Raw genomic sequence first — 63,945 nt, 5'->3', positions numbered from 1 at the left:
GACTACTTTATCTTTGCCGATATTACAGGGCTTTATATGAAGTGTCTTGATATGCAATCAATTTTCAGATATCACGTTCGACGAAGTCAGCTACTTATAGCTTTTTATTCCAGACATCCTGAAATTTAATGTGTTTTGTATATAGCTTAAGGAACTCTGTGTTTCTGTTAGATATCTGACTAGTAAACTACTATCCACGTGAAGAGGTATGATAATAGGTATCAAGATACCTAATATCACTCCTCTTCACGTGGATGGTTGTAAGTTAGTCAGATATCTCATACAAATGCAGAGTTCCTCAAGATATTTACGGAAAACTTCAAATTTCAGGTTACTTAGAATCAAAAAGTATCAGTAGCTGACTTCCTTAAGGGTGATATCTGAAAATTAATTGTATATCAAGATACCTAATATCGTTCTTCTTTATGTGGATAGTTGTAAGTTAGTCATATATCTAATACAAAAGCAGAATTACTTAAGATATTTATGAAAAAGTTAAAATTTCAGGTGTCGAGGAATCAAAAGGTATAAGTAGCTGACTTCCTAAATGGTGATATCTGAAAATTCCTGTCATATCAAGGTCCCTAATATCACTCCTCTTCACATGGATAGTAGGAACTTAGTCAGATATTGAATACAAACGCAGAGTTCCTTAAGATATTAACGAAAAACTTGAAATTTTAGGTTACTTGCAATCAAAAGGTATAAGTAGCTGACTTCCTTAAGCGTGATATCTCAAAATTCATGGCATATCAAGATACCTAATGTAACTCCTTGTCATATGTTTACTGGTATATTAATACGATATCTAATACAAACACAGTTTTCCTTAGAATATTTGCTAAAACCTTTAAATCTTATGCTTCTTGGAATCAAAAGGTATAAGTAGCTGACTTTCTTAAGCGTGATATCTGAAAATTGATGGTATATTAAGATACTTAATCTCACTCCTTGTCGTATGTAAGATGGTAAATTAATGAGATTTATAAAACAAAGACAGAGTTCCTTAAGATATTTGCGAAAAGCCTGAAATTTTAGGCTACACGGAATAAAAAGGTATAAGTAGCTGACTTCCTTTTGGTTGATATCTGAAAATTGAAGGCATATCAATATACCTACTATTCCTATTCACGTGGATATTTGTAAATTAGTCAGATATCTAATACAAACACAGAGTTCCTTAAGATATTAATTAATTTTATGAAAAACTTGAAATTTCAGGTTATCTGGAATCAAAAGATATAAGTAGCTGACTTCCTTAAACGTGATATCTGAAAATTGATGGCATATTAAGATACATAATATCACTCTTTGTCATATATGAGATGGTAAATGAATGATATATTTATTACAAACGCAGAGTTCCTTAAGATATGTACGGAAAACTTGAAATTTTAGATTACTAGGATTGAAAGGGTATAAGTAGCTAACTTTGTTAACGGAGATATCTGAAAATTGATGGCATATCAAGATGCCTAATAGCACATCTTGTCATATGTGGATTAAGAAATTAATCAGATATCTAAAACAAACACGGCGTTCCTTAAAATATTTGATAAAACTTGAAATTTCAGTTTACCTGCAATTAAAAGGTATAAGTAGTCAACTTCCTTAAACACGATATCTGAAACTTTATGGTATATCAAGATACCTAATATCAGTCTTCTTCACGTGGATAATTGTAAATTAGTCAGATATCTAGTACAAACACAGAGTTCCTTGAGATATTTATCAAAAACTTGAAATTTCAGGTTACCTGCAATCAAAAGGTATAAGTAGCTGACTTCGTTAAGTATGATATCTGAAAATTGTTGGCATAACAAGATACCTAATATCATACTTCTTCACATAGATAGTTGTAAATTAGTCAGATATCTAATACAAATACAGAGTTCTTTAAGATATTTTGAAAAACTTGAAATTTCAGGATGCCAGGAATCAAAAGGTATAAGTGGCTGACTTCCTTGAGCGTGATATCTGGAACGTTATGGCATGTCAAGATAGCTAATATCACTCTTCTTCACTTTGATAATTGTAAATTAGTCAGATATCTAATACGAACTCGGAGTTCCTTAAGATATTTGCGAAAAACTTGAAATTTCAGTTTATCTGCCATCAAAAGGTATATGTAGCTGACTTCCTTAAGCGTGATATCTGAAAATTGATGACATATCACGATACCCAATATCACTACCGGGACTCGCCATACGTATCGTTGTAAGTTAGTTAAATATATGATATAAACACGGAGTTCCTTATGGTATTCACACGGATCTTGAAATTTCATTGTACCGGTAATCAAAATGTATAAGTAACTGATTTCCTAAAGAGCGATATCTGAAAATTCGTGGCGTACCAAAACACCATCTATCACTTCTTGCCATATGTATAGTCGTAAATTCGTCAGATATCTAATACAAACATAAAGTTTCTTATGTTGAAATTTCAGGGTAAGTCGAATCAAATTGTAATAGTAGCAGATATCTCAAAATGGATGGTATATCAAATGATTGAACGTCTGAATTCAATCGCTTTTAAAGTAAACACTCAGTTGAAAAAGTTTATTCGTATTTTGCATTGCAACGTTATGTAATTGGGGATAACTGGGCATGAAATTTCATACGACTCCTCGTCCTCTTTAGAAATAAATCTGATTGATAATAATTTTCAAACCCATTAACCTTTATCTGGTAGCGAGCTATTAGCAATTATAACTTTCATATTTTGTAGTAGCTGGCTACGAGTAGCTAACTTTTCTTACTTTTAGTAGCTGGCTACTAGTAGCTAACTTTTCCTGGTTCAAGTAGCTGGCTACTAGTAACCAACTTTTCTCTTTTTAAGTAGCCAGTTACTAGTAGCTGGTTACTAGTAGCCAACTTTACCGATCTTATCCAATGAGCCAAAAGAGACCGATTAGGTGCATGTGCAAGCAGCCACTATATTCAACATTGACGTCGCCCCTGGCCACCACTAATGAAACTTTTGCAACCGATTTTTAACCGTTCTTGAACACACTAGCCGACCTAGTCCGAAATATCTGACGTTTTCCTGGCTTTTTTATGATTTTGATATTTACCGTTCCTGGCACCGTAAATATCAAAATCATAAAAAAGCCAGGAAAACGTCAGAAATTCCGGACTATAGCCGACCGTGAGTGCCGACACCTTGGCGTGTATTCTCTGTCGCCGTCTGAAATCGGTTATTGAGGTGCGAGAGACGTATGCCTCTATCTTGACGTCGCGACGTAATGCTCGGGCGTCCGCTCATTGGACGTTCATCCAATCTCCCTGTGGCTCTGAGACGCTCAACTCAACGGAATATCGTTTCCTCATGTACTATCGTACACAATATTGCTGGACTACATGACGTTACAAAGGCCCCTGCATTAATAAAGCAATGGGCCTACCCCTATTGACATCATTCAATCGCGGCATTTCGCTCTACAATGATCGCTTAGAAAAGAAATGTGTAGCTGATCCAATGTTCGATTTGTGATGATTTACCAGCACATATGATGTAGTAGTACCCTGGATGCAAGCTTTCTTGAAAAATCTGCTGAACAGAAAGCATGAAGCGTCGAGTGGGATCACGGTCGGCTGAATGTTAACTGAAGAACATTATCACCGTGCACGGAGGTAGTTCCAAGGTACATGTAGTAAATTTCGCCCCGTGTCTAAAACTTATATTTAAAAAAACGAACTTGGGTATCTTTTTTTCTGCTAGTATATATGAAAATAGTTTTGGTAGACGCACGTTTCCCATGGTTTCTGGTTAAACTAGTTTCTGTGGAAACGAGAGGGTTATTTATATTCGGTCTTTCCTATCCCCCTGGTTTCTGTCCAAGCCTTCATAAAGTATGTGGGAAATCAGTCGCGCTTCGGTTTGAATTTATTTCAGCTTACATTTGATGTGAATCGTTCGAAAACTTACATAAATCAATTTATTCATGACTTTGCCGCAAGGGAATACAATTGAAACCATTCAATTCCACACTAGACAGCTAGAGACCCAAGAAAGGTGAAATGCCTTACTTTAGTAAATCGTAAATGTTTAAACTTGTCAGACATTTTTGAAAATAATCTCGAATGAAATTGTAAAATGTCATATATTTCTTGACATCATAAGGAATTGGTTCGTTGAAGAATAAACTTTTATTCTTGTTTCACACTATTTCAATTTGGATATTACTGAATGTGAGAAAACAAAGACTATTTTAATTCATGCTCGGATATGGGTATTTTAGAACTTCAACCATTTATATTTTACCTGGTACATATCGGGCTACTCTTGAAGTTTTAGTAAAATGTCCAAGTTCAGTATGTGTGATAACTTGTACCAAACCATTCTATGGTCGTTATAACTATATCTAATTTAATGTGAATCTAGTTAACACAGTTTATATTCTTTCTGTTCCTTGCTTTCTTTTCTGTTAGTCGTTTATTCATAGGGACTTCAATCTGGTTCGTGTCCCGTGGGGATCCGGATTAGAATAGGTACTCAGCACCCCTTGCTTGTCGTAAGAGCCGACTAGATGGGGGGCGGTTCTTCGGATGAGACCGTAAAAACCAAGGTCCCGTGTCACAACAGGTGTGGCACGGTAAAGACCCCCCTGCTATATGGCCGTAAGCACCGAGCATAGGCCTAAATTTGACAGCCCTTCACCGGCAGTGGTGACGTCTCCATATGAGTGAAATATTCTCGAGAGGGACGTTAAACAACAATCAATCTGGCTCGCAACATGGCTAGTATTCAACGTCTGGCTATAGATATAATTATATGTACATTGTATATGATATATATATATATATATATATATATATATATATATACACACCAAAATGCAGATGACCACAGCGGGCGAATTTGCGAAATGAATTAATTTGTGGAGAGGAAGATACCTTTGCATCCGGTATGAGAGGAGCATGTCTTATTCACTGTGTAGTCCGTCAAGCTGTGTTTACAAAGATCCTTTACACACGATATAATAGTGGATACATTGTATTCAGGAGGGCAGCATATGTGGCGTTTTCGATGTTGTGTCCCAGAACCACACTGGTTTGAGCATTGAGTCCAGCTTCCCCATCCGGCCCAGTCACAAAAGTTAAAATGGGTACCTTTACATGTTCCGTTCACAGCTGCTGAACAGCAAACAAACGAAACAGTAGCAGCCAAAATTGTTACACCATAGAACACCTTCATTTTCATGGATCTGAATAAAGGCAATGTATTGGCACATGTGTTGTCTTTTAAATAAGAAGAGCTGATAAAAAAAAGAACAGGTCTTTCGATGCAGATCTGGTTACAAAAATGTTAGACGTGCGTAAGCCAGGAGAAGGATTGAATTTAATTCTTGCGGTCTCCTGTATTCTAATATCACTTAGTAGGCATGTCTTTTATTTTATCTACTTTGCCTTTGATACAAATGAGTTTTATGAATTTCTCTTTATCGACGATGTTTTATTCATTAGCAATACTCATTTTCATTCATATTTCGATTCAATATATCCCTGTGAACTCGAAATTAAAGACACAACAGATTCCCCCACATCTGCTTTGTACGTATATATCTTATTGAAAATAAATATTAACGGCAAACTAACAACACTACTTTATGACAAACAAAATGACGTCAACTTCTCCATCGTCAACTTCCCATATTTGTGTGGCAATCATATTGTGTTTATGGCTCTGATTCGATACGCACGAACATGTTCTGCTTACGATACATCTTTAAACTGAGGCAGGCTACTGACAGATATGTTGATGTTACAAGGGTTTTAACAGTCTCCGTTTAATGTCAGAATTTTGCAAATTCTACTGGTTTTATAATGATCTTATTCAAAAATACAACCTGTCATTAGGTCTAATGCCATCTCACATGTTTCATATCAATTGTAAATATTTTGTCTACAGATTACTCCGTTTACCTAATACTTATATATGGCTCACGGAGGGTGCGACTGGTCAACAAGGGATGCTCACTCCTCCTAGGCACCTGATCCCACCTCTGGTTAGTCCAGGTGTCTGTGTTTGCCCTTCTCGTAATTTGGTATTCTTTACAGGATCTATTTTAGATTTATCACTGTTATATTAACCTTTTCATTGCTAAGAAACAGAATTAGTAAGTGATTATTCAGTGATAACTGAGTGGTCGCTAATAGGCTAGCAAACTTTAATTGATTAATGATTCAAGGTCATAAAGAAGTTTCTGAATGGCTAGCGAGGTCACTACATGTAATATATGACTTGGTATTTCAAATGCTCACTGAAAGTCAACTGGATGTACTACTCACTGAGAGTCAACTGAATGTCCTACTCACTGAGAGTCAACTGAATGGTCCTACTCACTGAGAGTCAACTGAATGGTCCCACTCACTGAGTCAAATGAATGGTCCTACTCACTGAGAGTCAACTGGATGTCCCACTCACTGAGAGTCAACTGAATGGTCCTACAAATATACATGTATGTAGAAGTGAAACTGAATTATCATTAAATGATAAGTAAACAATGTCTTAGTTTTGCATTTGTACCCATCTATATGCTAGGCTAGACAAGTTGCATATTTTTATCGCCAATTTTTATTGCATTCTGCTGTACTTGACGTGGTAATCCCAGAATTATTCTGCACATTTGAACACATGTAATCTCATTTCATATATGAGGTATCTCCATCTTTTAAAGAACGCTGACCGGATGTATACCCCAGCTACCATTTGATCAGCTTGTGTTTTACCTACGTCGTACCTGTAATTTCTTTTCTTGAACGACTCCATTCAAAATATTGCAACAAGAATGACAAGATACAGAGTGCGACTTACACCTTGCATCAAATGCATCTGCACAATTTCATTTATATTCTGTAGAAAGTCTGGTGAGGGATCTTCTTTTTAATACCAAAACCAGTAATACAAACTGAGATCCTCATATAACGCGAAGTAACTCGTACAAAATCTTTCGAAATTTGACTTAAAAGTTCGTATTATCGCTCTCTTTGTATCAAAGCTCGCATGATAAAGAAACAGGAAGTTTTCATGAGTGGAGTTGTATTATTTCCCCAAAATTTACTTCCTTACGGAGAGACAACCATAACGCGGAGTGATATCAGACCTATTTACAGAATGTGTGTGATCACATTTTAATTAGCAAGGACTTTATTTCTAACTGAATCATAGACCAGAACGTGCACATCTTCACTTCAGACTACTTTTAAGGTCAGTTATCTACATGTAAATACTTTCTTTCTGAAAACAGCTAATGATTTAATTGGGATGAACTGATGTGAAAAATAAGTAAATAGATTAGTAAATGCATTTAGAATGCGTCAATAGTTCGCACCTGATGTATAACCGTTATAAATATATCATATTGACATATTGTGTTTACAATTGTATAGCGTTTACATCTACATAAATCTTACCATGATATTATCAGTCAACCAAAGAAGAACGATTCAAACAGTAATTTCTATATACATTGTATTTCAACGTTTAAAATATACAGACATGCTCCCTCGGTACACTGTATATTACCCCTGTTATAATGCCGCCCCGCTTACTACCTGAAAATCCCAAAGAACAGATTTATCCCCATGTTAACACCCCTGTTATAATGCCAATCTTGCATAATGACATAGGCCACTGATTTTCACAAACAAATGGTCAAATGTTATACGGTTTACCCTCAATAATAATGCCAATTACCTAAAATCCATCATTAATCACTTTTAGACTTTGAAAGTAGTGCAGTAAAGTGTGATAAGATTATCGAAATGTTTATACAGAATGGGGCCCAAATAAATTACAGAATTGAATTTCTTTTGACAGCTCATTGAGTTGTCAGTAATGGTGAATTCGTTATATTGCCACCCCCATTTTATTGGCCAAATTGGTCTTGAACAAAAGTTAGCGATGTATCGAGGGAGCACTATATATATATATATATATATATATATATATATATATATATATATATGACATTATTAACAGGTAACACAATGCATCCAGTTTTGGCTGTGATATTCGATGTCCTGTACACTGTGTTTATAACACCACTGACTGCAGGAAATGTTGTCCAATCAGATGGCTACCATGGAAGTGACACTCGCAAAACCGACGGAAGTTTGTCCTCTATGGTGACGATAGCCTGTTTAACAGCCATAACATTTGTAGTCATTGGAATTTATGCCAAGAGTGACGATTCGGGAAAATCGACGACTGCGATAACAGCGATGACGTTTGTTCTTACAGCGATGGCACTACTTGCCATTGTTTTGATTGCAGTTCTTGCGTTCCGAAAGAGACACGAATGGTTCATAGCGGCCAACATAAAAGAGAATGCAGCCGAAAAATTCAAGGGAAAATTTTTGTGGCTATTCAGTCTTGGTATAATCATGAAACATGCACTCGAACTGGCGATCAATATAGACTGTTTTGATAAGGAACACACCAAAGACTTCGTGTCGGCATTCATGGTGGTTCATATTGTGTCTATATTGTACTATTGCATTCAAACAGGATTCATAAGTTACTTCAAAGACTATAAATTCCAAAGTTCAGTCAGAATTAATTATGGTATACTGATCGTGCTGCTCACAAATCTGACACTCTGGTTCACAAGCATTGTTGGCGAAAATGAAGATTCGAGCCTACGTAAAAATGACTCTAGAGGTATTGATGAAGAAATAGTATGTTTTCATAACTCTACTATTCAGAAATTGCGCGAAGATACCCTTCCATTTCTCAATCCTTGCGGAATAGAATATGCATTGCTAGCAACAAGTTTCATGCTGTCCTTGTGGCCCTCTGTGAAAAAGGAAATCCACGATTCACAGGAACTGGAAGTGTCAGCAGACATGGATGCCATCGAGGAAAGCTGTGAGGAGTACACCCCTTTGTTACGACGTCGGGTGCGACGAACGCCTCCAACTGAGGCTTGCCCAGAGGAATTAAAGCGCCGCAGTCCGATTTCATTTTTCCTCGCCATTTTGTTTGGTCTGATTTTGAACCTCCCAGTGATAATCTCCACTGTGCTGGTGTTCTTTGACGCGTATCAATCAGCTATTTACAGAGGAGTTCGATATTCTATAATGGTTGTATACAAATTATCGATGCTGATAATGGTGTTCATTCTGTTTCACCACATCACCAAATACGGCAAACCAAACAACGTGAAGAGAAAGCTGTCCTCAACTGAATACATTTTGGTTTTCGCAAATGCTGGTACAATCGCCGTTTGCACTTTCGATTTCATTGTGAGTTTAAACAGCGCGTGTTACATTCTTATGACGGAAAACATCATTGATATTATTTTGACTTTCCTGCAAACTACCTTAATCATGCACTCTACTCGCATCACCATCAAAAAGACAGTGGACAGTGTCATAGCTGCTGAGTACGTGTGTCTTCTGCTATCCGTGTGTAACATTGTGTTGTGGGTTGGGGATAGTTTCAATAATATGGAGAATAGAGTTTGTTTCACAGCAGACGACAAAAACACCAAAACAAACAAAGTGATGAAGTATGTTGTTTTCCCCATCCTCGTGTTCTATCGTTTTCATGCATCCATCGACTTGTTCGGACTTTTCTCCAGAATGACAAAGAACTAAGAATATGTCTTATGATGTTACTAGTACATGTACTCATATCTATACATAATTCTAGATCGAATGTAAAGAGTCTAACATTGCCGTGACTATTGTAGTAAAATACTTAAGAACTACAAGTGTTTACAACAAATCATTTGATACTAGAACTCATTATGCTTACTGTCGGTTCCTGCTTTACACGAGTACTAGTTAATATCGCGAAATGACTCGTGTACACAGAATCGCAAGAACATGGATTCTTGAGTGGTTTGTTTTATTTCGCAAGTGGCGCTTCTCGCTAATATAAACGATAACTATAATCCTTGTCTTTATTTAGGGATTTACAGTTTTCGTTATCGATTTATTTTCCCGCAATGTATCTAAGGTAAGGGAATGAAAATTGTGAATTTTGGGAGATATACATGGAAACGGATTTCATGTAAACACATGAAGATGAGGAACCATGTTATACAATGTAGTGTCTTAATGCGCAAAAGTATATATATACCGGTATGTGGTTGTGCACACATGCATGGGCACATCAGTAACCGATATCCCGGCATGCAGTATTCTTCACATACATGTAATCTGAACCAATCATATCTTAACATTAATATGAAATAAAAGTCAAGAACACCACACATTTACTAAACTAAAAAAAAATCAAAATCATTGTAAGTAAAGATCGAATACATCAATTTGTAAAAACAAAATGACTTCAGGTAACTTGCATTACTGTCTGATAAAAGTATGACAGTGTATCTATTTCCATTTATTGGAGTTAAAACTAATAAATGATCAAATAAGATATATAGGTCATCGCACATGTGCGAGAAATATATACAGATATACCGTATATAAACAGATATATAGTCTTCTGCAGCAATTTCATTACATTGGTGTTCCTTTTCAATTGAACTATATGGTAGTTCTGAGTATTCATATAACTTGAATTGTAAAATTATTTCTTATGTTCATAAATCTTCTAACCGCTTTTGTACATTTTAATTTTTGTACCTTTTAAAAAATTATTATTTTTTTCCTTCTAACGGGCTGGATTAATCTATGTTAGTATTGATCTATATTATATGTATATACATGTATGTGTATGACTGTATGTGTTTGGTAAGTGTACGTGTGTATGTGTAGAACATGTTGATCAATAAAAATATCAAAATTCGGCAAAACTCTTATTAACTATTTTCATGTAAACCTCATTACATAATTGTTACATCTTCAAAGAATTGTATCTGTATGTCTACTCACCCTCTACCGTATTATTTGTATATATTTGTAAATATTTTGTATTTATAACCGATGAGCTGTATAGCTTAAGGGAAAAAAAATAAAGAATCAAAGAACCTTTCTATCAATATGCCTTTGTATTTGGGAGAGGACCTACAAAGGTTATGCCTGTTGTCCGATCCTGTTGAGTTTCTCATTAAAATATGCTTTAAAAATATTTATAACCAGAATCATAAATCATTGTCATAAAATTGCTAATTTCCTTTAACAGCATTATCAACAATTCACACAAACGTGTTATAACGGTATAATACATGTAGTATTCATAAACTTTCATGAAACTGTTTCTTTACAAAAATATACAAAATGACCGGGGAAAATAAAGGAAATTTATCGCATAATGGACTTGATTAGAAATAAATGAAAACAGAACTATTGCCCTTGGATTCAATATATTTCATGTTTAACAAGAATTTTAACAATAACAATCGGAAAGGACTCCAATAAAATCATGGGTGTAACATCCACATTTGCATGATATTCACATACCTCTTATTGGTATATTTAAGAACCTTCAAGTGACGGTCTTCTGACTACAGCAGGACTCAGAAAATAAGTCAGATGTGTGTGGAGGTGGTGCAACCATGCATCGTTAAACTCGCGAGAACTGGATATCTTTCATGCAATAAAGGATTCCGGTCATGGGTAACCACTGGGCCATCTATGAGCCGCTAATATATCTTAGTTACTTAAATATTTCTTATGTTTAGATATTAGATGACAGTTTATGAAATATATATGTGTCAACTATCCTATTTGGAACCTTGCAGAACTGTACCCCAATGGGGGCCTCAAGGTTTGGTAGCCAATCATTGGCTTGGTTAGGCACGCGCTAGCTTATGTTTTGCTCGCGCTAGCCTTTCCGTATACATGGGATTTAGTTACCGCATTTGGTAGAATGAATCTAAATTCTTTTAATTTGTTCAACCATTAATATAAATATGCACTTAGTTTGTTTTCTATCAGGAGTAGAGACGGCGTTTTTTTTTAAGAAATAAAAATCAACAAGAGGTACTGTGAGCAATGCTCACTAAGAATACCCCCCGCTTACCCCAATCTCCCAAAGGGTGTTGGTAATAGGTATAAACTACCTCTTTTCTGAGTGTAAAAAACAAATGGCATGACAAACCGAACCATATTGCTACTTCAATGTCCAGTGCGCGTGACCTTTGACCTTTTGACCCCAAAATCGATAGGGAACATCTTCATCCCATGGGTAGTCCATATGTATGATATGGTGACTGTAGGTGAAAAGGATAACGCTTTAGAGCCCGGAAACCATATTGCTACTTCGATGTCCAGTGTGCGTGACCTTTGACCTTTTGACCCCAAAATTGATAGGGAACATCTTCATCCCATGGGTAGTCCATATGTATGATATGGTGACGGTAGGTGGAAAGGATAACGCTTTAGAACCCGGAAACCATATTGCTACTTCGATGCCCAGTGTGCGTGACCTTTGACCTTTTGACTCCAAAATCGATAGGGAACATCTTCATCCCATGGGTAGTCCATATGTATGATATAGTGACTGTAGGTGGAAAGGATAACGCTTTAGAGCCCGGAAACCATATTGCTACTTCGATGTCCAGTGCGCTTGACCTTTGACCTTTTGACCCCAAAATCGATAGGGAACATCTTCATCCCATGGGTAGTCCATATATATGATATGGTGATGGTAGGCGGAAAGGATAATGTTTTAGAGCCCGGAAACCATTGCGTCTACAGACGGACGGACGGACAGACAGACGGACAACCCGATTCCAGTATACCCCCCCACAACTTGTTGCGGGGGTATAATAAACGTTAAAACACCATATGATCCATGTAGCCCAACCCTTGAATCTGAACCCCTGACCCATAAATGTCATCGCTCGCGGTATTTCAATGGTAATAGCGTTCGCTTCGTGACATAAAATCATGGATTCTATCCCCGAACGTACTTTGGTCTGTTTAACCTAAGACTCAAGAAAATGCAACCCCCCCCCCCCCAACCCCCCAAGTGGAAATATTGAAAAGGTTCAACTTTGAATTTATAATGTCTATAACGAAAGTGAAAAATTAGGAATACCAGTGTACCAAGTTTAATGTCCATCAAAGGAAGGGTTTTCAAAATATTGAGTTGAGCAGTCAATACTTAAGTGAACAACTATTTAATTCTAAGTGTTTACTAAATAACACATAAAAATTTGGGTTTGATAACTATAGCTATGAAAACAAGCAAAAAAATTCGGAACCTTCATCATCGTGCGACATATCGTTTGCCTTACATAAGGGGGAGGGGCAATCCTGCATAAACCACACCGATATAACATTCATATCTGCATTCTTAATTACTTATAAATGACTTGTAAACCCTAGTCGTAGTCCTTAACTATTCGAAGGCCGATTTTGAGTAGGCCTACCAGCGCAATCTCTCATACACAGCGTGTCTATCTTTGCAATGCTCGATTATGAGCACTGTAAGGATCAACAACTCTGTATGAGAGATTGCTACCCACGATTTCAGTCGGATTACAGGAATACGGTAAATTGAGTACTGCCGTCTGATCAGACTTCGCTCACCGATTGCAGAAAAAATTCTCACGTGATTAATTGACAGATTGTAAATATCTTTTCATGATATGCTCCTTTTGCATTTAATGAGCTATTAATAAGCTTGAAATGCTAAATCAATGAATTATTATTTACACAATCCGCGACCTAATTTTGTCGACTGCCTCTATTCAGATGCCCTACTTTTACAGCCTTTCCATCGGAACACGATCACGATCCCGATGAATATAAAAACGTAACAATGGTAAAAAAAAATTTTTTTTTTTTTTTACACCAGCTGTTCATCAAACGTTAAAAAATTCGAACTTGATTAGAAGTTTGCCACACTGAAATTACACTGCAACTTTCAAATGAATCCTCGCAAGGATAACAAAAAAAAAAAAAATCTGGAAAACCAATGGGACAGACTGACTGACAGACAGAGGGACGAGTGGACAAACGGAGAGAGAAAATCTCTAGTCCCCTTTGGTTTTACAAACTGGTTTGGGACTAATAATAGCCCTGAACAATTTGTTAATCGAAGGGGAAATATTATGAAGCACGGTAAGAAATATTTTCCGGCTTAACGGGAAATATGTATTCAAAAACACATACTGGTATGTATTTGCTAGAATTATGGCTGTGTGAACAACTTCCTTAAAACCTTCTATATATCCGTGAAACGTGCCTTTATATAGAGTTTGTTAAGGAACTCGCCCATAAAATTGTGAATCAAACATGTTTTAAGTGTATTTGCATGGATTACGTAATATTTGGGACTTTTCACGAGTCAATATCGTATGCAGCTTCATTTAGAGTTTAATGGTGGTGGGGGAGATCTTGTGCGAGTGTTTTGATCGTGCATATATCAAAGATACTTAACATTTTGTGAGACGACGTTGACGTAAGTAAGGGTTAAAGAAGTTTAAAGTCTTCATAACTTACAAGTACGAAAAAAAAAACAACTCATGAAAGTCTTATAAATGAATACCAAGGTTCTATCGCAAATGCAAATATTTTTATTGTATGATTCAATAATTCCGTGTATTCTAATTTCCTGAGAAGCAGAGGTTTCAAACGTCTTGTTTATAGTCAGCATAAATTCTATGATGTATTTGCAAATACAACCTGTCATCAAGTTGAATGCTGTTTGATGTGTAAGGTGAAGATAACGAACAGTGATCAATCTCATAACTCCTACAAGCAATACAAAATAGATAGTTGGGCAAACACGGACCCCTGGACACACCAGAGGTGGGATCAGGTGCCTAGGAGGAGTGTTTCATACCAACTTTACATACTTAATTTGACTACCGATTACTACGTTACCAGGTGTGACCGGTCAACAGGGGATGCTTACTCCTCCTAGTCACCTGATACCACCTGTTCCCAAGAATCCGTGTTCATTCTGCTCTAGATCTGAAATTTGTATTTCTATAGGATGTATGAGATTGATATCTGATCGCCATTGTAATCTTTTTCATTTAACAAATTAGAAAACATGAATGTTGTAATTATCTCCACGTGCATTTCATGTGAATCTAACATTTGATGTGAATCTAATATTTGATGTAAATCTAACATTTGATGTGAATCTAACATTTGATGTGAATCTAACATTTGATTTTTCCAACATCGGACCGAAAGAATTTGAGAATTTCTAAACTGATATGATTGATTATTTTTGATCGTCCAATGAAAAATTGCGTCTCTAACCACTTTCGACTTGATCTTGCACTCCATCTGTAAATAAAGAGGGTTGAGCACGTGAACTCTATTTGCCGGTATCGACATTTGAAATAGTTCAGTCATAATTTAATTACCTCTCTGGTACCATATTCACCCCCAACGTCCAGGCTCGACAAATTTTGTATTTCGCAGGTAGCTAAATATAGTTGATTTCAGTAATTGTACACCATTTGTTTTGAAATATCATTATTGATTACTTAACAAGTCAATCGATGACAAATTATACATAAATATCGACTACTAGTGATTTGATTCTTGCAGGAGATGAGCATTGTAAAGCGGTTTGGATTAGCTGTGTACAGGTCGACCATTAAGATCCCTCTGACTGCAGGATACCCAACACGTAATGGAAATCCTGACGAAACAAACGGAAGCCTGGCGTCCGTGGTTACTATTGTTTTCGTCACAGCTGTTACCTTTGCTGTTATTGGTATATTTGGCGCCAAAAAGGGTTACGAACAAGTAGCCAATAAACACATCTGGATAATGATGATGTTGTTGATGTTTTCTGCCCTAATGTCAGTTATTTTCATATCAGTGGTGGCGTACAAAAATCGTGCTACATGGTACAAACCGTCCGAACTGAGAAGAATTGCTATCTACACGAATATAAAGGTGGCGTTTCTATGGCTTTTTGGCTTTGCTTGCATTTTGCACGAATCATTAGGTGCATCACTGGATATAAATTGCTGGACCAGCAACAACACGAGCGAACTGACAGGAATGTTCATAGAGGGCACCTTCAGTCATTTTCTTCAAGTTCTATGTTTATGTTTCCAGTTAAGTTTTATAACTTATTTTCGGTATTACAAGTTCGAGCCCTCTTTGTGCATCAATTATGGTATTTTGATTATTCTGCTCGCAAATTTAAGTCAATGGTTTGATTCTCTCATTAAAGAGATTAATCTTGACACGCCAGAAAACAATACTCTTCACGACAACTGCACAGTCTCATCCAAAATATATAATGTGACAGAAGATCTTGACCTCTACGTGGGGCCAGCTCGTGTCGAATTCTTTCTTTTATCCACTGGTTTCATTATAAGCATGTGGCCCTCCATACAGGAAGATGAACCTACTGAGCCAATAGAAATGAATCATGAACTGTCTTCAGATATCATGGAAACGAACGATGAAAACGCATTGCTTTTGCCCCATTCCTCCGTTCCATCAAATACAACATATAATTCAATGAATTCTCAGAACCATGCCTTACATGTTCAAATCCATCCTGTGTCTCACTTCAGCTCCATTGTGATTGGGGTCATATTAAACATGTCACTGATTATAGGAAACATTGTATTCTTGCGCCTGTCAAGCATAGATCGGGACAGTCTCAGTTTGCGCGAAGCATGGTTTACTTTCACTATGGCATACAAGCTGTGTCTGATAATCATGATTTACATGGTGTACTACCACATCACGTGGAATGACGCGCCCTCCTACGTTAAGGCAAAAAAACTCTCCTCGGGACAATACCTCCTGATATTTTCCACTTCCGGAACCGTCGCACTGTGTACGATAGGAATTATAGTCGGCACTCAAGAGTCACCAGCAACGGACGGTTACATTTTTATCGTAGAAAACTGTCTCGATATTTTGGGAACATATCTTCAAACAGTGCTCATAATACATGCCGAGAAACTCGTCGTGGATGTCAGCGGGAACAGTTTTTTCGCCGTTGAGAGACTGTGTCTCTTGCTTGCTGTCAGCAATCTCTCGTTATGGCTAACTCAGAGCTTCATAGACGTACATTACGTTGCAAAATTTAAGATCCATAATAAGTATACGATCGAGGAAGGGACACTGGAAAACATCGTCAAAATATTGTCGCCTATTTTGATATTTTATCGGTTTCATGTTTCTCTTGATTGGTACAACTTACACAGAAAATTCAAGTAATGCTGCAGAATCTATATATATCTGAAAGTCTTCATTCATGATGCAATTTGAAATTTACATAGAAAATATCTTGAAATTACAGAAGTGTAACACTTTTAACTGTAATCATTTTTATCGATACTTCGTGTTTGTATTATCTCTGAAATCATATGCTGCCTACATGTACACGTACTTACGGAACTAAAATAATGGTAACGTACTCTACATTTCACACACACACACACACACACACACACACACACACACACACACACACACATATATATATATATATATATTAATGATGTGAAATTAGAGAGGGGGCGGGGGGTAAACGTGTACAGTGAGAAAGTGAGGACAAATTTCAACCAATGGACAGAAGTTGTGAAGACAGAGTTGCAATATGAGGACAAAAAAGAATGTCCTCACAATCACGTCCTCATAAATGTGACCTACAACATGTGAAATACAAAATATTATCTTAGTGAGGACAAATGGTGTGAGGAAATGTCCTTACTAATATTCTCTCTCAAAAACCTTTTTTCATAATTCGAAAGAGAGTATTAGATAAGCTTTCATAGGTATCCCTATAGCTATACCTAACATAGTACTTTTTTGCCTTTAGAATGATATATGTGTGTGTATTCTCTTCTACACATTGTGAGGAAGTCCTCACTTAGTATGTTTGGTCGGCTAGAGAGAGAGAGAGAGAGAGAGAGAGAGAGAGAGAGATTGGAATTTAACAGGGTAGCTCATGACCGTACATATGGGGTTAACGTCAGCTTGCGCATGCACAAGTTTATGTTGATCGGGATCAGCGATGTTTCGTAAAATGTTCTGTATGGTTTGTGAAATGTTCTTAATAAAAATTCATTCATTTATACATACAACATGTTGCCAAATTTATATCATGGAATTAAGGTATCGAACTTAATGTTATTATTTAGATCAGATTTTTCCCTCTGTTGAATTTAAACTTTAAGACCTAGATCAAACTCTGAGGTTAAAGGTAAAAACTACAAATATATAACAATACAGCACAAGAGATAAGACTTGCATGTATAATGAAATATCCCCGTGCTTCAATATTTAAAAAACCGTTTTAAAAACGAATTCCAATTTTAAATTTCTGTACGAAACACAAGCCTATGGTTCAAATATTCCAGTCCTATTCTAAAGGACGGCAACCTGCTTGTAATACAATTAATGATGTTGTAATGTAAACTTGCATATTTGTACGTAGGTACATTCGTGACTGATTTATTGAGGGGAAATGTATTGCTTACATTGACCGATAATTTAAATATCTTTTCAGAGAGTTTCCTGGTTAAGAACAGTATATCAATAAGACAATGAATTGATATTTGAAATGACGTTAAAAGTGGTTACAATATCGCCTAACAAGGTGTGATCTAAAGAAAAGTAACAGCAGACACTATTATCACATTGAGGCCAAAACAAAAATAATTGTTTGGTGTCCTGTTACATACATATGCTTCTCAGAAATAATGGTGAGATTCCTACATGTATTACATACATCTGCTTTTCAGAAATAATGGTAGGTATGTGTAAATCAAATGTTTGCGTGCGCACGCGCGCACGTATGTGTGTGCGCGCTCGTGAGTGTGAAGTATTGAAATGCTCTCAAACTCAGTGGATATTTGATGATAAATGATACTATGATAAATATTGTGTAAATGTCACTCAAAACTACGCTACCATTTGTACTTTTTTGACGTCTTAAACTTCCTTGCGTCATAAATATTTTTGGGACAACGAAGACAGACAGGCAGAAAACAAGATTCTGGATGATTTCCTTCTACAAGAGTATTACAGCAAACAAGTGTTACATCGTTTCTATATCAAACTCTGACAAACATCGTTCTAAAAATAGAACGTCTAGAACCCTGTCTACATGTAGGTCACAGGTGTCAAGCAAGTACAATGTATTACACAACAGTAAAAGGAATGAATTTGTACAATTCATTCACTCCCTGACAGTTACGATTTAACGGGACGGTTCGTGTGTGAGTGAATGTATGTTTGTGTGTTTAACACGCAGCTTGTAGACACTTCACCGGCCATGATTTCGCTTGATAGATTTGAATTGATTGATTCAATCTTGTTTCTCTCTACAATACTATAGTTGTTATTGTTAAATCATTGCCCAATTTGGTTATCACTGCACTCTGGTAATACACCATTGGACTGCTTAATGAAAAACGGAAACTGTTTTTGAAATTCGGGATAATCAATTGAATAAAGTTTATTCATTTGCTGATAGATATTTTACAACTTCCTTGTGTACTCAGTAAATAAAATCCATCACGGAGATATTTCCAGCCCATTAAAGATAAATGTGGCTGTGTGTTTTGAAGCATTACATGGTAAACACTAAAAAATATTTCCGGTTGACTATAGACAGTTGCATGATGGATAGCATGCTGACGTTCTTAACAGCCGTAAAAGACTGTGTTGTTTCCTATCCACTGACCGCTGGTAATGTGATTAATGACGAAACTGGCCATTACAAGTCGGATGGAAGAATTGCCGCTACAGTTACCGTGACGTGTCTTACTTCAATATGCTTCGCACTGATTGGAGTATTTGCAAATATTCAAATAGAAAATAACATTGCTTACGTGGTCACTTGGGCATTGGGAGAGACAATTGTTATATTTGCTATTGTGGCGTTGATTTGGATATCTGTGCTTGCCTATAAAAATACAGACTCTTGGTATCAAGAAGATTATCATCCGAAAGGGCGAAAAGAAGGGGCGAAGATTGTCATAACCTTTTTATGGATATTCGGAGTGGCGACCATTGTTGATAAGTCCATAGAACTTTCCATAGATATCGAATGTTTGAACGGTAACTTGACCATTGCAGACCCCACATTTTCGAAACGGTGGCACTGGGTCTTTACTGACATTGCTCACATCGTATTTTACTGTATACAACTAGGCTTCTTCTCTTACTTTATGAGATACAAACTTGGAAATCATCTGGCTATCAACTACGGTGTACTGTCCGTGTTACTGACAAATGCTGTTCAGTGGTTTATTTCGTTAATGGACGACGTGAATGATTACTATAAGAAGGGTCAAATACCGGGATTAGTTGAAGACCCTTGTTTTTGGGACTCTTGGATTCTGAAAAAAGTAATGGTAGCCCTTCATCCATATCTATCGCCAGCTATGATCGAGTTTTTTCTACTGTCTGCTGGTTTAATATTAGGGATGCTCCCTTCAGACAGCACAGAGGAAATTCCTCAACTAAATGCGATCGAATCTAGCGAATTAATACCGCTTTTGCATAACGAGCAATCAGATATCCACTTGGAAAGAACACACGAAAAACATCCTGCAACGTATTTCTTGTTTGTGACATTTATCACAGTCGTGAACATTATATTAACGATCGCCAATATAATTTTTACTAAGGTAAGCCCAGAGAGTTACGCTACCTTCTGTACCTTGGTTGTCGCTGATGCTGTCTATAAGCTGCTAATGCTTAGCGCTATAATGGTCATATATTATCGGATTTACAAGTTCGGACATCAACAACAGAATCATGGATCACTGTCTTCAGGGCAGTATCTCTTTTTACTGACCACAACAGGAACTATAGGAATTGGTGTTATAGGAGTGATCGGTGGAATCCAGTTCTCAGATTTAAAAGGATATCTTTACACGACCAACAATATTTTCGACATCTTTCTAACAGTCTGGCAATCCATTCTAATCATTCATATTGAAAGAATTGTGCTTACTGAACCACAGGGAAGGTTAATTCCCTCGGAACTCCTCTGTTTTTACCTGGCTATCTGTAACTTTGTATATTGGGCTGTAGATAGTTTTATTAATGTGACGTATGTGGAGTCTAATCACGTATCTGGATGGATTGTTAGTGCAAATCAGTGGGAAAATATCCAAGAAATGTTGGCGCCAATGCTAATATTTTATCGTTTTCATACATTTTTGGACTGGTATGTGGTCTATTGCAGACTAAAGCAGACCAATTCCGTGTAAATACTCATGTATCAGAGACATGTATCGTTTATAAATACATTGCTATAGATTTTGCGATTGATTATTGATTAATCAGAACTTCAATTCATGTACAGTGTATGTCCATGTTCGATTATCGATCTCGGAACTGCGTCAAATCTAAGACAGCGAGCGTTCCTTCGTCAAACCGCCGGCATTAACAGTGACATCACAAGTCTTTCAGATATGACGTTAAAAATGGAATACACGTGTCACGGTAGGAGTAGTGCATTTAATGAATAAAAACCTGTGGCATTTCACCTATATCTGGTGAAGTCTCTATGAGCGAAAAAAAAATCGAGTAGCATGTAAAACGACATCTAAAATTTTAAAGAATACATATGATGAAAGATAGCGACCATTAATACAGGTAGAATAGTCAATGCATGAAAACTACTACCCCGAATAAATATAGCCAGTCGTATTATTTGGTTAAATTAAATACATGTATATGCTATTTCCATGATCATTGTTCGGTATCTTTACTTTTTCATTGAAGAAAGGCATGTATTTAAATCCAATTTGTTAAACAATTTGTTAAATAAGGAAGTGCCGTGAGAGGATCTAAATATTCTAGTAATAAATATTACCACAGGTCAACATTGATTGTGAATTAATGTGGATACAACGTTATATTAATTTGTTGTTGTTGTTGTTTTTTTTGTTTGTTTGTTTGGTTTTTCTTTTGGTTTTTTTTTTTGGCTGTTTTCCGCCACACACAACAATTTTTCTAGCTGCAGAACTGTAGCTCTCTGAAAAAATATTTTGACGGAACAGAGAGCTACAGTTCCACCCTTAATAAAAACCTTCGATTTACGGCGCACAAAAAGCTGCGCACAATTGAGGCCTGATATCGTTGTATTCTTGTGTTGCTGTCTCATAAATTTAATATCAAAAAATTCTTAACATATTTTCTTACTATAGCTGTGTCCAAACATACCTTCAAATATTCATTAAAGCCCCATACGACCCGAAAACTCCCAGCTTCAAATAATTTCGTTTGTTGACGTAGCCATTTTAGATTTTTTTAAAAACCGACCTTGACATTGGAACCATCAGAGTATATTTTTTTCCCCAATAATTATAAAATTGAATTCTCTAAATCAATGGGAGTTTAAACAGGAAAAATATACAAATTCATGCCATATTATGATTACATTTAAAATTTAGTCGATGTGTTTCCTGTTTAAATGTGAATCTCAGTTCTTTATTTAACACTTCCGTGATGCTATTTTACAAGCTTTATTCTCGTCTTGGCTTTTAAAATTCTTGGTATTTAAATAATTTTGAATAGACAAGGAATCTATTTTGAAAGAGTTATCTCCTTACACTAGGTCAGGGATACGAGATGGGGTAAGTAGACGTGTTTATCTAATTACTATGTTTAGTTTCATACATATGTATTTATGTCGGTTGACTACTATGGTAGAATTAGACAAAACACGTATTGAGGACGACCCTGATTGAGGAATAAGAAACGGTCATTTATTCAATAGATAAATGACAAAGTAATAAGCCAAATAACAATGGTAAATCACAACTAAAAAATTGGGACAGTACATAAAAAATAAGGTCAAATTTGACTAGCAGCAACCCCAATAAACAGTATAATGCAATGTGACTAAATAGATAGAAAAGGTTTGACCAGTAGTGCAAAGTAGTAAAAATAAACAACTGATATGCAAACCAGTATGTCCCTGAGTCATTGCTGTGACAAACCTAATCAAAGATCTACAGGTAAAGGGGGACAAACAAACATAGGTACAGAAAAAATACAATATGGCTGAGTCATTGCTGTGACAAAACTGAATACAAAATATACAGGTAAAGGTGAACAAAACACCTATATGTACACAAAAAACATACAAGATGGGGTGTCATAGGCCACCGCAACAAGACAGCATAGTGAACACATAAAGAACCTAAAAACCTGGCTTGTTAATCTCGCTACATAGGGATGCATGCATTAAGAAAATCATAAACCTACTTGGATTAATTAAGGAATGACTTTAATTCTGGGGCAAGTTATACGAGTATAACCTGATGTGGGTCAGTTTACGCTTTATAATCCGCGATAAAAAAAGCCTAAACTGACCCAAACCAGGTTATACTCGTATAACTTGCCCCAGAATTAAAGTCATTCCTTATAATTTAATGTAGGAGACAAAGATACTAACCTTCGTTTATCAAAATGTACATAAACTCGGAAAAATACAAGTCAACTGAGCCGCGCAATGATTCACTTAGCAACAACGACGAAGCGTCTACATGTAGCTATAGAAGGTCGCCATCTTAACTCGTTGTCAATTTGTCTTAGTTCAACAGAGCCTAGCCTAAAAATTATTATATCGAAGGTGAAGTTTGTCATGACAGAAAATATGTGTAGACTATGCATGCAATGCGTATTTCGCTGCCCTTTGAAGTCCCTCATCTCCGACAGATTGAGAAAATACGGGAAATTGCCGCATTACTTAGGCCTAGATCTACCTAAAATAAGTCTTCAAATATCAGAAAATGCAATAATTTGCGACTTTTAACTCTGTGAAAAATTCTGCTACATGAAAACTTACCCTTGCATGCAAAGTTTTCACTAATAGTAAATCCAACACAAGAAAATATGTAAGCAAGTGACAAATCGTGATCCACATGTCAATGTGTTTGACGTCATGTGGTAAAATGTGACGTATGATTTTTTTTGTTTGCTTTGTTGAAAGGCGGATCAGCAATGACCCCCCCCCCCCTTTCCCAGTGAGAAATGTATTTGAAAATGAACAGGACAATTCTTACTTGCTAAATCATTAATTCGAATATAATATCTTTGTTTTAATCTATTTTAAAATTATTCCATCATCATACAGAGAAAGATGATTTACAACAGTGATTAGCGTACAAGTAGATGCTAATTGACAACGAGAAAACAGTATGTGTATCAAACCGAAGTATCTTATTGTACACGTTGACTTTCCATTCCATAAAAGGCTGAAAACAGTGCTGCGATGTAAATTTAGAGAGAGAAAAAATAGTTCCGGCTTCTGGTTGTCAAGGGCATGTGTCCCCATACCAAACCAGGTTATACAAAAATAACCTGCGTTCCTCAATTGGAATTTAACCAATCAGAGACAAGGATACAATAAGAATTAAATTATTTAGGAAATCATGTCCACATACGTGCAAGCGGAATTAAATTCCGTCTTAAAAAACAAATTGAGGCAATCATAGTAAAAATCAATTTGCAAAGAACGACCTACCAATTGGTATGCAACATGCCATGCAGACATCACTTGGCCTAATGATACATGTAGGCTGTATTTGCAAATAAGATCATATAATCATAACGACCACAGAATTGTGCAAAATGCTGACTTTAAACTGTAGCGTCAGTTTATTTGTCAATAACCTGCTTTGGTTTAGAACTTGATCCTACTCAGTACATGCTCTCACGTATCGAATCAGTTTGGAGACAAAAACGTCATATGTAGGTAACGATAGAATATCGCTATATGAATATGGGAAACTGGAGATGGAAAAGTTGTATTTTTATTTGGTATTGACATAACAATGCAATATTAAGTACAGGAAAGATTTTATTGTAGATGTTTCAATTATCACGAATGACACAGAGAACCGTCACAACGTTGTCGTATGGTCTTTTACAAGTTTTCTCAGTCCATATATATATATATATATATATATATATATATATATATATATATATATATTGATTGTACATGTACACGCACGTGCATGACATGTAAGGTCTATAGCCATGTATCCTATTTTGTTTTATATCTTTCAGTACTTTGATGAAAATACCTGAAATCACAAGGGCCGTTGGAAATGCCGTGATTGTGGATCCTCTAACCGCTGGGGGTGCACGTGATCCAGCCGACCCACAAGACCACCGCTCCGATGGTCAGATAGGTGCAACTGTGACCATCACCTGTCTCACCTCCATTTGCTTCGTCCTCGTCGCAGTCTTTTGTCGTGAGCGCTCCGAAAATGAATTTGCATTTATCGCCTTTTTAGTGATCATATTAGTAATCGTTTTAATCGCCATATTTGCTATTCTATGGATATCTGTTGTTGCTCATCGTAATACGGATACCTGGTATCGATATGATACAAGAGAACAAAAAGACGGACTAAAAATTGCCATTACATTCCTATGGGTTTTCGGTATGGCTTCTGTTGTTGGAGAGGCTTTAGAAATGACGACAAACATAAGTTGCTTAGATTTTAATCACAAGATAAATACCACCGGATACAAGGTTAGATGGTACTTGATTTGCAGTAATCTGACCACTATTTTATTCTGCTGTATCCAGATAACTTTCGTGAGTTACTTCATTCATTACAATTTCGGAAATTATATCTCCATAAACTATGGTTTGCTGATCACGCTAATGACGAATGCTGTGTTGTGGTTCATCTCTGAAGAGAAGAAAATAGCAGAATATTACGAAAAAGATTCCAACACACATGTAAACAGGTCACAAGATCCTTGCTTTTGGGGATCAAATATTACAAGATATGTCGCGTCTAATCTGAACCCTTACCTTTCACCAGCGAACATCGAGTTCTTTTTGCTCTCCTCCGGATTAATCCTGGGAATGATGCCAAAACGTTCTGAAAGCAATGCTCCACAGGAGGACGACCGGTGGTCGTCTGATGAAATGGTTCCAATCCTACATTCATCAGAAAGACGAACATCTGCAGACAGGATCCACCAACATCTCCACCCTGTTACTTACCTTAGTTTCATTATTGTAGTCATTATTGTCAATCTAACACTTATTACAGGCAATGTGATATTCGTCTTTGTTCAACCAGAGATGTTTTCTACGTGGATATCCATTGACACATGCTACAAAGTTATCATGACAATAGTGATAATGCTCATCTATTATCACATCCATATTATGGGTAACATTGAGCCAGGAAATTACTATCTTAAGCCAGGCCAGTACATACTTCTTATCTCTACAACAGGCACTGTAGCCGTCTGTATGTTCGGAATGATCGGGGGTATCCGAATCCTCCCAACACTTGCAGGAACTATCTATATAGCAGGCAATTGTTTGGACATTTACGTGGCTTTCTCACAAACTACTTTGTTGATACATTTAGAAAGAGTTAACCGACTTCAATTTAAAGGCAACCACATTCCTACCGAAATTCTCTGCTTTTTTATGGCTTCCTGCAACATCTCATATTGGATAATAGACAGTTTTGTTGATGCCCGTTATGCAGAGTCAAAATACATCAAGGGCCCGATATTTGAAAACTGGGATCATTTACAAAAGTTACTAGCACCATTGTTAATTTTTTACCGTTTCCACACATTTCTTGATTGGTACATACTATACTGTAAATTCAAAAGAATGCATACTTTTTATTAGGTAGTGTTACTAAGTAGACTAAATATCTCGTTCCCACATACACGTCATAATCCAGAAAATAAGTACAAGGGGCGGGTCTTTTTCACATTGGTTTCCACCTCAGTAATCGGGTAGCAACTTTACTTTATGTTCTCTGTACATATATTATAATTATCAATGGTGAAAGATGCATGAAGATAGATTAACTATTAATAAAAACGTCAATTTCTTTACAGGACAATCTATTCAGTTAACTTTTGGGCGATACGTCCACGTACGAAAGAGATCGACGCACTAGTGACGTTGTTTTGAAGTGCCGATATAAAAATGTAGCATCGTGAAACTTTGTAAATAACTTTAAAACTTAATGATTAAATGAAATGAATGTGCAAATTTAATATAACTGTATCATAAAGTTCTATTGAAAGCATATGTAAACAGACTATAGTAAACGTCTTTGCTTTTGTTTAATGTACAATATGGTTTTCATTTGTAATGTTCGGCCAAAAGGTCTTGGGAGTTTGGTGCTGTCGCGAAATACAGTAAGTATGGGCAGTGACTGCAAGGAAGGTGAAGATAACGAAGGGTGATGAATCTCATAACTCCTAGAAGGAACATAAAATAAAGAGTTGGGAAAACACGGACCCCTGGACATACCAGAGGTGGGATCAGGTGTCTAGGAGGATTAAGTATCCCCTGGCGACCGGTCAAACCCGTCGTGAGCCCGATGTCTTGATCAGGTACACGGTGTAATCCATAGTCAAAATCAGTGTGCCTTGGCCTAACAATTGGCATGAAACACATCAGACAGCATTTTACCCAATGGTAGTAATTTAAAAAACCAGACTATAGGAACTATTCAGTATCAGGAGATAAACAATTACTTCATGGGGGGGGGGTTTGAATGGAACATTGAATGATTGTTTTCATCTTGGAGGTGGGTGGCTGGGTATAACGGGAATTTGAACTTTAGCTAATGTCAAAGATAACATAAATGCCAAGGAATATATTGGCCTGTTTAGCTAGACAATTTCCAGTTGACCAAAATATCTTTCTGGACGATAATACTCCCATATAAAAGGCTATTCAGAGAAAGACTAAATGCCAAACAACACTGTAATTACAACATCTTGGTTTGTACAGTTTCCTTCCCTCAGTATTAAGGAGACCATTTAGTCAAAAATTAAAAGAACACTGGAAACCCGTGCTGAATTTATTAACACCAAACAACATCTTCTGGAGGAAATTCGGACCGCATGGGAAAATATACTACATGTACATGTATCTCTTAAATTGAGGACCTGTATTGTTAATAACACAATCACGAGTAGGGTAACTAATATGGAATTTACCAAATATATCGTACCGAATGCTTTTGTTTACATTTCATTATATTAATAACAGTTATTGATAGTTACTACATTAATAAGGAGTCAGAATTTAAATTGTATGAATGTTAAATAGTTGGTATAACAGATAATGGGTCTGGGCTTAGGTATATCGAGGTGTAAACCTTGTGTCTGCCCGCTTCATTGATGACAAGGATGATGGTTTTTCGGTCAGTTCTACCCTTTTTATTTTTTATAACTACACAGAAATTCGTGTCTGCGTCTGTAAAACATGCCTTCGGTATATCAACTGCATTCTATGTCAGTCGTTTTGCTTCATGTTTGCCTGTTATTATAAATTCGGCCGCCATTTTGAAACTAATGGGGGAGAACTCCTGGAAAGAATGCATATCGGACGGTATTGATCGTATAATTATGGTATATATTTACGTGTGTGTGTGTGTGTGTGTGTGTGTGTGTGTGTGTGTGTGTGTGTGGTTTTCACGTGATCGATGTAAACCAATCCCGTGGGAATCCGGGTTAGAATAGGTCCTCGGTACCCATTGCTTGTCGTAAAAGGCGACTAAATGGGGTGGTCCTTCGGATGAGACCACACAAACCGGTGTCACAGCACGTGTGGCACGATAAAGATCCCTCCCTGCTCAATGGCCGTAAGTGCCGAACATAAGCCTAAATTTTGCAGCCCTTCACCGGCAGTGATTATGTCTCCATATGAGTGAAATATTCCCGAATGGGGTGTAAAAAAAAGTGTAGGCTGTAGACTACTAGTACTGTAAAATCAATTTAGTTTTTGTTAAATGTTGTGTCAAATACCAGAACGTCTTCACCAGTAGTCGGGACTGGCAGTGAAATCGGAGTACGGAATAATAGTCAATGCTGAGCCGAGTCTTGTTTAGGGAAGGGTGTAATCTAGCAAGAGCGATAGAAGCCCTACTGTTAGCGTACATGTACATTGTACGTCACAGATACTGCGATATTTATAAGTTCATATATAGCCCCCTAAAAATTAACTTTGAGATAGCAAATTATGCTATTTTTGATAAAATGATCATACTTCTTTTGCATCAATATATTGATTTTATTCAAAAGTTAGCCATTTCATGGATAGTATCAGTTGAACCCCCTCCTTTCATGGGTGGAGGATTTCATATTAACAGGTTACACGACTGCAAACAATAAAGCGTAGAGGTTGAATGTACATTGATCTAAACAGCGGGTAGCAGTGGTGGATTCAAGGGGGCGCAACCCCCCCCCCCTAAGATTTTCAAATATAAGGTTAATTGTGGTCTCTTGTTTAGAAAAATGTAAAAGATAAAAGTAGCAATAATTTCTTCCACTCTCTGAGAGAAAAAAATGACAAAACCTGCTGATTTATGGAATTGCTTCTATTGGGAGAACTTGCATTTTTTACAAAAACCCTTAAGATTTAAGATTTGCGTCATTTTATTAATTTCAACTTCTTAAAAATGACAGAAAATAGTAAAAATGACTACATAGGAGACATATTTCAAGCCCTATAAAATCTGTAAAATCCAGGAGGTTCCGGGGCCCCCACCAGGGCTTCGCTCTGGACCCACTGGTGGCCTCAAGGCAGCCTCCAACCCCCCTGTCTCATAAAGTTGCGCCCCCTGACCGCAATTCCTGGATCCGCCCCTGTGTAGAATAGGTTATACATAAGTATGCGATATTACATGTACATGTAGGCTAATCAATTTCATTGTTCGTGGTTTTTAAAATATACTCTGGAAACTGACAGCACCCCCTCAAAAGGGAAGAAAAATATCCCAAACTTCCTTGAATATTAAAATATCTCAATCAAAATAGCAGGTGCACAACTTCATTAGTTATATCAGATATACATGAAGTTTAAATTGGTGTTAAAAATATCCTCTGGACAAATGATGTCTACGGACAAACGGGGGTTATAATGAAGTATGCCTTCGTTGCGAGGAAACCTTCAATTGTAATAGAATTAGTTATAAAAAGCCTTTTACCTGGGTTACTTGTCTGCAGAAGCTTCATCAATGTTTTGGGGAATGAATAGAACATTTGATGTAAATTTGCTATTGCATATCTCGTTCTACCAGATGCATGAAGGAAATTCTACAAGCTAAAGAGGCCTAACAGAAATCACGAGCAGGGACAGCTGCACGTATTTCACAAACCATCATGTGACTTGCTATTGTGATGATTCTTCATAACGGCACTTGGACGCAAATATATCAAAACACATGAATTTTATTTCTGTAAAGCTATCCCAAATATCGTTCAGACTGATATTGATTGAGAACATTTATTGAAGAAATGTAAATTAAGAAAGGATTTTCGTGGTTTTGATATTGTAAACTTATTAATATATACATGTACATGTAGCTACATATGTAATATGAACCAAGAAATGGAAAAAACGATGCAACACACACTCTATCGATTGAGGGTAAAATTCACTTTATATCTATATGCCCTTTACATCTGTCATATTTGTTTTAAAACATTTTTATATTTTGACTATCGTTTCAAATGAAGTTGCTAATACTCGTTAAATAAATAACGAATAGTGTTTTCGACTATTTAAATGAATATTTCAAAGTACTTTGTACAATAATGGTATCTTGTACATGAAAGGTTAAGATAACGAACAGTGATGAATCTCATAACTCCTTTAAGGAATACAAAATAGAGAGTTGAGCATACATGGACCCCTGGATATACCAGAGTTAGGATCAGGTGGCTAGGAGGAGTAAGTATCCCCTGTCGACCTGTCACACCCACCGTGAGCCCTACATGTATATCTCGATCTGGTGAACAGATTTAAAACTGAGAAGAAGCTCTTGTATATCGAATCAATTGAGAGATATAACACCATATGCAGGTGATAATGGAATATTGCTAGATAAATTTGGGAAGTTGACGATGGAGAAGCTGAAATCATCCCATTTGTCATAAAGTTGAGTTATTAGTATGCCGTTAACATCTATGCTCAATAAAATATCGAAGTACGAAGCAGATGTGAAAGACTCTATGGTGTCTTTTATTTCAAGTTCTCTGGGATATATTGAATCGACATGTGAATGAAAATGATTTTGATTTTTAATAGATAAAACGTCGATATATCTAAATTTCAAGTTGAAGACTAAAGCAAGAGTTTTTGTACTTCAAATTCTATGAATAGGTACTCTGAAGATGCTATTAAAAAGATGTTGGAGTTCCTTACTGACAATATCTGTGTAGTCTTTGGTAATTACATGTAGGACTTCCAACAGTTTGCTGGGAGTTTCCATGGGCACGAATTGTGCTCCTTTATTAGCTGACTTATTTATATATTCTATCGAAGCAGAATTGATTCAACAGCTTCTACATGAGAAAAACTCTTGTTGTGGCCTTCAATTAATTAATCATTCATGAAAAATCAAGGATATTTTCTTGATTGCATGACTCTTAACTGTACTTGTACTATAAACAATTCAATCAACAATCGTTCATTTTACGCACATGTAATCATGTTTTTGGGGGTGGTATGGGTGCACTATGTCCCCATCCCCACTGGCCTCGATCTACTTTACACGAATTTCCTCACACCACCCAAGTGTAAAAGGGGTACCTGGCTATAGACAGTAAAAGATATTGCTAGAATGTTAGTGTTCTAGCTGTAACTGCAGCTTGCACAGTATGTTTCGCAGGAAGCTGAGAAAGTCCTAGATTGATATAAGGTCTGCCGGGGTAATAATGTATTGTAAAGCGCTTTGAGCAGCATACGCTGGAAAAGCGCTATATAAAAACCAATCATCATTATTATATTTCAAGCCCTATAAAATCTGTAAAATCCAGGAACTTCGCCCTGGACCCACTGGTGGCCTCAAGGCAGCCCCCAGACCCCCTGCCTTATAAAGTTGCGCCCCCCTAACCGCAGTTCCTGGATCCGCCCCGGGTAGCTTCAGTTCCATCCAATCATATATGCATTCTTGCACCTTTCTTATCATTATCAATTTTCATCACTTAATGATTTCTTTAAAGCTGTATGACCCGATGTTCATGGATTATTTTTGTACATAATTACTTTAAAGCAGATTAATTACTTTATAAAGTTATTAACTTTCCCTTAATTACATGCTTGAAAACATCTGCATGTAAAAGAAAACAGTGCGAATGTTATTTAGAAAGTAAATATAGTGGCTACATATATAAATCATCCCATAATAGACGTCTATAAATAGACCCACGCGCGTCAGGGGAATCCAACATGATGTATTAACTCATACGCAAATGTCTAGTTTTAAGGCTGAAAGAGCGTAAAACAACGAATTACTGAGAAGTATTTGATATTTTTATTAAACTTATGGTACGGTACTGTTATAACAAAATACACAGCTTTACACAGATAAGACCACCGATGATCTGAAAGTTTGAACTGGTCACGTGATTGTCACTTAAAATGGCAGAGTGACGCGGTTATTTGTAAACATCGATTTAAAATCAAATTATTTGGGTTAAAACAGGTGAAATAATTTATGATATGTCGTACAGTCTCATAACTACATATGTGTGATGATTTAATAGTGTTTTTACGAGATGGAAAAAAATATTGTAATTCGGACCATACAGCTTTAATGTTGCTTTTAATCATGAATGTTATATAAAAGAGGCGATTTTTCTGTGAGTAATACGAGACAAACCAGAAAACGATCGTTTAATTATAAGATCACATTTATGGTATACATGTACCATGCAGTGCCTCCTCACGGAGCATGATGTTTTACCTTCATACACAATTAAGATTTCTATTGATCATATCGTTAATGGAAAGTAATAGTAATTAATAAACCCGCCATAATCACTATGAAAAAAGCATTCCCTGGTTGTATCGACCTTGCTTCGCTTATCCTGATCCGTAACAGATTGAGGATTACGATATCTACAGGGATATGAGTTTGGTGAAAAATGAAATTTACATTCTTTTATTCTTGCATTCAGGTCAAAAGTTTGGCTGTCAACATGAAATGAGTTATATCTTTAATGTTTGACATCAAAAATGAAAAATGTGTTGTTGTTTTTAAAATCGTGAACCAGTCCCTTTAATACATGTATCAAAATGGGGGGGGGGATTGATTGATTGTACCTTGTTAACGTTTCTCTTGAGAATTTTTCACTCATATCGATGGGGGAGGGGGTATGCAGGACTCCAAATAATTATATGTGTATTTATTTACATTTCCAATGCGTTTGCCTTGAAAATTTTAAGGGAGGTCAAATACATTCTTGCAAATTTAGAATATATTTTCTGTTATTTTTAAACTGCATTAGAGCTTGTACACGGTCTTACCGTTTCGTCCATTAGAGGCAACGTGTACATTTGTATGCACCGGTAGTGGTATCTCTGTGGATGCACCGGTAGTGGTATCTCTGTGACGTGGGGGTCGTGAATAGGATCCCCGCTCGATCCTTGACCGCGTCAAATCTAAGACGCATAAATACGCAGTGACCATTTCAGCTAGAATTTGAAGAGTTGCAAGTTTTTCTGATGATGCCTTATAAACCAAGGTTCCGTGTGACGACAGGAGTTGGCACGAAAAGAGCCCTCACTGATACGACCATGAGCGCTAAACACAGACGTCAGCTACAGCTGCTTAAGTACATGTACGTCTCGATATTAGTGAACGATTCTCAAGGAGGACGTACAAATTACATACAAAAAATTGGTATGTTCCTTCCGATGTAATTTAACAACACACATGGTTTTCTTATCCTACCCTATTTTGTCGGGTTCAACCCGATTTTTCGACCCATAATCGGATTACTTTTATGGCCCGACAGGTCATGCTTTTCACCTACTTTCAATGAACCCAAGATTCAGCCGCTTTCTGGATTGTATCGACGAAAAAAATGTCGATAGCCTTGTACGATAGAGTCAAGTTATCACAGCCGACGGTATCTGTCAGTTGTTTTAACAGGGAGCTGAAGTCCTTATATTCAATACCTTTTCAGATAGGACAAGATCATTATGAAGACCACAGGGGTCAACACCGAGAAAGAGAATCGGAGAATTTTGAAGAACGGCTATCGGCATCTTCTAAAGCCAAGGCTTTTCAGTCCACTCCGCTTCAGAGAGAGAGAGAGAGAGAGAGAGATGTAAGAATATATCACAAAAACGCTTTGTTAAAAAGAATTTATCATGTCTTATTACAAAAGATTGAAAGTAAAATTGACCATCCATTAAATTTCATCATTTTGCTTCGCTTCTTTATTTGATTGTCTGGACACATTTTAAAGAGAAAAAAACCCACATTTGACAAAATGATAAGATCATACCGATGAGATAAAATAATGTTCGAAGACCACTACATAAAAGCAATATATTACATGTATATAGAAAGTAAAGTTAACAAAGGGATACATAACTGTACAACAGACCACTCTATCTAATGAAAGGTGAAGATAACGAACAGTGATCAATCTCATAACTCCTATAAGCAATACAAAATAGAGAGTTGGGCAAACACGGACCCCTGGACACACCAGGGGTGGGATCAGGTGCCTAGGAGGAGTAAGCATTCCCTGTCGACTGGACAGACCCGCCGTTAGCCCCACATTCATATCTATATCTTAAAAAACTGTCGCATGAATTATAGAAAAAAAATGCTATCTCCTAACTTGCAGTCTTATCAAAATATTTTCTAAAAGTCTGAAAAGACACTGTCGAACACGTTTACTAAATAGCAAATACCACATTGGATAGAAACAAGCATTGATGTAAAAGAGAAGACGACACATAACGATTGTGTTGATCCGGGCATCTGTAGACATGAGATCAAGAACTCCTGGGATGCATAGAATCAGTAGAGGAAAAGAGCATACCAAGTATGCAATAAACATTATAAAACTGTTCTTTGTAGCGCTACTTAGGCTTACTCTGTCTCTCCTCAAAGACTGGTTCCGTAATGCGGAGGCATTTTTTATGTTCTGAATTCTCTGCAAGTTAGCAACGGGCGATATGTCTGTAAAAGTACAAAGAAGTAGGTACAGTTTCTAAAGTCATCTGGCCCAAAATATCGATGATTTCACTTGGAGCTCAAACCCTGGCATTCAAATAAGGAATAGATTAAAAAACCCAAAATTCGCTCAATTTGATCAGCAACATGATTTGTGTCAAATGACAAGAACTTGAAGTTGGTATAAAATAGCAAAAATGCCATTTTCAATGAAAATATCCACAAATTCATGGGGTTTTCCTTTCAGAAAACATACAGCGCATGCGTCGAGCAAATTCATATTGAAGCATGTTTTTCATCTTAAAATAATACACAATATATATAATTTTCATTTTGCTCGACAAATGCGCACATCTTTTCCTGAGCAATAATCTGTATGACATTTGACAGTTTTCAGGCTTATTTTGAGAAAAAGGCGGGAAATGTCTTGTTCGTGATGTCATAATGCTATCCATTTAGGAATATCATTCTGATTTTGTTGACATAATATACCTGGCATATATTTTACTTTCTTAAAACCCTGATTAAGTTTAATTCCAGACACATTTTATAGAGAGAATTTTTTTTGGGCCTTTTGATGTAGACAATCGTACCTTGTTCTTTTAGACTTTGTTGATTGTGTACTTGTGTTTGAGAGAGTTGGCTTCAATGGTTTCTTTTGAGAATTGTTCTGTTTCAGCTTTGCGGCAGGGATTGGATTTTCAAGTGCAAATATGTCTTCAAATGTGAGAGCGTGTTCACTGCGTTGGTAGTGCACAATGATGTCATCAGATTTACCAGATGATATCGTGTAAGGTTTCACAAAGTCACTATCGCCATTCATCTGCTGTGTTTGATCAAGTGTATCTGGCCCTGCTTCAGACGACATACTTGAATTCCTATTCCAAGGAGAAACGCGGCTCTTCCTGAATGTTCCAGTCAAATTAAGAGATTTACAAATACTGTAATATGAAGAGAAAATAATGAAAAGTCCTGCAACATATGAACCAACGTAAACAATCAAGATCACCAGTTGTTCTGAAGTAAGGCGTTTCCGACTGTCACAAACGCGAAACTCCCTTTGAAAAGGATTTAATGTATCACAAGCCCGATCATTATTTGGCATAAATGACAAACAGAAGACGACAGACAACAGAACTGAAGCTATCCATCCACATAAAATTGAACGTGTAACCATTCTTTTACGCATGCGTAAACATAAAGAAGGTCTTTTGATAGTCGTTTTTCGGTAAATACATATAGACGTAAATGCACATACAGTACACGACACGAGTTTTATGCGTGTTCCACGCAACGCGGTGGAACAAATTTGCCCCAAACACGGTGGACCTTTAAAATTGTCGGCACCTTTGAAGTCGTATTTTTCCGCGCGAGCTAGACATTGAAGTCCACGGAGGATCTCCGTGGATGCCACCGCGCATCTTCGTGGATGTCACCTGTACCTCCGTCGATGCCACCGTGTACCTCCGTGTGATAAAACAAAGAAATAATTTCCGAAATGATTCACCCCAAAAACCTTTTCGTGTAGCCAGCATGCATGCCCCCACCCCATTACTTATTTAGAAATTAGCTATCAATCATTCAATTCTTGTAATTGTTTAATGATACGTTGGTGTTTTCGGTACATATCCGTATGTAGACTTCCCTGCAAACGTTGACACCTTTTTATGAAACGCCCAAATTCTCGACATCCTGTATATAAACACCTTTGTTATTCCTACCACTCGTCGGTACATTGTTTCACGGCACGTGCAGCACAATTTCACCAAATAAAAGAAGGGTCATGAACAACGACAATCACATGCCAGTAATTTCAACCTTATAAATAGCAGTTCAAAGAAATGTGTACCATAAGCAATGGTTTATTTTTACGTAAAGATTTCATTGTAATTAGGAATATGTGATTAAGGACAGCTATATACATGTACATGTTTACATTGGATATGAATTTCATTATGTACTCAACTGTGAAGCAATGTGAGCAAAGAATCAAATTTTTACCACCTACACAAATAAATATTAAGAATATCTTTCCTTTTAAACAAACCTTTAGAAAACTCCGTACTTTCATTAAGAAAATAATAAAATAAAATGTGCTCCCCTACCTAGAATGCCCATACTTCACATTAATAATAACACGGTTTTTATTTTTTTTTCTAACTTGATAAATACTTTATTACACGCATGTATTATTTACTAAATGTATATATAACAGCTTTTTGTCTTTATATTTTTGTATACCATTGCATAATGGTGATGAGATCCAATAAATTGAATTGAGTACTTGCAGTCTTGAAATATCACAAAGTATAGAGTTGACAACCATTGAAATAAAAATGCAGACGTTTTCTCGTTTATTCAGTAACTCAATAACTTGCGCGTCTTCTGAATGAAAGTTGTAAAACAAACGTACTAGGTTTTGGTCAGTTATAACATAATACGGGGGTAAAATTCGTCTAATCTCCGCTAGCAATGGGTTTTGAGTCAACTGTGCCTTCGTGAACGAATAATCTCGGCTAGCGAAGATGGGAAAAAAAAGCCTAGATAGTTCGCTTGCATTAACATGTATTATGAAGGTGAAATCGAAGAATTATCCAGTAAATCCAATGTTACAGTATATATAGCATGTATTTATTTTATTTTTGACTGAGAGGGAGATAGACAGCTAAGCACGTACATGTAACATCATTTTAGAAGGAGGGGGGGGGGGACTCATTCATTAGTCCTAACCCGGACCTGCCGAAAAATTTAACATGTAAAGAAAACAAAATGGGAAATAAAAACAATATCAGAATGAAGGGATGGATAATTAATCAGAAAGAAATTGTACTTTCAAGATTTATATTGAACGCATTAAACTTCCCGTATCTGCATACATTCCTGAATATTATAATCAATGATTACCAATGCTCTCTCTCTCTCTCTCTCTCTGTTGCTTTCATTATCTAATGCATCTAAAGATTAATTAAAGATTTTAATAATCGATAGCGTATATGAATAAAAGCAAATAATCGTTAAGTCATTTCTGTTTATATTGATATTAGTCTTTTTTTCATCAAATAGTTGCATTTGATACCGAGGATTTACATCCTTAAATATTGATTACAAGCACGTAGAATCGGAGAGGGTGTAATTTGAAAACTTGAAAGTTAAGGATTTAGTCTTGTAGCTTGTAGTGACCTACCCACTGCACGATTTAAGAAAACTGAAGTCGGAAGGGGGAATGGAGACAGTTTCAGACTACTACTACCCCCCCCCCCCCTTTCACATACACACATGCTCCCTATTTAAGGTTTTCGTAATCAGACAATTTAAGCACCAATTTTGTTGTTATTTGATTGCTTGTCAAGAAATTTACACAACTTAACCGGCAACATACCCCTTCTGATACATTGAAAAATATAAGTAATGTTAGCACGGGGCTCTATAAAGTTCAATTTGCAGTTTGGTCATACTTCGTCATTCAATAACTTATTCAAAATATAAAAAAAATGTTTGTCGGGTTAGCGGTACTATGATGTATGACTATAACAATGGCCTGTGTATAACTTGTAGTACATTCCATGCAAATTCGAAGGGGTTTTCGCCTCAGTAGAACAATGGGGGTCAGCTAATCCGTGTATTTGAAATCAACAGAAATGCTTAGCTTCTTGCGGAAAGTGTGAAATATATTGGGTCGGCGCAAAATACCCGTGATCTTAGATTAGATCTGATATCGCGCCGACCCGATATATTTCACACTTTTCATAAGAGGTCAAAACCCAAACTAGCTAACCGTAATTTAGTTATACTGTGACAAAGACCCTAGGAATTTGCATGGTATATACAGCTGTACTTATTATACAAAAATCATTGCATTATCCAGACACTCCCGATGAACATTTTTTTTTTTATGAAAACCTCTATCAAAGTACATCGAACGTAAGTCTCGGTCAAATGTGATTAACTCGAGAATTTAAAAATAAATCATTCGATGGTTTGTATTTTTGCTTCTATTAATTACGTAATAAATTAATTCCAATTTGTTAATCATCGACAATGCTCTAATTTCTATATTGGAACAAGTTATATTTGTCAAGATGCATATTAACACAATATGATGGAAGTAATTATGTTAAACAGCGCATTTGTCAGAGAGAGAGAGAGAGAGAGAGAGAGAGAGCACATCGGTAATTATTAAATATCCCTATCACAATTGCAAGTTGTATATGTATGTTTTACATTTACTGAATATACTAATTCGCATTCAAAACAGGAATCGCCTGCAAGTACGCATTATTTAAACATAGAATTTAAGAATATCTTAATGAAGAAAGAAGACTATTAAAGAAAAAAATTCAAAACCAGATTTTCTTAAAAACATTACATATAGTGTTTGGTATCGTTGGAATTGGCTCAAAATGCTGAAAAACAATATAAGTATCAGGAAGGAAAATATTGACATTTTTTCTTTCTTAAAATTCCACCCTTATCTTGATTGTTTGGCCTGCGGCACATTTTCACATCTCCCGCAAGGCGTCCGTGGCCAGAACAAAGCTCTTAGCAGCTGTGTGTATTCTCAAATAACACACACCGTGGAACACGGAGGACACGGTGTATCTCCGTGGATTTTCCACCGTGGTCTTTCCACGGTGGGGTGTATAAAACTCGTGTCGTGTACTGTAGATACTGCAGAGAGCAATTGGAGACTATGAACAACTGAAAACCAGTGACAGATTGAACATAGACGAGATCTTCTCTCTTTGTTCCGACACTCACAAGTGAGAGTATCATACAAAGACATAGAATTACGTTATTCATTCCGATATTCAACAAGTGATTATTTGGTGGAGTGCGCAAACTCGGTGCATTTATGATTGTCAACATCAGCAAAATGTTTGCCAGGAGGCTGAAGACTATGTCTATTCCCATAAACACAATACTGAATGTCACGACATGTAGACTCAATGGGATGTAATCTTCCTCTGAACTATTATCAGAACTGTTTAACATCTTTGAAAGTATGTCAAATAATTTCCATTTTCAATCTGAAATAGAAATCACATTTGAATAATTATATGCAAACATCCTATGACATATCGATTTGAATAATCAGCAACCAGAGGAGAATGTGGTTAAGAAAAGAATAACTCGAAACATAGGTAATGAACGATGAAATTATAAGTTAAGTATGGTTTTCTTTCATATAATATCTATTGATCATGTTATCCCAAGAACATATAGGTACGGTGTTGTCACCAGACGCTGTAGACCTGCATCAGTAGTGTCAGGCCATTTATAGTTGTAGTTATCTTATTGGCATTTCATCAAACCTGTATGGCAAATTACTATCAGTTTTCAAGCATGGTCGCAGAGACATTTCCTCGAAATATTCATTACCAAGTAAAAACATACTGGCAGCAATTTTAAAGCAAAGACTTGAAAATCAGTTTCCACAAGAAATGTTATCAAATTGTAATAAATCTTCAATGGGAATTATATACACTGTGTTTACAAATGGATGTTTTAATTGTCAATGTTATCTAAATTCTTCTTTGTCTTTATATAAGATTCGAACTATTGCTAGATTTAGAACTTCTAATCATAAATTACCAATAGAAACTGGTCGCGATGGAATAATGTTGATAGGGAAAATAGAAAATGTTGGTTATGTAACGTAGACATAGGTGACGAATAATATTACATTATGCATTGTGAAAAGTTTGAAGATGAAAGAAAAATGTTTGTGCCAAAATATTATCGATTAAGACCAAATGTTTTCAAAGTTTACAAATTTTTCTCTACATACAATGATTCGCTGTTAAACAATATATTCATAAACGAGAGGGTCTACAGGGTAACCCTCCTGGTTTAATACATGCATATATAAACAGTCTTCTCTGCTCTGTTTGCGCATAATTTTTATATAATTGTTCCTCTTTTATGTTCTCTATGTTGTAATTTTCAACCGAGAGTAATGGAATGCATTCCAATTCATAGCTTAATGAAGGATAGCATTTCCTAAAAGTGATCTGAAATCAGACAGTTGCAAGGAATTTTGGAAATTGCATTCCAGATGTACGTGTCAGAACGTGTTTTGGAACTAAGGTTTGTATATATGTGCAGAGTAACAATACTTCAAGACAACCCATAAAGAATTTAGCTTGTAATTGCAAACCACTGTGCTAGACAGGAAAATATTAATAACTAGGTATTCCCTGTGTATATGCGTTCTAAGCATATCAAGTTTCTGATCAAATCTTTCATCTCTTGTATCAATATAAACTCATCAGAGTGGTGCATTATCCGGTGTTGAAAATAATTAATTCTTTTTGCTAAACTTTTAGGATAGTAACGGATTGTAACCAAGTAAATCAAAGGTTAGCCACTGCAGAATTCATATTTACGTCAAAACTTCTTGCTGAAATGTTCCTTATTCACGAGCAATTCCATTTCTGGAATTTACTCAGAGGCTAGCATAGATATTAAAAGTTTTAATAAACAAAGTACTAAATGTTAATCTGATTAGAACCACATCTTTGATCCGCTCCGATATTCTGATGTTGCTAATGCAAAGTATTGGTACTAGCAACATCAGAATATCAGAGCGGATCAAAGATTTGGTTTTTATCAGATTGAATAAAAGACGAAGCAGATCTCGAATATCGTTACAGGTGTTCAATTTCTTGCACTTTGGACAAAATGGTGTTTGTCTTTGAGGTACCCTCTGGCGTATCTAGGAAATTTAAGTGGCTTAGAAGCATTCGTATTATGGTAGCATTAAGTTTTCCATACCAGTAAACTATCATCTCTAGATTTCCTTGTAGAAATGGTAAACCAATAATATACTTCATCATTGGTTTCAATCAGAGAAAGCGCGGGGAACTTTGAGATTTAGATACAAATTCGGGCTGTGAGGTGCGCCGAACATTTCGGTGTCTACGTTAAGTGGTCTTGGGAGAAGCTGTCACAATAGGGGACCAGTTAAGTTGTGATTTAAACCCGGGACAGGGGACATGTTAAAAATGGAATTTAAAAGCAAGTAAGTGTTGATTTCCTTGTGATAATTTTGTGCATTACTGTTAAATGTTTGAAAACAACTTGTCTATTGCGTAAATCCAGGCACATCTGAGTCCAAAGGTCGGTCGAAGCTTAAAACGTCACCGACTCCGGCATTTGTACACGTTTTCCAGAATCAAAACATGAATGCTTGCGAAGAGAAGTCGATGAAGGCTATGCCTCTCGACTTCTCTAAAGAGAAGAGAGCAAATAGAGTTTAACCCTTGTTTGCTTGAGCTACATCCAGCATCTAACTACATACATGTACTGTAAGACAGCTGCCCCGCCCCCTTCCTTCTCAACCCGTGGAGTTTTAGGTGAAAAGGCGTTTTAACTTTTGAAATTTAACATTTATGGAAAATTTTAAAAGTAAGTCTTAGAATGATCTTCTCTGGAAACATTTAGAGAAAAATTCGTTTTCATGTCCCAGTTCCACTACTGAGTAAGTGTATCCAGATAAGCATCCATTTTCATGGGGGTGGATTTGAACCTCCAGTGATACTTTTTCGGGATTGAAACCCCAGTATGGGACAGTGTAATAAGATTTTCTCTTATAAAACAAAACAAAATACAAGGTCTTCTGAAATGAATTTATCTCATGATGATACTGTTAGTGAATAATGCTTATACTGGGCCTGAGAATCGAATATCGTGCAGGTGCTTTATCAGCTCCACACCAAAACGGGGATGATGATCCAAAACCGGTGATTACTTTCATCAATTAATGATGTAATACTTTAGTTTTCTATGTTCATTTGAACCATTTTGCATGTATAAGATCACGACAAGACCATAAGTTTTGTTGACAGTGAACATCAGTGCCACAAGATCGTAGTCTGTAACAGATCGATGACCTTTATAAAACGTGGATCCGTCGGTCCGATTTAAGGTCATTACGTGACGTTTCTCATTATATAATTTTCGTGACATTCCAGGTACAATTTCTTTGCATCCTATCTTGTTTCTACAAAACAAAACAAAACTTGGGGTATATTATACTAGCTCCGTTTTAGAGTTAGCATATATTGGATAGTTCTTGGCTGTGGCAAGCATTAAATGTAAAATCAACTCCTATGGTAGCAACGGAGAGTTGCGCACTATATGCCCAGTCAACGTTTTAAAAAAAAAATATAGAAATACCCAATATTTGAAGTGATATTACATGTGTAAAAATGTATAGAATAATTTTAGGATACATGTCAAATGTAGCTGAGTGCATAATAAAAATGTTGATATACAGCATGTAGGTGTCACCGTGTTTCCTAGCGTATAGATGGGTGCAAATACGAAACTAAGACACGTGGTCAGATGCTGAAGAAATTTCGGTGAAAACATGCATGGCCCAGCAAAAGGTCTGTAACTGAGAGGGAAGGTGGATGGCCCCATATGAAAGGTAAATTTTAAGCAGACAGGGTTCTTGATTGTGCACAGTGTCTAAATCCCCCCGCTTGGTACTGTGATAGTTTGGGGGTGGTGCGGAGTAGCCCAAATGAGAGAAAATCAAAGCAAATAAGGGGCACCTGCTCAGAGCATGTGTTGTGTACTAGCAGCAGTATTTATAGATTACATGTGATTTAGGATCATAATTTATTAAGTACACCAATATGAAATACAAGTATTGACATAAAAGGGAAATATGATTTTTCATTAGTCTGTCATAATCTGACTTTGATGTATACCCTACCCACATGTTTCCGAACCAAAAGAACTGTCCCCTGCCACCTATATAATGTAGAAGGTTGTATTATTGAGTTTTTGTAGCCACAGGCAATTGCATCGTTTGGGGTCGAATCTACTGTTTAAGAGTATACTCTTTAATAGGAAATTGGACCCCAAGTGATGCAATTGCCTGTATTTGTAGCAAAGAAGGGGAGAAAAATCTTCGGATCTTCAGGAAATCGAACGCGCGACCATTGCATTACTATTTATGTGAGTTAACCACTAAGATCTAGGAAATACAGTAATGTTGCTAACAATACCAATCAAAGTACTGAAAGTACTGATGGGAGTTGATTTTATGTAGATTTGCACCAGATGCTTCTGATATGGGGGTTTGGGATTGGAAGATGTTAGTCGTTTTTAATAATAATTATTATTATCATTATGCACACCACGTATGTGTGCGATACATGTACATGTGCTTCTTGATGGCATGCTATTTGTTTAATCTTATAACATAAAGTTTTGATTCTTTTTATCAACTACCCACAGAAATAATACCATTTGATTTTTATGATCGAATTTGGATCTGAACACATGGAAGGGGCTTGATGAAAAATTTTGTTTATATAGAGTCATACCTTTTGAAAAACAAATGTATTGTGAAGCGTTGTCAATTGCAATCTGGCTAAAGTACAGACCTATATTATATTGAAAATATATAAGTATATCAATCTGACTAAAGTACATACCTATATTATATAAAAAAATATATAGGTATATTAATCTGACTAAAGTATAGACTTATATTATATTAAAAATATATAGGACGGTATATCAATCTGACTAAAGTGCATACCAATATTATATGTAAAATTATACGGTACCCATTTTGATGCACCAGATGCGCATTTCGACAAATTATGTCTCTTCAGTGATGCTCAACCGAAATGTTTGAAATCCGAAATAACAATGAAGTTTTAGAGCTATTATAGGCAAAAAACAGTGTGACAAAAAAGTGGAGTCAAATTCGTTCAAGGATAAGAGCTATGCGTGAGGGAGATAATCCTTAATTTTGAAATGAATTTCTAAATTTTATAACAGCAATTAAATATACATCCGTATTTTCAAGCTAGTAACGAAGTACTTAGCTACTGGGCTGTAGAGACCCTCGGGGACTAACAGTCCACCAGCAGAGGCCTCGACCCAGGGGTCATAATGTAAAACTTATACGGTACCAATTTTGATGCACCAGATGCGCATTTCGACAAATTATGTCTCTTCAGTGATGCTCAACCAAAATGTTTGAAATCCGAAATAAAAATGAAGTTGTAGAGCTAGTATAGGCAAAAACAGTGTGCCAAAAAATTATATATATAATATAGGTCGGTACTTTAGTCAGATTGTGTCAATTGTGCTTTCATGGTTCTTTCGGATTTCCATGAAAAATTACAAACCAAACCGTGAAACGCTCTGAAGGTTTTCATCATATTTGTCTTTCCATCTTGTCATCTGGCTATCAACTACGGTGTACTGTCCGTGTTACTGACAAATGCTGTTCAGTGGTTTATTTCGTTAATGGACGACGTGAATGATTACTATAAGAAGGGTCAAATACCGGGATTAGTTGAAGACCCTTGTTTTTGGGACTCTTGGATTCTGAAAAAAGTAATGGTAGCCCTTCATCCATATCTATCGCCAGCTATGATCGAGTTTTTTCTACTGTCTGCTGGTTTAATATTAGGGATGCTCCCTTCAGACAGCACAGAGGAAATTCCTCAACTAAATGCGATCGAATCTAGCGAATTAATACCGCTTTTGCATAACGAGCAATCAGATATCCACTTGGAAAGAACACACGAAAAACATCCTGCAACGTATTTCTTGTTTGTGACATTTATCACAGTCGTGAACATTATATTAACGATCGCCAATATAATTTTTACTAAGGTAAGCCCAGAGAGTTACGCTACCTTCTGTACCTTGGTTGTCGCTGATGCTGTCTATAAGCTGCTAATGCTTAGCGCTATAATGGTCATATATTATCGGATTTACAAGTTCGGACATCAACAACAGAATCATGGATCACTGTCTTCAGGGCAGTATCTCTTTTTACTGACCACAACAGGAACTATAGGAATTGGTGTTATAGGAGTGATCGGTGGAATCCAGTTCTCAGATTTAAAAGGATATCTTTACACGACCAACAATATTTTTGACATCTTTCTAACAGTCTGGCAATCCATTCTAATCATTCATATTGAAAGAATTGTGCTTACTGAGGCACAGGGAAGGTTAATTCCCTCGGAACTCCTCTGTTTTTACCTGGCTATCTGTAACTTTGTATATTGGGCTGTAGATAGTTTTATTAATGTGACGTATGTGGAGTCTAATCACGTATCTGGATGGATTGTTAGTGCAAATCAGTGGGAAAATATCCAAGAAATGTTGGCTCCAATGCTAATATTTTATCGTTTTCATACATTTTTGGACTGGTATGTGGTCTATTGCAGACTAAAGCAGACCAATTCCGTGTAAATACTCATGTATCAGAGACATGTATCGTTTATAAATACATTGCTATAGATTTTGCGATTGATTATTGATTAATCAGAACTTCAATTCATGTAGGTCCGTGTTCGATTATCGATCTCGGAACTGCGTCAAATCTAAGACAGGGAGCGTTCCTTCGCCAAGCCCACAGGCACTTGTTTCTGTAAATGACTTATGACCTCTGTATACTAATAACAACACAAGGTAACTAGCTTCAAATGACACAGAATGGCATCCCCTGAGAATGTCGGCCTTTTGAGCTTCCAGGGAATATGCTATGTAAATGTATTTACTACCGTTGTATTGTACAATCATTCAACTTAAAAACCATGTATGACATGATTGCATTCATTGCCTCTTATCGCCGAAAACTGCAACAAAACATGGATTTTCCGTTTTATACCACGAAGTGCTATGTACTGATACGGCACAGAATGAAAATTGTATATTCGTTGTGTTGAAAAATAAAGTCTCATCGTTTTATTATCACAATAAATTGATACGATGTTTATTACCAAAAAATCTTGAACATATTGCTTTGTTAACAAAATCAAAATTTTGAATTGAAGACGTTGTACTAAAAAAAACCAAAGCTGTTCGTACGTTTCGGGATTTTGGAGATTTAAAAATATTTTCGTGTCGGAATCATTTCTGATGAAGATAATAATGAAATTATGACTTACTGTAAATACAACTTCGTTAACTAGTATGAGAAATATTTCTGCCAATTGCATGTTTCATGCAGATCTATGGAAAGTCAGAGAAAATACAGATAAAAGATTATTTGGAAGTATGCAAAATAGAGCAAGGAAAGTTTTTTTTAGTGATGTGTTATTGACTTTGTGATATGTATTGATGTGGCAAGTACCTGTTGTTACATTGAAGTTTTATGAAACCCACCATAAGTACCAAGGACGCTGCAGGCACATATCAATGTTTTTCGGAGGCGACTGGCCAACCCTTAACATTAACTGTTATTTTCATGCATGCAAATGAAGATATAATGCGAGAATGGCCCCTCCACTATTTTTGATAGTACTATGTAGTAGTGAATGAGAAGATATTAATGCATGTAAGCTTGAAAGTTATGAATTGAAGCCCTGGAGCAAAGAATGACCCCTCCCAGCCTGAGGGGAAAAATTGAGACAGCATTGACGAACACTATAACCCCCCCCCCCCCCCCCCATGCACACACTAATTAAGGTTCTGAAGGTCTTCATCATGACTATCATATTTTTATCATTGTCTGTCAGGAAATTTAAACAAGCCATGTGCAACTTACAACTTCTCCGACGAACCCCCTCCCCACATCCCTAATATTACAGATCTGTCCCGATATGGAAAAATTCACAGGCATCTGAAGTATGGACACCCCCCCCCCCGTCTATTCCATCCTCATTTCGATTTATGTAATCGTAAACTTGCTTTTTTTGTAAGCCTTAAATACCTTATACTGTTTATAATAAGTATATTCTATATTATACCAGTCCAGTAGAAGGCCAATCTCTAAAGATTGTGAAAAGCGTGAAACAACTACATCAATCGAAATTGGGTTGAGAGAGACAAGGAATCCACACATTTTGGAGGCATTGTCACCGCAACAAAAAAAAATCAGAAGGGGGGATTATAGTTATCAGGTGTCTGTGGAAAAAAATATGGGGGGATGGAGTCCCCTTTATTTTTTGTAGCATTTTCCCCCTAATGTTAGTAACTAAATTATATAAAATAAGATCAATTGTGGTTAATGGTCACCATTAAAATCATCCTTTTGCTTGTTATTTTTAATTCATCTCCGATGCTCTCTCTTTCTATAAATAACTCTAAAGAATTCCAAACGTAATTTTAGAAGAGCGTACTAGCCAGTCAAAATCGCCCACGTATTCTGTGCGGTATCAGTACATAGCACTTCGTGGTATAAAACGGAAAATCCATTTTTTGTTGCAGTTTTCGGCGATAAGAGGCAATAAATGCAGTCATGTCATACATGGTTTTTAAGTTGAATGATTGTACAGTACAACGGTAGTAAATATATTAGCATCGCATATTCCCTGGAGGCTCAAAAGGCCGACACTCTCAGGGGGTGCCATTCTGTGTCATTTGAAGCTAGGTACCTTTTGTTGTTATTAGTATACAGAGGTCATAAGTCATTTACAGAAACAAGTGCCTGTGGTCAAGCCGCCGGCATTAGCAGTGACGTCATACGTCTTTCGAATATGACGTTAAAAATGGAAGACACGTGTCACGGTAGGAGTCGTGCATTTATTGAATAAAAACCTGTGGCATTTCACCTATATCTGGTGAAGTCTCTATGAGCGGAAAAAAAATCGAGCAGCATGTAAAACGACATCTAAAATTTTAAAGAATACATATGATGAAAGATAGCGACCATTACAACAGGTAGAATAGTCAATGCATGAAAACTACTACCCCGAATAAATATACCCAGTCGTATTATTTGGTTAATTTAAATACATGTATAGTGATATTATTGTAAATAATATGTTTTATGCATTTATATGTAACAATACACCGGTACATTATTTTGCTGGCTTTGTGACGTAGAATGCACTAGTACATGTGTGACGTTAGATTATCTCTTGACGTAATAAATTACTGTATGACGTTATCAGTATATTATTATTATCGTTAGACGTTTCACTTGTATTAAACGAATCATAAGAAAAGATAAGAGAAGATTCAGATAACACTTCAACATGTAAGTGCTGATATCTTTCTGTTTTGATTCGTTTTTTCTTCATCGGAACTTGGGTACTGTGAAGGGTGAAATCCGGCGTTTTTACATTAATTATGGCAGATCTAACTGTGGTAGCGGCGATTGGACATTCATGAATACATCAGAAGACTTTCAGACACGTTTTTAAAAGTTAATTCGGGTTATGTAAATCTTTGTTTAGACCAAAGTCGATTCTCTGTAACAATTCGTGGTCAAGGAGAATTAGCAGTGAGAGGCTTAGCGACATCTAATCTGTGCAAATTTCCCGAGCCCCAGACATTTGCTTTTTTGCAAATCGGGGGCAACGATGTGTTACTACATTCACCTGCAAGGATTGTAAGATACAGCATTTCTCTTACGGACTTTCTGATCCATGGTACGGGAGTCAAACACATGATTGTAGGTCAACTTATTCGTCGTGACCCCAAGAAATCACCGCTAGGATATAACGACGCGGTCGTTGAAATAAACCAGATCCTGTACTCTGCGTGTGCATCCTTACTAAATGTGACATTTTGGAAACACAAGGGATTTTGGGATAACCTCCAGTACCTTGGGCCCGAAGGAGTACATCTGTCTACAAAATCTGTTAACAATGACCCAGTACCTGTGGTCAAATACCTGAGCAGCATTAAATATGCGGTGATCAACACTTGCAGGTAACTAAGGCCAGTATATAAATTAATTAGATTATGTTGAAGTATGACATCTTCTTGCATCGCATGTAGCTCTTAAGTTTACAAATTGCAAGACAAGTTTATAGATTTTAAGAACATTTAGGTTGTGATGTAAATAATATTAATGTCATGGGTCAATGACAATACAAACATTTAAAATATATATGAAGTTGGCTCTCGAAATGCATTGAGAATAAGGATTTCTAAGTAATCGATATCATTTGTCCAAGATGTTACATATGTTGTTCATAATATACAGGTGTACGATCTCTAAGTAATTCATGTTGCTTTTTTAAAGAAATTGGTTTGCTATGTGAACTGTCAGTACATGATCTCTAAGTAATTCGTGTTACTGTTTCTAAGAAATTGGTTTGCTATGTGAGCTGCCAGTACATGATCTCTATGTAATTCGTGTTACTGTTCTAAGTTGTTAGTTCACTATGCCTCAGTACATGATCTCTAAGTAATTCATGTTACTGTTTCTAAGTTGTTAGTTCACTATGCCTCAGTACATGATCTCTAAGTAATTCATGGGACTGTTTCTAAGATGTTAGTTCACTATGCCTCAGTACATGATCTCTAAGTAATTCATGGTACTGTTTCTAAGAAATTGATTTGCTATGTGAACTGCCGGTACATGATCTCTAAGTAATTCGTGTTACTGTTTCTAAGTTGTTAGTTCACTATGCCTCAGTACATGATCTCTAAGTAATTCATGTTACTGTTTCTAAGTTGTTAGTTCACTATGCCTCAGTACATGATCTCTAAGTAATTCATGTTACTGTTTCTAAGATGTTAGTTCACTATGCCTCAGTACATGATCTCTAAGTAATTCATGGTACTGTTTCTAAGAAATTGATTTGCTATGTGAACTGCCGGTACATGATCTCTAAGTAATTCGTGTTACTGTTTCTAAGTTGTTAGTTCACTATGCCTCAGTACATGATCTCTAAGTAATTGATGTGACTGTTTCTAAGAAAATGGTTTGCTATGTGAACTGCCAGTACATGATCTCTAAGTAATTCATGTGACTGTTTCTAAGTTGTAAGTTCACTATGCCTCAGTACATGATCTCTAAGTAATTCATGTGACTGTTTCTAAGTTGTTAGTTCACTATGCCTCAGTACATGATCTCTAAGTAATTCATGGGACTGTTTCTAAGAAATTGGTTTGCTATGTGAACTGCCAGTACATGATCTCTAAGTAATTCGTGTTACTGTTTCTAAGATGTTAGTTCACTATATATCAGTACATGATCTCTAAGTAATTCATGGGACTGTTTCTAAGAAATTGGTTTCCTATATGAACTGCCAGTACATGATCTCTAAGTAATTCATGTTACTGTTTCTAAGTTGTTAGTTCACTATGCCTCAGTACATGATCTCTAAGTAATTGATGTGACTGTTTCTAAGTTGTTAGTTCATTATGCTTCAGTACATAATCTCTTATGTAATTCATGTGACTGTTTCTAAGAAATTGGTTTGCTATGTGAACTGCCAGTACATGAACTCTAAGTAATTCATGTTACTGTTTCTAAGTTGTTAGTTCACTATGTCTCAGTACATGATCTCTAAGTAATTCGTGTTACTGTTTCTAAGTTGTTAGTTCACTATGTCTCAGTACATGATCTCTAAGTAATTCATGTTACTGTTTCTAAGTTGTTAGTTCACTATGCCTCAGTACATGATCTCTAAGTAATTCATGTTACTGTTTCTAAGTTGTTAGTTCACTATGCCTCAGTACATGATCTCTAAGTAATTCATATTACTGTTTCTAAGATGTTAGTTCACTATATCTCAGTACATAATCGCTAAGTAATTCATGGTACTGTTTCTAAGAAATTGGTTTACTATGTGAACTGCCAGTACATGATCTCTAAGTATTTCTTATAACTGTTTCTAAGAATGTGGTTTGCTATGTGATCTGACAATTCATGATATAAGTAAGTACTGTTTCCAATATGTTAGTTCACTATGTCTCGGTACATGATCTATAAGTAATTCATACTACTGTTTCTAAGATTAGTTCACTATGTCTCAGTACTATATCTCAAGTTATTCCTGTTACTGTTTAAATAAAAAATGGTTTACTAGGTACCAGCATATGATATGTTCTTTTAGTAATCGGGGTTACTGTTTCTAAGTAATTGGTTATTTTGTGGACTGCCAATACGAGCTGTTTAAGTAATTACAGGCATCGAATCTAAAATGTAATATCATGTAATTGTAGCAGGGGCTATTTTCCTTATAATTTTGAATTCATACATACATTTTAACTATAATAATAGTTGCATTTTCCTCAGTTGTAACCATGCCGAGGAAGCGGCCAGCCGCACACGAGTCTGCCAAACAAAATCAAAAAGAACGAAAATTGATAACCAGTCGGCGAAAGCAGTCAATCAGCCACTAAACATCGATTACGAGAAATTAGCTGCAGATATTTTGAAACGGCAAAATGACAGCAAGAATCAAAACCATGTAGAAACGGAGGAATCAGCAGAGTCAACTGTAGCTCAGTCCTCTGGCACTGTGGATTAGCCGAATAGTCCTGACACTAGCAATAACATCTCTACTTTAATTAACCAAATATTTAATACAGAGAGCTTTCAGGGAAGCTCCATACTTGGCCAAACAACCAACACACGTTCCATGCCAGCTTTGCACATTTGACACCGATAGCATGCGACTTAATACAAGCCTCTCTCAACCCTGCTACAAAAAGGCATATCTACATACATGGGATAAGCTGTGTCATTGGTCAGCATCAAAGCTTACTCTCCCATTACAAATCTCTACAATTTGTAACTTTTTGGCTCACCTATATGAAAACAATTATTCGGCAAGCACGTTAGCATCACAGGTTTCCGCCATTTCATTTCTTCATAAAATTTTAAACTTGCCAAACCCATTTTCTAGTACAAAAATTGTTAAAAGGCTGTCAAAAATCATGTCATGGGGCAGACTCGCGATTCCCAATAACAGGAAATTCTCACGAAACTCATCAATGCCATACATCATACATGCTCCAATTTTCTTCACCGTGTTTTATTGAAAGCATTGTTTCTCACTGCCTTTTTCGGATTTTTCATACTAGGGGAATTAGTTACGAAGTCAAAACAGGCTATAGTTCAAGTAATACAAAGGTCAGACGTCCATTTCGAAGCAAAAGAAGAGAAGTTAACCAGTGTAAGCTTAATTTTACGTCATGCAAAAACTATGCAAGCTGACCAATCAATTACTATATGCTTAGAGGTCCAGCCTGACAAGGAATTCTGTCCAGTTTTTGCTCTCTTTCACTATTTCCGTAAATTCAAACATTCAAGTGGTCCCCTTTTTCAGTTTATTAACGGGGCCCCAGTTTTACATTCATTTGTTTCAAAACAATTAGAGGCAGCTATTTCATTCATGGGTTTGAATCCAAAATTGTACAAAGGTCACAGTTTTCGAATCGGAGCAGCAACACATGCAGCTAGGTTAGGTTTTTCTGAAAACGCGATACAGCGAATGGGTCGATGGAAGTCCGATGCTGTTAAGAGATATATAAGGACGGGTTCTTTTACTCTTTTAATCTAATGAGTCAGATTATGTCTGTCATATTCCCCTGTAGGTGTCACTAGATCACTCAACATTAGATGGGTCAGATTATGTCTGTCATCCTCCCATGCAGAGACCGTCTTCATATCAACATTAGATGGGTCAGATTATGTCTGCCATCCTCCCATAGACCGTCTTCAGATCAACATTAGATGGGTCAGATTATGTCTGCCATCCTCCCATAGACCGTCTTTATATCAACATTAGATGGGTCAGATTATGTCTGCCATCATTCTATGACTCTTAGTATATGTAAGTTATTAGTGATGAGTAGGCCAGATTATGTCTGCTACTTTCTCCGACAGCTGTGCTGCTAGTATACATGTACTCCTGTATGTGCTAAATAGGTGACACTGATGTAATCCAGGTCATAGAATCAGGAGTTTTGCTGGCTATTTGAAATTGTATAAGTATTCTGTTGTGTTATGTATTATTGAATTTCCTTTTCTCAAGATTTTCTGATATCAAAGAGGATTTTCTTTCCTCTGGCATGTTTATATGTTGTTTCCCTTGGGTGGCGGAAAATCCAATGTTTATTGGATTTTGGTGGCCTATTGTTTGTTGCCACCTTATTTTTCATCATAGTGATTATAATTTTCACACTATATCTTAACATGTAACTTTGGGAGATCCTAAACCAAGTCTATGTACAATTTGATAAGAAAGTAGGATCTCCCTAATTGTTTATCTTGATATCTTCTTGTCATTAATAAATGACAGTTTTACAACTACAATAATTACTTGTTTGTTGAGATGAAAAATAACTAGCTGCGGGAAACATGTTTTAACTTCTAGATTTATCATATAGAAGGCATAAAGTGATATTATTGTAAATAATATGTTTTATGCATTTATATGTAACAATACACCGGTACATTATTTTGCTGGCTTTGTGACGTAACAATGCACTAGTACATGTGTGACGTTAGATTACCTCTTGACGTAATAAATTACTGTATGACGTTATCAGTATATTGTTATTATCGTTAGACGTTTCACTTGTATTAAACGAATCATAAGAAAAGATACCCACCGCCACCCCTTCAACCATCCTGCTGTATATATTTTACACGTTGTCATTTGGCTATAGTTGTGGCCTATTGTTTGTAGCCACCTTATTTTTCATCATAGTGATTATAATTTTCACACTATATCTTAACATGTAACTTTGGGAGATCCTAAACCAAGTCTATGTACAATTTGATAAGAAAGTAGGATCTCCCTAATTGTTTATCTTGATATCTTCTTGTCATTAATAAATGACAGTTTTACAACTACAATAATTACTTGTTTGTTGAGATGAAAAATAACTAGCTGCGGGAAACATGTTTTAACTTCTAGATTTATCATATAGAAGGCATGAATGCTATTTCCATGATCATTGTTCGGTATCTTTACTTTTTCATTGAAGAAAAGCATGTATTTAAATCCAATTTGTTAAACAATTTGTTAAATAAGGAAGTGCTGTAAGAGGATCTAAATATTCTAGTAATAAATATTACCACAGGTCAACATTAATTGTGAATTAATGTGGATACAACGTTATATTAATTTTGTTCTTGTTGGTTTGTTTTTTGTTTTGTTTGTTTGGGAGGGGGGTTGGCTGTTTTCCGCCACACACAACAATTTTTCTAGCTGCAGAACTGTAGCTCTCTGAAAAAATATTTTGACGGAACAGAGAGCTACAGTTCCACCCTTAATAACAAGAGGCCCATGGGCCACATCGCTCACCTGAGTCACCTTGGTCCATATCAGAAGATTTTCCATATCTATTTGCATGTAAAACCGTAGTCCCTATTATGGGCCTAAACCTAACCCTGGAGGCCATGGTTTTTGCAAACTTGAATCTACACTATGTCAGAAAGCTTTCATGTAAATATGAACTTCTTTGGCCCAATGGTTCTTGAGAAGAAGATTTTTAAAGATTTTCCCTATATATTTTTATGTAAAACTTTGATCCCCTATTGTGGCCCCATCCTACCCCAGGGGGGCATGATTTCAACAAACCTGAATCTGAACTATATCAGAAAGCTTTCATATAAATCTCAGCTTTTCTGGCTTAGTGGTTCTGGGAAGAAGATTTTTAAAGATTTTTCCTATATATTTGTATGTAAAACTTTGACCCCCCATTGTGGCCCCATCCGACCCCCGGGGGCCATGATCTTAGCAATTTATAATCTGCACTATATCAGGAAGCTTTCATATAAATCTCAGCTTTTCTGGCTCAGTGGTTCTTGAGAAGAAGATTTTAAAAGATTTTTCCTATAAATTTGTATGTGAAACTTTGATGCCCCCCTTGAGGCCCCATTCAATCCCCGGGGTCCATGATTTTAACGAACTTGAATCTGCACTATATAAAAAAAAACACCAAAAAAAACAAACATTAAAAAAAAACAAAAAAACCACAACAACTTTGACCCCCTATTGTGGCCCCATCCGACCTCCGGGGGCCATGATTTTAACAATTTAGAATCTGCATTATATAAGGAAGCTTTCATATAAATCTCAGCTATTCTGGCTCAGTGGTTCTTGAGAAGAAGATTTTTAAAGATTTTCCCTATATATTTGTATGTAAAACTTTGATCCCCTATTGTGGCCCCATCCGACCCCCCGGGGGCCATGATTTTAACAATTTAGAATCTGCATTATATAAGGAAGCTTTCATATAAATCTCAGCTTTTCTGGCTCAGTGGTTCTTGAGAAGAAGATTTTTAAAGATTTTCCCTATATATTTGTATGTAAAACTTTGACCCCCTATTGTGGCCCCATCCGACCCCCGGGGGCCATGATTTTAAATATTTAGAATCTGCATTATATAAGGAAGCTTTCATATAAATCTCAGCTTTTCTGGCTCTGTGGTTCTTGAGAAGAAGATTTTTAAAGATTTTCCCTATATATTTGTATGTAAAACTTTGATCCCCTATTGTGGCCCCATCCGACCCCCGGGGGCCATGATTTTAACAATTTAGAATCTGCACTACCTAATAGAGCTTATCTATAAATTTCATCTTTTCTGGCCCAGTGGTTCTTGAGAAGAAGATTTTTTAATGACCCTACCCTATTTTTACCTTTTCTTGATTATCTCCCCTTGGAAGGTGGCCTGGCCCTTTATTTTAACAATTTAGAATTCCCTTTACCTAAGAATGTTTTGTGCCAACTTTGATTGAAATTGGCCCAGTGGTTGTTGAGAAGAAGTTGAAAATGTGAAAAGTTTACAGACGGACAGACGGACGGACAGACGGACGCCGGAATAGGCCTTTCCGATAACGTGAGTTATCTCTCTTTGTATTCTTACATTTAGTGTGAATATGACAACTTCCGGGTAGTAACACACTCAGGCTGCGCATATATTACATAAGAGTTATATTAGTATGGGTGTTGTTCAAAATCGTAAACAGTTGAAATCATTTATACGAGAGAGTAAGAAAATGTTAATGGAAACAAAAACGAATTTCTTGATCGAGTCGGCTGTGATTTTTCGGGGGGGGTGGGTGGGGTTAAAAACTGAATTGGAAATCACGCAGACTTTCATTTGTTTACATATGTCTCCAATAACGACTGACATAATTATTTTGTATGAAATCAGAACAGAACTTCTGATTCTCAAGAGATGATGGTATCTCATCAACTCAAAGCTCGGGTTTTTACGAGGATCGACACGTGCAAAGATCTTGCATAACATGCCCCCCCCCCCCTCTCAAAAAAAAAAATCAATTACATTAGGAAATCAACGCTCTCATTGTTTTATCAGCGCAAAAATTATTCCACCACTACCAATCGATTCTTTCAAAAATAAACCAGATAGCAATGTTTGGGTAACTTTCTCCAAAGTACCTGGACGTGTTTATTCTGTGTGCAAATCATTTGTACACTGCAGCATGAGGCTGGAATTGTTTTAAAATATCAACTGATATGTTTAAAATGCAGAAAAATAGGTAATTAAATAAAAAAAATTAATTAATTTTATTCAATATTGCTCGATTGAAATAAATTATTTTTCATAGACCTGTGTGGTCCGCCGGGGGGGGGGGGGTATATTCTCAAATGTACTTTCTGGGGGAAGGTAAGTTTAACCCCCAATAGAATGCTTTTGACGTCTCTGTATCTTCCCTCTTTTATTCGTTTTAGCCCCCTTGAAATGTAAGTGATTATATATAGGCACGTATCGTGTCATAACAGAAATTGCAATGACAGATTTAGATCCCCCTTTTCGCCACAAATTTACAAAATAATTTGAGTAAAACTCCAAATATTTTACCCCAAATGGCTGTATTTACAGGTACACACTCTTGCCGACTATAAATTCAGGGCGTTCAATTATAAGTTATTTTATTTTCAAAACAATTGTATGTGTAAATGTCAGTTTAAAAATGGTTTGTGACGATGAATTTCTTTATGGTTATACTTGTATTTGAAACTGTATAAAATTTGTGAGTAGTCAGCTGGAAATCTGTCAGTGGACTCTCACTTACAAGTACAGGCTGGGATAAATTTTACTCGCCAATCAAAGAGATGGACATTTTCAAAATCCAGAGGTGCCAGTCCGACATACCAAGACGTTCATCGTGGCAGAACTGTTATCGCTGAATGTACTACTTTGATATTGAACAAGTAACTTCTGATATTTTATTATAAATCTGACTATTGAAACACGGGCTAAAGATCCTGATGAAATGTATGCAATATATAATATATACTAATTTCAGTCATAAAACACGTAAAATCCTGGAAAGTGGGAGGGGGAAGGGTAGTTAGAATAATCTAACTGCGTCTCATGACAGGCCCGCCGTAGGAAATTACATCACTTTAACGATAGAACATTCTATCGGGGAGGGGGGGGGGGGGTCCTCTACTTACAACATTAATTTTCTATTATTTTTACATGCAAAGTTGGTTATTTTCACGTGTATGAAGTAAACTTATGCATTGGGATTTTTTATTAACGTTAACATATTTGTTGGCATGATTACTGTTAAATTATACAGCAATATCTTTGCGGTCTTCTGCACTGTTGATAATGACGCTTCTCGAATATACTACCCGGAAGTCTTAAACTACTGTTACGCAAGGGCACTACGTTCCGGATCAAGGAAAGATAACTCATGTTTTCGGATTGGCCTATACGGGTGATCAGAAAAGCTCACTTGAGCTTTCAGCTCAGGTGAGCTAAAAACCTTCGATTTACGGCGCACAAAAAGCTGCGCACAATTGAGGCCTGATATCGTTGTATTCTTGTGTTGCTGTCTCATAAATTTAATATCAAAAAATTCTTAACATATTTTCCTACTATAGCTGTGTCCAAACATACCTTCAAATATTCATTAAAGCCCCATACGACCCGAAAACTCCCAGCTTCAAATAATTTCGTTTGTTGACGTAGCCATTTTAGATTTTTAAAAAAGCGACCTTGACATCGGAACCATCAGAGTATATTTTTTTTTCAATAATTATAAAATTGAATTCTCTAAATTAATGGGAGTTTAAACAGGAAAAATATACAAATTCATGCCATATTATGATTACATTTAAATATTAGTCGATGTGTTTCCTGTTTAAATGTGAATCTCAGTTCATTATTTAACACTTCCGTGATGCTTTATTCTCGTGTTGGCTTTTAAAATTCTTGGTATTTGAATAATTTTGAATAGACAAGGAATCTATTTTGAAAGAGTTATCTCCTTACACTAGGTCAGGGATACGAGATGGGGTAAGTAGACGTGTTTATCTAATTACTATGTTTAGTTTCATACATATGTATTTATGTCGGTTGACTACTATGGTAGAATTAGACAAAACACATATTGAGGACGCCCCTGATTGAGGAATAAGAAACGGTCATTTATTCAATAGATAAATGACAAAGTAATAAGCCAAATAGCAATGGTAAATCACAACTAAAAAATTGGGACAGTACATAAAAAATAAGGTCAAATTTGACTAGCAGCAACCCCAATAAACAGTATAATGCAATGTGACTAAATGCATAGGTAAGGTTTGACTAGTAGTGCAAAGTAGCAAAAATAAACAACTGATATGCAAAACAGTATGTCCCTGAGTCATTGCTGTGACAAACCTAATCAAAGATCTACAGGTAAAGGGGGACAAACAAACATATGTACAGAAAAAATACAATATGGTTGAGTCATTGCTGTGACAAAACTGAATACAAAATATACAGGTAAAGGTGAACAAAACACCTATATGTACACAAAAAACATACAAGATGGGGTGTCATAGGCCACCGCAACAAGACAACATAGTGAACACATAAAGAACCTAAAAACCTGGCTTGTTAATCTCGCTACATAGGGATGCATGCATTAAGAAAATCATAACCCTACTTGGATTAATTAAGGAATGACTTTAATTCTGGGGCAAGTTATACGAGTATAACCTGATTTGGGTCAGTTTACGCTTTATAATCCGCAAAGCGGATTATAAAAAAGCCTAAACTGACCCAAACCAGGTTATACTCGTATAACTTGCCCCAGAATTAAAGTCGTTCCTTATAATTTAATGTAGGAGACAAAGATACTAACCTTCGTTTATCAAAATGTACATAAACTCGGAAAAATACAAGTCAACTGAGCCGCGCAATGATTCACTTAGCAACAACGACGAAGCGTCTACATGTAGCTATAGAAGGTCGCCATCTTAACTCGTTGTCAATTTGTCTTAGTTCAACAGAGCCTAGCCTATTTATTAAATTATTGTATCGAAGGCGAAGTTTGTCATGACAGAAAATATGTGTAGACTATGCATGCAATGCGTATTTCGCTGCCCTTTAGAGATCGACTTTGAAGTCGCTCATCTCCGACAGATTGAGAAAATACGGGAAATTGCCGCATTACTTAGTCCTAGATCTATCCAATATAAGTCTTCAAATATCAGAAAATGCAATAATTTGCGACTTTTAACTCTGTGAAAAATTCTGCTACATGAAAACTTATCCTTGCATGCAAAGTTGTTACTAATAGTAAATCCAACACAAGAAAATATGTAAGCAAGTGACAAATCGTGATCCACATGTCAATGTGATTGACGTCATGTGGTAAAATGTGACGTATGATTTTTTTTGTTTGTTTTGTTGAAAGGCGGATCAGCAATGACCCCCCCCCCCCCTTTCCCAGTGAGAAATGTATTTGAAAATGAACAGGACAATTCTTACTTGCTAAATCATTAATTCGAATATAATATCTTTGTTTTAATCTATTTTAAAATTATTCCATCATCATACAGAGAAAGATGATAATATAATATAATCATAACGACCCCAGAATTGTGCAAAATGCTGACTTTAAACTGTAGCGTCAGTTTATTTGTCAATAGCCTACTTTGGTTTAGAACTTGATCGTACTCAGTACATGCTCTCGTGTATCGAATCAGTTTGGAGACAAAAACGTCATATGTAGGTAATGATGGAATATCGCTATATGAATATGGGAAACTGGAGATGGAAAAGTTGTATTTTTATCTGGTATTGACTTAACAATGCAATATTAAGTACAGGAAAGATTTTATTGTAGATGTTTCAATTATCACGAATGACACAGAGAACCGTCACAACGTTGTCGTATGGTCTTTTACAAAAAAAATTTCAGTCCATATATATATATATATATATATATATATATATATATATATATTGATTGTACATGTACACGCACGTGCATGACATGTAAGGTCTATAGCCATGTATCCTATTTTGTTTTATATCTTTCAGTACTTTGATGAAAATACCTGAAATCACAAGGGCCGTTGGAAATGCCGTGATTGTGGATCCTCTAACCGCTGGGAGTGCACGCGATCCAGCCGACCCACAAGACCGCCGCTCCGATGGTCAGATAGGTGCAACTGTGACCATCACCTGTCTCACCTCCATTTGCTTCGTCCTCGTCGCAGTATTTTGTCGTGAGCGCTCCGAAAATGAATTTGCATTTATCGCCTTTTTAGTGATCATATTAGTAATCGTTTTAATCGCCATATTTGCTATTCTATGGATATCTGTTGTTGCTCATCGTAATACGGATACCTGGTATCGATATGATACAAGAGAACAAAAAGACGGACTAAAAATTGCCATTACATTCCTATGGGTTTTCGGTATGGCTTCTGTTGTTGGAGAGGCTTTAGAAATGACGACAAACATAAGTTGCTTAGATTTTAATCACAAGATAAATACCACCGGATACAAGGTTAGATGGTACTTGATTTGCAGTAATCTGACCACTATTTTATTCTGCTGTATCCAGATAACTTTCGTGAGTTACTTCATTCATTACAATTTCGGAAATTATATCTCCATAAACTATGGCTTTCTGATCACGCTAATGACGAATGCTGTGTTGTGGTTCATCTCTGAAGAGAAAAAAATAGCAGAATATTACGAAAAAGATTCCAACACACATGTAAACAGGTCACAAGATCCTTGCTTTTGGGGATCAAATATTACAAGATATGTCGCGTCTAATCTGAACCCTTACCTTTCACCAGCGAACATCGAGTTCTTTTTGCTCTCCTCCGGATTAATCCTGGGAATGATGCCAAAACGTTCTGAAAGCAATGCTCCACATGAGGACGACCGGTGGTCGTCTGATGAAATGGTTCCAATCCTACATTCATCAGAAAGACGAACATCTGCAGACAGGATCCACCAACATCTCCACCCTGTTACTTACCTTAGTTTCATTATTGTAGTCATTATTGTCAATCTAACACTTATTACAGGCAATGTGATATTCGTCTTTGTTCAACCAGAGATGTTTTCTACGTGGATATCCATTGACACATGCTACAAAGTTATCATGACAATAGTGATAATGCTCATCTATTATCACATCCATATTATGGGTAACATTGAGCCAGGAAATTACTATCTTAAGCCAGGCCAGTACATACTTCTTATCTCTACAACAGGCACTGTAGCCGTCTGTATGTTCGGAATGATCGGGGGTATCCAAATCCTCCCAACACTTGCAGGAACTATCTATATAGCAGGCAATTGTTTGGACATTTACGTGGCTTTCTCACAAACTACTTTGTTGATACATTTAGAAAGAGTTAACCGACTTCAATTTAAAGGCAACCACATTCCTACCGAAATTCTCTGCTTTTTTATGGCTTCCTGCAACATCTCATATTGGATAATAGACAGTTTTGTTGATGCCCGTTATGCAGAGTCAAAATACATCAAGGGCCCGATATTTGAAAACTGGGATCATTTACAAAAGTTACTAGCACCATTGTTAATTTTTTACCGTTTCCACACATTTCTTGATTGGTACATACTATACTGTAAATTCAAAAGAATGCATACTTTTTATTAGGTAGTGTTACTAAGTAGACTAAATATCTCGTTCCCACATACACGTCATAATCCAGAAAATAAGTACTAGGGGCGGGTCTTTTTCACATTGGTTTCCACCTCAGTAATCGGGTAGCAACTTTACTTTATGTTCTCTGTACATATATTATAATTATCAATGGTGAAAGATGCATGAAGATAGATTAACTATTAATAAAAACGTCAATTTCTTTACAGGACAATCTATTCAGTTAACTTTTGGGCGATACGTCCACGTACGAAAGAGATCGACGCACTAGTGACGTTGTTTTGAAGTGCCGATATAAAAATGTAGCATCGTGAAACTTTCTAGATAACTTTAAAACTTAATGATTAAATGAAATGAATGTGCAAATTTAATATAACTGTATCATAAAGTTCTATTGAAAGCATATGTAAACAGACTATAGTAAACGTCTTTGCTTTTGTTTAATGTACAATATGGTTTTCATTTGTAATGTTCGGCCAAAAGGTCTTGGGAGTTTGGTACTGTCGCGAAATACAGTAAGTATGGGCAGTGACTGCAAGGAAGGTGAAGATAACGAAGGGTGATGAATCTCATAACTCCTAGAAGGAACATAAAATAAAGAGTTGGGCAAACACGGACCCCTGGACATACCAGAGGTGGGATCAGGTGTCTAGGAGGATTAAGTATCCCCTGTCGACCGGTCAAACCCGTCGTGAGCCCGATGTCTTGATCAGGTACACGGTGTAATCCATAGTCAAAATCAGTGTGCCTTGGCCTAACAATTGGCATGAAACACATCAGACAGCATTTTACCCAATGGTAGTAATTTAAAAAACCAGACTATAGGAACTATTCAGTATCAGGAGATAAACAATTACTTCATGGGGGGGGGGGGGGGTTCGTCATTTGAATGGAACATTGAATGATTGTTTTCATCTTGGAGGTGGGTGGCTGGGTATAACGGGAATTTGAACTTTAGCTAATGTCAAAGATAACATAAATGCCAAGGAATATATTGGTCTGTTTAGCTAGACAATTTCCAGTTGACCAAAATATCTTTCTGGACGATAATACTCCCATATAAAAGGCTATTCAGAGAAAGACTAAATGCCAAACAACACTGTAATTACAACATCTTGGTTTGTACAGTTTCCTTCCCTCAGTATTAAGGAGACCATTTAGTCAAAAATTAAAAGAACACTGGAAACCCGTGCTGAATTTATTAACACCAAACATCTTCTGGAGGAAATTCGGACCGCATGGGAAAATATACTACATGTACATGTATCTCTTAAATTGAGGACCTGTATTGTTAATAACACAATCACGAGTAGGGTAACTAATATGGAATTTACCAAATATATCGTACCGAATGCTTTTGTTTACATTTCATTATATTAATAACAGTTATTGATAGTTACTACATTAATAAGGAGTCAGAATTTAAATTGTATGAATGTTAAATAGTTGGTATAACAGATAATGGGTCTGGGCTTAGGTATATCGAGGTGTAAACCTTGCGTCTGCCCGCTTCATTGATGACAAGGATGATGGTTTTTCGGTC

The 63,945-nt window shown here is 36.4% G+C and overlaps 5 protein-coding genes across 5 annotated transcripts; 4 read left to right on the top strand and 1 right to left on the bottom strand.

Annotated features, from left to right (window-relative positions):
• Positions 1-7,048: 7,048 nt before the first annotated feature.
• LOC125680339 (proton channel OtopLc-like) lies at positions 7,049-10,951 on the top strand. The gene is made up of 2 exons (XM_048919829.2): positions 7,049-7,212; positions 7,987-10,951. Exon 2 carries the CDS (start codon positions 7,995-7,997, stop codon positions 9,603-9,605), a length of 1,611 nt encoding a protein of 536 aa, XP_048775786.2. The 5' UTR covers positions 7,049-7,212; positions 7,987-7,994; the 3' UTR covers positions 9,606-10,951.
• Positions 10,952-12,624: 1,673 nt separating this feature from the next.
• Positions 12,625-17,944, top strand: LOC125680331 (uncharacterized). The gene is made up of 2 exons (XM_048919816.2): positions 12,625-14,328; positions 15,435-17,944. Exon 2 carries the CDS (start codon positions 15,438-15,440, stop codon positions 17,073-17,075), a length of 1,638 nt encoding a protein of 545 aa, XP_048775773.1. The 5' UTR covers positions 12,625-14,328; positions 15,435-15,437; the 3' UTR covers positions 17,076-17,944.
• A 3,802-nt stretch (positions 17,945-21,746) lies between these two features.
• LOC130053848 (uncharacterized) lies at positions 21,747-26,716 on the top strand. The gene is made up of 2 exons (XM_056161456.1): positions 21,747-22,456; positions 24,900-26,716. The coding sequence occupies exons 1-2, from the start codon at positions 22,452-22,454 to the stop codon at positions 26,500-26,502; spliced, it is 1,608 nt and encodes a 535-aa protein (XP_056017431.1). The 5' UTR covers positions 21,747-22,451; the 3' UTR covers positions 26,503-26,716.
• A 7,370-nt stretch (positions 26,717-34,086) lies between these two features.
• LOC130053840 (uncharacterized) lies at positions 34,087-39,810 on the bottom strand. Its single transcript, XM_056161446.1, has 3 exons — positions 39,481-39,810; positions 35,416-36,073; positions 34,087-34,836 (listed from the first exon to the last, which is right to left on the bottom strand). The coding sequence occupies exons 1-3, from the start codon at positions 39,806-39,808 to the stop codon at positions 34,467-34,469; spliced, it is 1,356 nt and encodes a 451-aa protein (XP_056017421.1). The 5' UTR covers positions 39,809-39,810; the 3' UTR covers positions 34,087-34,466.
• Positions 39,811-58,682: 18,872 nt separating this feature from the next.
• On the top strand, positions 58,683-62,605 carry LOC125680346 (uncharacterized). The gene is made up of 2 exons (XM_056161444.1): positions 58,683-58,777; positions 60,794-62,605. Exons 1-2 carry the CDS (start codon positions 58,773-58,775, stop codon positions 62,394-62,396), a joined length of 1,608 nt encoding a protein of 535 aa, XP_056017419.1. The 5' UTR covers positions 58,683-58,772; the 3' UTR covers positions 62,397-62,605.
• Positions 62,606-63,945: the final 1,340 nt, after the last annotated feature.

The sequence above is a fragment of the Ostrea edulis genome, chromosome 1, assembly GCF_947568905.1.
Source record: "Ostrea edulis chromosome 1, xbOstEdul1.1, whole genome shotgun sequence".
Lineage (NCBI taxonomy): Eukaryota > Metazoa > Mollusca > Bivalvia > Ostreida > Ostreidae > Ostrea > Ostrea edulis.
This window is presented reverse-complemented; position numbering and strand designations above follow the sequence as displayed.

Coding starts and splice junctions, on each gene's coding strand:
- LOC125680331 (XM_048919816.2), top strand. CDS start 15,438: ATGAGCATTGTAAAGCGGTTTGGATTAGCTGTGTACAGGTCGACCATT.
- LOC125680339 (XM_048919829.2), top strand. CDS start 7,995: ATGCATCCAGTTTTGGCTGTGATATTCGATGTCCTGTACACTGTGTTT.
- LOC130053840 (XM_056161446.1), bottom strand. CDS start 39,808: ATGTTAAACAGTTCTGATAATAGTTCAGAGGAAGATTACATCCCATTG. Junction 36,074..39,480: donor CAATTGCTCTCTGCAGTATC/TACAGTACACGA, acceptor TGTCGTGTACTG/TATGTGCATTTACGTCTATA. Junction 34,837..35,415: donor CAATCAACAAAGTCTAAAAG/AACAAGGTACGA, acceptor GTACCTACTTCT/TTGTACTTTTACAGACATAT.